Below are 72,089 nucleotides of genomic sequence, written 5' to 3' on the forward strand. Positions count from 1 at the left end.
ACGGGACGGGTATGTCGGGTCCGATCACCATGCGAGAAGCTACTATTCGTACCCCTACGTACGAGTTCTTTAGCTCCTATTCCTTTGACACCGACTCTTATGATGCTGACCACTCCAGCTCTTGCATTCACTTTCGACTCCGCAACGAGTCACACCACTGGACTTTGGCCAAGTTTGGGCAGGTTTTAGGCCTAGTTAGTGACGGTCCCACCGACCCACCTCGAGACCTCCTTCAGCCACTTTGGGCTGCACTTTCTCACACCCCCTTCCCTTCACGGAAGGGAGCTCACGTTCACTTACCCGCCCCCGTTACTACTTGCGCCGATAGGAGAGACCATCTTTGGGCGACCTGAGCCCAATAACGTGACCAACACCGAGCTAGCGATTCTCGCGGGTACCTCAACATTGACTCCGGCCGTTTGTTCTAAACATTGCCTATCCGGTAGCTCGGCATTGGAACGGAATTGGGACTCGGGTCAAGACCGCTGTTGTCTGTGGCGGGCTAGTGACTAGGATTGCCCGCCACCTTTACCCCACTGACCCTTCACTTATTGCACCCGATAGGGAGGCTTACCTTGACCTGGGAGCCATGACCGACTTCGCCTGGTTCCCAAAGGCGAAGGGGAGCGCGAGGACGTGGAAGATTTGTGGTTCCACGTCTGTTACCTTGCCGTGCTCTACCCTTCCGCCACTTTTACCGCTCCCTACTGCTGCTGATGGAGCAAGGCCACCTCCACCTTCACTCACTCCACCTCCTTCTGATCCGGCCTTTCCGGCCAATTTTGTCTGCCCTCCTGTCTTAGAGGCGCCCGAGGTCATGGACCAAGGGCGTCGTGATGCCGTGCTTTCGGATATGTGCGGTACATTATCGAGATGAGACGGATATGGCTTTGGCTGTATTCCCGCTCTACGAGTTCCATATCCGAGCCCGGCGACCGATTCCGAGAGGGTGGCCGCATCCCTCCTTCTACCGATACCCGGCGGACGGGTACCCTCCACTACCTTCGACTCGGAGGGAGGAGCCGAGGAGACAGCGTAGCACGAGAGGTGCGGTTCTGGGCGGAGCAGCGGCACCGAGCCGCCAGAGAGGAGGAGAGTGACCCTCCGTTCGTGCCCGGTCCGGAGGATCACCGGAGATGACGACCGAGTCTCCCCTTGTTTGTTGCTGGTTTGGGGAGACCGTTTTGTTGAGTCGAGTACTGGGAGACGGCGGTGCGACGACGAGTAGCTATCGGTCTACTCACTTCCCCGCCGGCCGGTTTGGGGAAGTTCGCTTTTGTATGTACATTACTCTTTTCATTTTTGTCTCCTTTATTTATTTTTCTTTTGTTGGTTGTATACCCCCATCCCCCATATTTCTGCTGGTGTATGCTGGAGGACAACGAGGGCGTTGTCCGTTTTGGTTTGGGGAGGGTATTGCATCCTTTTGAGTCTGCATTTGCATTTGTTTTGCATTCACGTTTAATTTTCAGCTTGCATTGTTGTTTTAAAAAAAAAAAAAAAAAAAAAAAAAAAAAAAAAAAAGAAAAAACTAGAAAATTCAAAAACATTTCACGTTTATTTTTGCATATAGGTTGAGTCGGAACGGTAGATTTCCGTGATGAAATTGCACTATAGCTTGTCATATTACTTGAGCCTTGCACTTTTATTGATAGTCTTTAGCCTTGTCATACGCATAATCTACGAATTTCTGTTCAAATAATAGCTGACTGTTTAGACTTGACCTATAAACTGGCAAACTACTTAAAAAATTCTGAGTTTTAGAGCCATAACTGGTGACATTCATGACCAGTTCATTAGGAATTTTGAGAGTAGTACTCCTTGCATAGCATGTTTGTCTCATTTGCACATTTATGACATTCAATTTCTCGTCAAATGCACATATTCGGGTTTGTGGTTGGTGTCACATGCAGGTAGGGTCTTGCAAATTCCCCTTTCTTTATATCTTCACCCATCTAGCTCCACTTTAGCCAAAACTTGCCTTTTTGACCCATTAGCTACATTACAAACTAAGCCTGCCTAGTCAAGCTAGTTAGTGTGTCTTTTGTGGTATGTCTTCCATTGCAGTTTGGTCTGTAATTCTTGCTGGAGTTGGTGTTTGTATTAAGGAAGGAGGAAAGAAAGAAAAAAAAAGAGTATTGAAAAAGAAAAAAAAAGGAAGGAAAACGTGAAAGAAAAAAAAGAAAATGAAAAAAAAAATGAAAAACAGGAAAAAAAGAGAGCTGGAACGAAAAGAAAAGAAAGAAAAATTTTGTTGTGAAAAAGTTGTCCCCTCTTGTCAGAGTTGAGAAGATGTTCGAAGATGTACAATCGACAAGAGGGTTGGTTGTTTCAGTTAGTTGTTTCAGACGATGTGTTTAAAAAGGGAACTTTGTGACCGTCTGACTCCTCCACTCTTATTCTATTTTTTTTTTTTTTTTGAGGAGATTGTGTTTGAGTCTAGTGAGTTTTGTGCCAAGTGAAGGGCACTAGTACTTAGTTTTTCAGTCAGTTTGAGATCCGGATGGTTTATTATGGTCCTGTTAGGAACTAGCTTGACGTTTTTACCCCCACATTTCCATAACTTGTTTTGCCTTTTCTCACCTGAACCTCACTATTCCCATACTATTTGCAAATCCTCGGCTGTGACGGACATTATTGGTTGGAGTGTGTGCATTAGTACTTGAATTGTCTTTCATTTTTGTTGCATGCATGCTATGTAGGTCGCAGTTAGGTGAGTGACTGTCTTTTCTTCTCTCTTTTACATATAACATTTGCCCTTTGCTTCATGAGAGAAGAGTGACCACGTGAGAGTCCGATTTGTTGGTCTTGCAAGGTCGATAGGTCGCTTTATTTCGAACGACTTTATAATTCGTTTGCGTATTGACTACTTAGCTTTAACTGTTGATCTTCGTTGCATTAAATCGGTTCAAGTAGACAAGTTGAGCTAGCTCTGAGTTATCATTTCCGTTCCATTAGTTTAGTTTTGAGTTTACTCGAGGGCGAGTAAAGGTTTGGTTTGGGGAGATTTGATACGTGCCTAATATATAGTCTTTTTGGCCTATTTCAGCACGTATTTCTATGCATTTCTATACTGGTTTTATAGTATTTTGCCCCGAATTGGCTACTCTGGTGTATTTTATCCTTTTTTGTAGGAAAGATCGCGGAAGTAGCGGAACCATACTCCTTTTCGTCCTTTTTGCATGCATTTAGAGGAGACGGGATTGTCCCAGAGTAAGACATTGCACTTGGAAGTGTCGTTGCACGCATTACGAGGCGTTTGGGTGGAGACGTGAGCTGAATTGAAGATATAAGTGCTTGATCGAGCTGTTTGGTGGTCGATCGAGTGGTTCCTAGGCTCCCTGAGGCTCGATCGAGCTATTCCTTACTCGATCGAGTAAGCTGCACATGACCAAGTCCTCGATCGAGTGACCTTCTGGTCGATCGAGGGACTTCTGCTGAGATGATGGTCGATCGAGTGGTCTAATCTACTCGATCGAGAGGTTTTCACAGGCGTGGGCTTTTAATTAGTCCATGTTTTACTTTTCCGCATAAACTCTTAAGTTGTTTGGCTATATAACCTATGTTTTACTAGGTTATTAGTCATCTGATTATCTATTATTTACCTTTTTACTCTCTAAGTTTCCACAAAGAGAACTTTTGCTACGTTACTCTTGCTCCTTCAATCACTTTTATTTTGTTGGGATTATTTCATTCGGACTCGGTTGTTCTTTACGCTGGAATCGCTTAGATTGTAATCTCCTCTCTTCTCTTAATAATAATTAACCTTCTTGTTGTTTTGATTCTTGTTTATGTTATCGTTCTTTCTTGCCCTAATTTCCGTTATTGAATTCTATTATTATTTCATTATGTCATCTCATTGGGAAATTGTTTGTCATTTAGTTTTATTAAGAATATGAGTAGCTAAACCCTTTCATGTTGGGATTAGGGGATCTGCGGTAGGGAAATGACGACGTAGCGAATGACCTAGACGAATTGATTAAGAGACTCTGTCACTATAGCAATTTAACTGTAATTCCCGACCTAGTTGAGTGCACGCTTCTATGTCACCCATTAAATCTACAATTAATCCTGGATCGAAAGATTGGACTAAATAGGCCTCGCTATAAACATAGACTACCCTAATGAGGACGAAAGTTAAGTTAGTGGTATTTTAGGGTGGGAAGTGGACCGAAAGGACCTTCTAATATCCGTCTCGCATTAGTTCGTCTGAGTTATTTACTGCTAAGTTGTTGAACTACCGTAGTGAACCGAATTCCCGACAAGTCCCCCTCTTATTGATAGTTTTAATTCACTTCCCTGCTTTACTGCCCTCTGCTTTATTTCTCTTTCCTTTCAACTCCGTAGTTTAGAAACCAAAAATTCAATCAACACCAATTGTTACCATAGGATTAGAAATAGATAGCTGTAGTTGCATTACCTCCCTGTGGATTCGATACTCGACTGCCTCTGCTACATTTTTAGTTGAGACCGTTAGGTTTTATTTTTGACAGGTACGCGACAGACGTGTCAGTAACCTACAAAGATGCATTTTTCGGATCTTGGGGCAAGCTTGTTGTCGGTCTTTGCCTTGACGTAAGCATCACATCCCCAAATCTTCATATAGGATATATTGGGAACCCTTCCCGTCCACATCTCATATGGAGTCTTTTCGGTTGTCTTTGTGGTACTATTATTCAAAGATCTAATTGCGGTTTGAATCGCAAATCCCCAACACGAGTTTGGTAGCTCGGTTTGACTCATCATTGATCGAACCATATCAAGTAGGGTACGATTTATCCTTTCAGCAACACCATTGAGTTGTGGTGGTCCGGGTGGAGAAAGTTGTGATATAATACCACAACCTTTCAAGTGTGAATCGAATTCAAGCCTAAGATATTCTCCACCACGATCGGATCGTAGTGCTTTTATCTTTTTGTTCAATTAGTTCTCTACTTCATTTTGAAATTCCTTGAATTTCTCAAAAACTTCACTCTTATGTTTCATTAAATAGACATACCCATGTCTACTCAAGTCGTCGGTGAAGGTTATGAAGTAGTCATAATTTCCTCGAGCGGTGATACTCATTGGTCCACACACATCGGTATGTATGAGTCCCAATAGTTTACTAGCTCGTGTTCCTTTACCGCTAAAAGGATTACGAGTCATCTTGCCAAGAAGGCAGTATTCGCATGTTCCATATGATTGATAATCAAATGGTGTAATCACATTAGTCGAAATTAATCTTTTGATGCGATTCTCGTTTATGTGGCCTAATCGACAATGCCAAATGAACGATTCATTTGGATCACTTGATTTGAGTTTCTTTGATTGAATGTTGTAGATGTCATTAGTCGAATTCGATGTTTCTAAAATGTAAATGCCATTAATGGAAGGAGCTTGGCCTATGACCAAGTCGTTCCTTGAAAAAGTACAACGATTGTTTTTAATGATAAAACAAAAACCGTCCATGTCCAACATAGCGATTGAAATAATGTTTTTAGTAAGTGTAGGCACATAAAAACAATTATGTAAATACAACTCAAATCCATTAGGCAAAGTTAATACATAAGTTCCCTTGGATTCGGCCGCTACTCGAGCTACATTTCCAAGGCGTAGATCCACATCTCCTTTTCTAAGCCTCTTCACGTCTCTTAACCCCTGTAAATGATTACAAAGGTAAGACCACAACCGGTATCCAGTACCCATGTCGTAGTGGAAGTATAATTTACATCAATAACATAAATTTCCTTAGGAATTTTACTTTTTGGAACGATGATTCCTTCCCTTATATTTCGCAAATATACGGGACAATTCCTAAGCCAATGTCCCATGCCATAGCAATAATGGCACTCATCTTCAACTTGCTTGAAGTTTTTCCCTTTCTTTCCCTTCTTCTTGAACCTTTTGCCCTTGGAAGCAAGAACTTGATTGCCTGAGCTCCCACTAGTTTTGGCATCTTTCTCTTCAAAAGATAAAGATCCTATAGATTTTATGAGGCCGTCTTCCTAAGACCGGCTCACAAGAGATCTTGTAGTAGTAGGTGGTCTAGAAGAAGTGATGAAGTTTATTTTCCATCCGAACCTATCCCAAAAGAAAGTTCTCTAGTAGTGTCGAAATCATTGTTGAAGCAAACGTCGTCAAAAACATTGTGGCAAGACTCAATAGTTATTGGTGTAGTAGCGTTTGATGGATTCATTGTAATGAACTACAAGTATGGAGGAAAAGGAAATATTAACATTTGTCTTTTTAGTCATACTTGTAAATGAAATTTAAACATGATATGAGCAGTTCTATAGTGACCTCTACCCAACTATTTTAAATGATTCCAAGATCCAAATTCATATTAACTTGGGCACGGTAGGGCCGATTCATCCCTTATCAATATAACTCGGTGGATTAACTCTTTAATCGATTCTACTTTTAGAACTCTTGGTCGATAAAATTACATTAATATTTATCTTTAGCCCGGAACACATGCGACTACGGTCACGAATACTTCCGTTGAGCTTAATCCAAATTTCGAATAAATGTGTCCATGATCCAAATCCACATCAACTTGGTCACGGTAGGGCCGATTCATCCCTTATCAACATGAATTCGGTGGATAGACATTTATCACCCACTTCCCCTACATAACAAGGTTTGTACCCCGGTAGGGCCGAGCGCACTCCCTCACGAAATGGGTTTTCATGGTTTCTACTTTTTGGTAAGGCTAAGTCTCAATTGTTTCTTTAAGCGAGAGGTCATGTCAATTTATTATCTATCACGTTTTAAGTGAACTAAAGCGGTGAACTACGATAATTGTAATTGATACGGTCGGTATACTCGATAAAATGATAATGCATGTTTTAGTTATGGTGATTTAGCGATGCATGCAACATATAAATAAAATGCAAATCATAAATAAAATCCTAGTATGGCCTTCCTAAAATAGTAAATCTAATAAACTATTACAAATTCGAAAACCAACTTCTTTGGTCCCTTGAACTTCGGTCTTGGCACGCATTTCAAGACAACACTTTCTTTGATGGATCGCCTTCTCGAGTGGCACCGTCTTCAAGGAACTCCGGAATGAATAAATTACAAAATGAATTACATAATTTCCTATTATACATTTGTAATTAAAATAAAATTAATCTATTAAATTACAGAACGGTGAAACGAGATCACAATAAATTACAACCGAATCGATATTCCCATACATTTCGGGTAATATCAATTAAAACTAAGGTCATACTAAGTAAAATTACATAATTCAAAAATTACATAAAATTAAAATATGACAATCATAAATAAAATGCAGCATTATAATATGTATGAACATGCCTAATTTTATGCTAAATCGCCTTTAAGGAGCCAATATCGTATATTAATCGGTTTTTACGGATTTGCGTGATTTAACCTTTTAAAAATCACAATAATTACATAAATTCATATTTATGTACAAGTTAATTGCCCTAACCGACTTAGGACTCAAAATTAGTCTCCACTAAAATTTTTACAATAATTAACCTAGATTTCTTAATATTGTTCATAAATGGACCTAAAATACTAAATTATGCCCTAATTAAACTTCAAATTAAATCATAAAAAATTCAAATAATTTCAAATTTTGAAATTTAAACTCATGAATATTCTGGAAAAATACCATGACACTCATAATGTTCAAAACTTAGGTTAAAAATTTCGAAAATTTATTGAGAAAAACAGTGTTGCGGTTTATCGATTTTAACAATTATGACCATAAAAATATGAGAAAAATTATTTTTACCAACTTTTAACTTTTAGATCTGAAATATATGATAAAATGCAACATGTGATGTTTTTCCTTTAGTCATGAAGTATGTTATAGCATTATTTCTAATTTTAGTCACTATTTATGTAATTTTTCATCAAAAATTCATAAATCATGCATAAAGACTTCATTATAGCCAAATATTTTACACACATATTGTAAAATTGCATGTGATAACATACTAAATTTTCATGACCAGATTCGAAATATAACTCATAATAACCTATTTACCCATTTAAATACGATTTTAACTTGAAAAATCCATATTTCGAGCAAAACAACTCATTTTATCATGAACATTTACAGGCCATCATTAGATAATATATGTAAAAGCATATAAAAAAACCACTAAAACAATCAAAGTTTAGCTATTTTTAGTCCAAAAAATGACATTTTTATCATAAAATCACATTTTAATGCCATTATTATATAAAATGAACAATAAAATCCGTAAATAAACCAAAATTTCCTAAAAATCACTTAGGACCATAAACTTTTAACATGCAAATATATTTTAAGGTTTTTCTTCATAAAACCAATTTAATTAGTTTTGTATGTTAATCATATAACTCGGAAAAACTATAAACCGATTTGCATGCAAACAACCTAATGCTCTGATACCACTTGTTAGAAATTATTAATCTCATTAATATACATATTCATATATGTGACATTTTAATTTAGTCATAAAATTAAAACTAGATCTTATGCATGCAAACTAAAATAGACAACAGAAGAAATCGTCTTTCTTACTTTGGGATTTCGTATTAAAGGGCACAAGTAAGATCTCCTTCTTACTTGTTCTTGAGCTTTCCTTAAATAGATGAACAAAAGTTCCAAAGTAGAACCTCTCCCGAAAGTAAATACCCAAAGAAATCTCTTAATAACTTATATAAATATGAGCTAGTAAAATATAAGTTATACTTAAAATTGACACAAAATATTGTGTATTTTCCTCTTGAAAATTTCGGCCAAGAGGAGATATATATATATATATATATGTGAGTTTTTATTTCTCTAAAATGTATCACATGTGTAGAGAGTATTTGCTTACACTAGAAAATTATAATTGTATGAATGAATAATAGAGGAACCTATTTGTTCTTCTTACTGGGACAAACCGATGGGTGGGGGTAAGGGTGCCCTATGCATGGGCTTGTTTTTCTACCCAAGAAGATAGGCATGCAAGGCTAGTCCTTAGGGTTAATAATCATGTTCCTATTTAAAATAAAAACACAATATTAATCCTAACCCTTCCCTTATTTTGGTACGTATCAGATAAAATGGGTAGTCCATTTTATTTTGTCATTTGTCAATTGTGACATATGTGACATGTTACTTGACATATTAAATTGTAATGTATTTTTAACATATTAAAAATCAACATATTCATAAAATATGTCATATACAATATTGACTAGTACTTCGTAATTACTTGTACCAAAACGGTTTATCAAATTATAAATTACAACGTCTTGTATTTATAATCAATAATTCATTCAATTTCAATTTCAATTTCAATTGTTTCGTAAACAATAATTTTTACCCAAGCAATAAAACAATTCAATTACTTAGACCGTATCTAATATAATCGAATTACAATAAGACACGTTAATTTTACTCACAAGATCATCCGTCAATTTTAAGAAATTTAATTAACTCGTATCGGCATACGATTAATTAAATAATCAATTAAGAGTATTTCCCTATAGGTATGACCTATGGGGATAAACTGGTCACCACCGTCGCACGACAGTAATGTCAAACTCTAGTCATCCAATCATTACCGATATGTGTGGACCAGTTGACTGTAAAATATTACATCCCACATGTATTCTTAAAAATGAGATTTAAACATGTGATCATCATGATCAACAGTTGTGATCGCATTATTGTCGGAGGACACATATTCCAACAGGTGGGCGGGATTAGGTGTTTGAATTAAAGAACTTCCTAATACGTATCCTCACCCCTTACTCTAGTTATCTTTGGACATCCGCATCCATTGGCATGTCGAGAGTCATTCTAGACATGGAATGCTAAGGGTATCGAGTTCTTAGTGTTCGTGTCATTACTTTGTGTCTTAACATAGCATGAGGTATTCGAACGGTTTCCAATTTTTCCACAATAAATTGGCGGCGACTCCACAAATGCAGGCTTATTCAACCTTTCACCGGTTTCAATGCCTTACAATTCGATAATGGCCCATGAATTGCTTTGGCAAACCAAGGTTCCGTGGGAGAAGTGCCGCCGCCTCGAAACCAACGCGCGGGTGGCCCATGTCCACAGTTTGGCGACTCTGCTCGAGGTGATACACTTACGTGTTACCCAGGGTGAAACTTGAACAAGGTTAGGGAATCCTTTATACGAGGTAGTTGTCGATTTTCATTACTCGACCTTCTTAGATCGTTTCATTCGGTCATCCTAGGACCTAAACCAACCCATTCGATCAATCGTCCAGTCCCGACGGTCCAAATTCTTATCTGGGCCTAAAGATGGATAGCGATTGACGTCAACCATACTGCGGTATATACTCATGATTGTATGAATAGCTTTTACTACTCGAGGAAATGGACTAGGAACCGACCTTACTCATGTTTGGCACGGACCTCTACACAGACGAGGGTTTGATTGCTTGGTATGGCACCCCACCTTTCTAAACCAAAACCTTTTAAATGCTCTCAGCATACCGTTATAATGCCCATATGTATGTTTGTATCATATACGTGATCACCATTTGTAAACAAAACCATGACGAAATTTTGTAAAATAATATCCATTTTCAAAAATGGCCCAAAGCAGCGCAAAATAAGGCGAAACTCTGTCCAAATATCAAGTCAAACTTTGGACCTTAAACCCATTTCAAAACTCACTTCGAGTGAGCACTCCTACAACTACACTACAGTTGTCTAAGACAAACATTTCAAATTTTGTCATTTTCAAATTCCACTTAACACAGTGGCACACACCCACTTCACGAGTCAAGTCTTTTTTGAGTAAGTGTGCAAAAATGGTCGATCGTGTTTTGATTCATCGTCGATTTCTTATCCTCAGTCCAAAATGGTGGGAACTAGTCAAGGAAGCGTTAATGGTGAACCCAAACAACCCGTAAATGGTAATGATCAAATCTTAGCTGGACTCCCTCTTCCCCAGACAAGTCAAGACCAAGCTTATGCTCGCCTCAATGCTATCGAAGGTCGTATTGTCGTTGTAGAAGCTAGACTTCCTCCTACAAAGGGTCTCATTCCCAACGCGCTCATGCACGATAATTCTCCACCCTTTTAACATCCAGAAGTCAATCTTCCACCAGGCCCTATTGAAGCTGAAAAGCGACTCAAGTATTTGAAGGAGCAACTAATGTACCTCAAAGGAGATGACATTGTTAGGTTCATATACCTATTATTACACTCTTCTAATAGTAAACTAATTAACATATTAATGTGAGTTCCATTAGATCTAGTGCTTGCATAACTAGATAAGAAAAAAATGAGCAAACAATGATTCTTACATTGTCATTTTTGGATTTTTGGGCACAAGTAAGGTCTCCTACCTTCACTTGTTCTTGAGCTATGATGAGTATTAGGATTATCCTCCAAAACTCCATATTAGGAGTCCTCCTTTTGATTGCACCCAAGATTAACCTTTATCTCTACTAAATAATATTTGCTAGATATTTATTTAGTAGTCTATCTTAAAATTGTTTACTAATACTCATATATTACATTATTAATATTAGTAATATCATTGAACAATCTAGATTATTATTTCTCAAGTTTTAGAGAAAGATGAACTATGTAAGAGAGGTGTATGCATGTCAATGAATGAATGTGCATAAGTTAACTGAATAGAGAACAAATTCTCCAGGGTAGAGGGGGGTGTCACGGTTTTGGGGGAATAGAAGACCAATATATGGTCCTTCCCTTTTTCCTTTTGTTCTTATCTAAACCTTAGGCAGGTAAGGCTACGTAAGTAGAGTCATTATGATGTTATTTTAGCTTATTAAAATAAATCATCCACCATCCTCTAAACCCTCTTCATTTCGGTCCATATACATAAAATGGACTACCATTTAATTTTATCAATTTGTCATTTGTCACATGCAGTATGTTTCATGTTATTAATTAATTTAATGCATATTTATCAAATAAATATCATTTTATAAATTAAATTACATACAACAAATTGACAAATGATTCTTGATCATATAAATAAAATGGGTCATATAATTATAATTCACAACATATTGTAATTATAATTAACCATTCATTCTTATCTCAATTGTTTCACAAACAATAATCAATTTTAGTAATAAAGTATTTCAATTACTAAAATAAATCTTATTTAATCAAATTACAATAAGATATAAATATTCTCACTCACAAATTGAATTGTTCAATTTTCAGGAATTGATTAACTTGTATCGTCATACAATTAATCAACTTTACTGATAAGGGAATCATCCTATTGGTGTGACCTTAAGAGATCAACTGACCACCACCGTCCTATGACAGCAACGTCAAACTCTAGCAAGCCAACCGTTACCGATTAATGTTGATCAGTTGACTATTTAATTTATCATCCCTTTCGTATTCTTATTATGAGATTTAATTATGATTTTAAATCATGTGATCACACTATTGTTGAGGACACATACTCCAACAATATCCCACTTGTCCTCGACAAGTGTGCGTCACCAATTCTCTTGTCCTATTATGATCTCCCACTCAATGCAATTTGTCTCGCAGGTCGTACTTACATTTGATCATATCTTGAGTGGTTTCCTCGATCTGGAGAGTACATGTCTGACAGGAATTATCTAACGTAGATACCTTCTGAGCGTGGCCACACATTTTCAGTTAACTACTCCTCAAGTGGCCTTGATATTTCAAACAACCCTGACAAGGGGGTGGATAATTTATATCGCACTATTCCCTTCGTATAGCCACAGTTCATCATAACCCAAAATATACTCATTTGACCTCAGTTACGACAGTCGTAGAGCATAAATCAAAGCCATTCATAAATTTGCGTCAACTTGGGCGAATAGTCTCTAGTCAAAAGAATTGACTCATAAGAATACTATAGTAGCTCTTGCCACGACCAGGCTTTATGAATTACTAGAACTCTATAAGTGGTCACTGCCCGACATAGTGTCTCATACAGTCTGTCTATGTGATCGACTAGTCATCCCATATGACTCTATGGCACTTGAACTTGCCATCAATCGCATCACACTCCAGTCACTTTGAGACGTCACCTTCTATAAGTAACTAGGGGCGAATACTTATGTTAATCCAGTTCACTTGAATGGGGTTCAAATTGTCTCAACAACCCATTTGGATTTAACCAAGTAATGGATGAGTTTAAAGAAACTCAAACCATAAATGCGATTATCATATATGAATAGTCAATGCACTATTACTACTTCACATCTTATAATCTATTGTGTGCATTTTACACTAGTTGAAATGTAATAAAAGCTTGGCAAGTGGATATACCATATATCCATAGATTCCAACTTTATTAATTGTTATTTCCTTCTATTCAATTTATTTCTAATAACATGAATTCATCTAAGTATATGTCTAGTCTTCTTACTAGACTTGGGCTCTTTACTTGAAAGATGCTCCACTGTTATCACTATAACTTGTGATAAAGTCATTTGCAGAGGGATTCTCTATTATTCCCTATGTTGACCATTTTATCACAATTCACTTAGATTCCTTTTGTAGAATTTACAACGGTCGAAACTAAAACACTTCTCTAATTTTTTACTCCTTAGTCAAAAAAATTAGCCTAGGATTTCGACAAACCCTTTTCGGTTTGGAAACTAAAGTTTGTGCATGCCTTCAACACATAACTTAGTATGTCATCCAAACATAAGAACGAATCCTCAATTCTTCTCAAGAATCATGGTCGGACTCACTTGGAGCATAATTTTCGGTTACTTGTCGTTAGGAGCACCTAGACCAAAATAATATTTATAACTTCACAAACAACTCTACTATTAGTAAGGAGGCAAGTAAAGGTCGGATCCCAAGGGACGGGTATTGATGTAGGATTTTCGATGCAAGTAGCGGTGTCTAGGGGTGTCACGATTTGGGTTGAGATAAGAAGATCACTAAACTAAATAACAAGCAAGATGATTAACATGAGATGTAAACAATTGATTAAAAGCACTAGGGTGTCATGGGGACATAGGGGATTCATGAGAATTGATCATAGAAACATATTCTCAAATTATAAGCAAGCAATTATTATTGTGATAGATCTAGTTGGTTTATATCTTACAATCCTAGGAAGGTTTGGGTCCCGGAGCCGAATCGATTAGATTGTACAACACCTACAAGTCGACTTAATCTTCCCTACTCAACTATATGCATGATCTAATGAGTCTCGAGTTGGTTTATGTCTTACAAGTCTCATTGAAAAGGTAAGTGATGGGTAAAAAATGCAAGGATTCATAGGCTCGCATTTCATCAAACATAACATGTGCATAAGTTGATATCACAACAAGCAAGCAAATAAATTATGAAAACATATTAAATTAAGCATGAATCATCCCCCATGTTGGTTTCCCCTAATTACCCATTAACCCTAGTTAAGGAAACTACTCACTCATTATCAAGTTTAACATGTTAACAAGGTTATCAATCATATTAACAAAGCAAAACATGATGAATAAATGAAGATGATTAACAATAATTAAAAAGGGATTAAGAGAATTATACCTAATAATGATTCCAAAATAAAGCAAAGAATAATAGAAGTACTTGATGAATGATTGGAAGGTTGTCAATCTCCCAATAATAACCCAAATAATCTTCAATTACCCAAAATAAAAGATGAACAAAAGAGAAATTAAGGAAATGAGATTTGTATTAAGACTTGATTAGAAGTTTATTACAAGATTAAGAAGATATTAGAATGATATAAACTACACAAATTAGGGTTTACTAAGGGCTTAAATGACGATAAAGTCCTTGAGGAATCGCTCCTCTCAGAAAAAGATGTGGGTCTCCTTTTTGCCGGTCTTTCAAAAATATGCGTATCTCCCATGGAGCAAGAAGAGGATGTGTGGGTCTGTAACACAATCCGAGCGTCCAAGGGTCGGGACGAGGGGAATCTGGGGTGGCTGGACGAGCGGATTGATGGCTTGGACGAGCGTCCTAGGAGGCTTCTGGACGGGCATCCCTATGGCAAAGACGCTCGGATTCTTGCAGTCTTGGACGGGCGTCCTGCCTGGTTGGACGAGCGGATCTCGTCCCAGTCTTCCTTTTCTTCTTTCCTTCCTCTCTTCTTCCAATAATTCTCCGGGATTTTGTCGGGGATGCAATGATTTCTTCATCATTGCCCATCTACTATAATATGTACAAAGTCCTTCTAGTCTTGTCTTCTCTTTGATGCTTGGTCATTAGATTCGATCAATTTAGCTCTATTTTGCCATGAAAATGCAAGGTTTGCACTCCTCACCTACCAAGGAAACAAAACCTCAAAGAATATGCATAACAAAGGACTAAAGATAGTAAATGATCCAAATATGAACTATAAAGCATAGGAACGAGGCTAATTCGGGGACTAAATATGCTCAAATAATGGTCACATCAAATATCCACAAACCGAACCATTGCTCGTCCCGAGTAAAGAGGTGACAAAACTAGGACCCTTATTTAAACTATCCTACTAATATAGCCGACATGAGACATTTAGCGGGTCTCACTCCGCCCCTTCAACTCACAACAAGACAACCATGAGGTAGGATGCCTTCTTGCAAGGCAAGGTGGGTCTTGCCAAAATGGAGACATATCCAAACATTAAAGCACATAAAATAAAGTAATGGATGCATCTACAAAAAGAATAGCCACTTTCCTCATCTAAGTGGCGGAAATTATCTACAAGGGAAGCAATTCAAGAGTACACACTCCATCATAGATGCAATTTCTTCAAACTACTAAGCCTAGGAGGATACCAATAAATCACCTCCAAGTTGTGTCAAGCTAGGGTACCTTAGTCATCAATCGTTAAATGCTTTTGTCAAGAATAGACTCCCTATGGCGTTAGAAACACTGGAGGATCGCGGAATTCCCCCTCTTGCCTAGACAAGAAGAAGGGTCGTCCCCTCTCTACCATCCACAAAAGTGGATACGATGGATAAAGGGATTAATAGAATTTGAGTTTCATTTGGGAGTTTGCTTTTGTTGTTTGTTTTTTCCCCCAATTTCTTGTGGCATTTGACATTTGAGAACATTTTCTTTTTGCCATTTCTTTGATGTTTGGCATTTCAATACTTGACAACTTTCAACTTTTGCATTTTGTTTTGAACATTTTCAATGTCACCCCAATTAGTAACGAGGGTTCCTTATATTTGAAGCATAAGAATTTTCATTTTTGTTACTCCTTTTTTCTTTTGATGCATTTTGCAAACTTTTTCTTTTATTTTCTTTTCATTTATTGAACTCAAATTTTTGAACAATTTCTTTTTGTGCCCATTCCCTTTGATGACAAAATGTATGGTAGAACATGGATGAATGATGGTTGCATGGTTTCAAGGGTCACCTTGTAATAAACGGTAGCCAATGAGTTATCACACCACAAGGTACTCTTAACGAGGCCTTAATCCATGGGTCAAAGGATACTCGCATGACACATCCTAGGGTGTTTTACAAGTATTCTAACAAGCAAAGTCTTAAGAAGAAAAAGCATCTACTAGGGCCTATATACACTTGTGAAGCTTCCCAAGTAGACGGTTTCACAAAATTTTTCTAACATGCAAACTACATGCCATGATGCAACTAACATTTATACATCCTAATGCATGTGCTTTTACCAACTAGTATGCCAAATAATCTAAATGCAATCCTAAATTCACATTGTTTTTACCGCATCAATCAAAATAAAGCCACATAGTCATTAACATAAAGAGGAAAAAGGAGATTGGAAAGATCATACCATGCGGTCTTTAATATCCTCATATCTCGGATGTGGCGTAGTCGAACAATGTGAACAAGGGTGAACAAACACAATATATACAACAATATATACAAGACTACACTAAAAAGGAAATCAACATGTTTTTGATTTTGAATAAAAGTCAAGTTAGAATTTCCCATCCCCACACTAGTATGGGCATTATCCTCAATGGCCAATACGATAGGAAATTATGCAAGCATGATGCATGATTTCTAAACTAAATGCAAACTATACTAAACTAAACTACATGATGCATGTGTTTTTGTTATGGCGGAGAGCATAATTTAAATTAGCTCCCGATGCATATGCATGGACTTCCTTAAACCAAAATAGACATTATTTCTAACGCCTTGAATTTCGGGGTAGTTCATGCACATGGAATGCAATGCATGAAACTAAGGATTGTCATTTTGGATTTTACAAGTTGGGAACAACACCTTAATGAAGTCAAGGTGTTAGTTGTGAACCCCCGCAATAACGCGGAAAATATAACTTATAAAATGCGGAATTTTAGGAAATTTTTGAAACTTTTAAAGTTTATAAAGCGCGGGTTCATAAAAATCTAAAAGACAAATAAAGAATGCGGAAATAAAGATTAAATTATACAAACGCGATAATCAAAGGTTGGGGAAAATATATCCCTCGAATGACGAAATGATAAATGGTGAGTCTAAGCAATCCTAATAAACCAACTACTAGTCCAAGGTTTAGTTCTCGCTAGCCCACACGTCTTCCCCACGTAAGCATCTTCACAACCTGTCATTCATGTAAACATGAACGCCACAGTCAGTGGGGAGTAAGTCAAGGTTCTCCCAGCCACAAAATGTCGAAACACAGATAAACAAGAACATATTAGAAACATCATGAATGTAACCATTTGATGCAAGCATTGAGATATGAGACTAACATTCAAAACATGCGTAGTCAATCATAGATAAGGCATATGATACTTACATATGAGACAATCTAACTAAAATGTCATAAATGATAATACAACTATAAACACGATAGAATATCATAGGCCACGGATAAACAAGATTAACATCATGAAACACGTGAATGGAAACCTTAGCCATGAACCTTGAAAGGCAAATAACATACATAACACGAAATGAGGCTACTATAATCACATAATAAGCAAAGCATCCGGCTCAGAGGCTACCTTTAAAGCATGTCCGAGACACAAGTCCTTAAGTACCTTGGCTCAGCGGTTACCTTTAAAACATGTCCAAGGCATGACCTCTAAAGTATCTGGCTCAGCGGTTACCTTTAAAACCTGTCCAAATACTACAAACAAGTGCCCGACTCAGAGGTTACCTTTAAAACATGTCCGAGGCAAAACACATAAAGTATCCGCTCAATTTACCTTTAAAACATGTCCAAATACTACAAACAAGTGTCCGACTCGGAGGTTACCTTTAAAACATGTCCGAGACACAACATATAAAGTATCTCGCTCACGGCTACTACCTTTAAAACATGTCCAAATACTACAAAAAAGTACCCGACTCGGAGGTTACCTTTAAAACATGTCCGAGGTACAACAAACAAGTATCGGCTCGCGGTTACCTTTTAAAACATGGCCAAATACAACAAGCAAGTGTCCGGCTTAGAGGTTACCTTTAAAACATGTCCGAGACACAACAAACAAGTATCTGGCTCAGCGGTTACCTTTAAAACATGGCCAAATACAACAAACAAGTGCCCGACTCAGAGGTTACCTTTAAAACATGTCCGAGGCACAACAAACAAGTATCTGGCTCAGCGGTTACCTTTAAAACATGGCCAAATACAACAAACAAGCACAACAACCAAGCACAACAAACAAGCGCATAGAACGGGATTATTAATGTCACACTCATACTCATAGCTTGCATTTCACCATAAGTACGGATGGGAATATCAATCTCGACGACCTTACCGCAACTAGAGGGCCTATGGCTCACCCCTAGAATCCGATAGGACCGTGACTCAGGGACGGGATGCTTAACGTCACATTCATACTTATGGTCTGCATCACCATGAGTACGGATGGGAACATCACTCTCGCTGAATCATATCGCAACTAGAGGGCCTCTGGCTCACCCCTAGTATCCGATAGGATCAAGACTCAGGGTCGGGATTATAAATGTCACATTCATACTTATGGCTTGCAGCACCATAAGTACAGATGGGAACATCACTCCCGACGTTCATACCGCAACTAGAGGGCCTCTGGCTCACCCCTAGTATTCCGGTAGAACCAAAACTCTCACAACCGAACAATACTAGATATTATCTAGAGTACGACTCACTATAAGTAACTATTTATAATAAATATTTCATACTTGCGTTACATTAATAAATATCTCACTTCATAATTTAACATGTCGGTTAAAATAAAATATAACAAGCGATAGAATAAATTACGTTATGTGAAAATTTACGGAATGCAAACAAATCCAATACCAGTGACAAAATGAGCCCAACCATTAAATTGTGGTGAGCCCAACAATTTAATGGTGGTGAACCCAAACACACCAAGAAAATGAGTCCAATTAAGATAAGAAAGTGAGTCCAAAAAGAATAGGAAATCGAGTCCAAAAGATACAAGAATTTCAGGCCCAACCAACAAATTCAAATGAATCAAACAATTAAAGTTTAATATGTAAAAGAACGATATTTACGAGTGTCATGTTATATAAAACACGAGACGGAAATTAATAATTCATATACTAAACTTGGCGCCAAATGCACCCACAATATAAGTGTGGCCCAAAACTACAAGTCATGTTCAAGGCTTAATATAGGACATAGGAAGGCATAGAACAAAGGAGGAAAGACGGTTGCGAACTGCACAAAATAATGATGTGTGCTAATTGAATAACTAGAGCAACTAATGACCGACAAGATGCAAATTATGGCCTGCCACCGCACGCTAAACCAACTTGGCAGACCCTGCCCAACATGACGCAACAGCAGGGAGCAGCAAGCAAGACAACAATAAAGAACGCACCCAAAAAAGACACGGCATGCATTCAAATCCAACAACTCGAATTCCCCTTCTTCCCGGTAGTCTTGGGGACGGTTTTCTAGGCCAAACCGAGACGTATTTCACCCAAAAAAAGACCCAATCCAAAAATGTATATGCACTTGAGATATTAGCAAGGAAGTTGGTTCAATTTATCATAAAGAAACCCGTCAAAACAGCCCACGAAAACTGCTCGACAAAGTCCATTTTTACGATTTATAAACTTCTTTTGTGACGGTCTTAAGACGAAATTTTAAGCATGAAAAAGGTGAAATTTCTCGCATACCACAAACCCATTACATACTTGGATATACATAGGAGGTGGAAATCAACTATTTGGTTCAAATCATCCGTGGGATCGACTCAAAAACAGTCCACAAAAGTCACTCTTCATCAACTTATATATACATGGTTTTTCTAGCAAATTCATGAGGCCGTCTTAAGACAAGTTTTTAAGCATGTTACAAGGCCGAATCCATCCAAACAAAAGACCATATTCATTCATGTATATGCACACAAGACGTGAGTAATCAAATTGACTCGAACCAATAACAATTTTAGCTCACAAATCGCGTCCAAGAACACCCAAAACAGTCCCCTGTTTCACTTTTCATTTACCAGTTTTGCGTCCGTCTTAAGACAAGTTTTTAAGCAAACAAAAGATGAAATCTTTCCCATACAAATGACCCAATTCATACATTGATATGCACTTGAGACGGAAATAAGAATGTTGGCTCGAACCACCAACCAAACATTGACCAAAACACGAGATAATTGAAGACAGGGAGATGCATTATACTATGTATCACATAATTGCTTAGTTCATTTAGCCACGGTAAGACAACTGAACAATTAATACATGACATAATTTCTTAAAGTTTTATATGAACAAAACCACTACCAAAGGTCTACGACTAATATTGCAGACAAGACTAAAACGTATGTGCTTCACAAAGTGTGACCAAAACCCAACATAGTTCCGTAAAGCCGATCCAAAGCAGAGTAATAAGCCGACAACCGTCCCATATTGACCACCAAAACAGTTCCAAAATTTCAGCATAGAAACCGTATTTCACAGCTCCAAGAACGACATCCAAATAGTCCACTTTAACCCATTTTAAGACAACTTTTAAAGCGAGATTTAGACGGAAATTAAACACAACTACTTCATGAATAACAACCGAATTCGAGTATAAAGACGAAATTTGACTCGATAAATCCAAGCATACAAATTATAAAAGTGTAAAGAACCAAACTTAACCAAACAAGGGCATATGAGACGATAAGTAAAACGGAATTCGACATTCTTGTCGAGTAACCTATCACCGTTACCTTAACTTTCTTCAATCTTCGAGAGAATGGTCTATTATGAACGAGTTTCCTTCTGGGTCGTCAAAGCTTCACCTAAAAATCGTAATGACAGCCGAGATTAGCTTAAAAACGCAACATTCATGAGACGGGTCGAGACGAAAACTCCACAAGACTATGTCTTTCTTACCTTAAAAGATGAAGGAAGAGATAAGGAGAAGAATGGTGCAAAAATTAAGAGGAATGGTGAAGAAATGGGGTCGAAATCTGGGAATGAAGCTGATGGAAATGGAGGGTGAGTATGGTTGTTGTTGCTGCTGGGGATTGTTGCTGTTGGTGATAAAACAAAAGAGAAAAGGAAGGGAGCAGGGGTGGGGACGTAAGGGAGTAGTAATATAATAATAATAATAATAATAATAATAATAATAATAATAATAATAATAATAATAATAATAATAATAATAATAATATAAATGTGGGGTGTGAGTGAGTAGGTGGTACGCGTGTTGTCGAATTTTTATTGGTCGAGAGTAAAAATAGTCTTACATAAGAAAATGTGACGGTCTATTGTTAGACGGAATTTCATTTTAAACCTACTATAATCTAGGACGGAACTTTATTATTATTAATATTATTATTATCCGACTAAAACACGTATACATATATTATTATATAAATCGTGCCTTAAAAATATAATTTAATCGTACGTATTTTTTTTATAAAAATGAGTTTTTATATAATACGTTAATAAAAATCGTGTTTGACATAAAATTATTAAATTGAATAATTCAAAAATATAAAATAAAGCAATCAAACGGTTTAATAAATTTTAAATGTCAAAATGGGAAATTCGCGGGTGTTACATTAGTCCTCCATGTTTCTAGGACTCCACAAACAAATGATCAAGATAAAATAAAGAAAACAAAAGAAGTAGACAAACCATAAGAGGGGTGAAAGAATGTAGGAGCCTCCAATGTTTGCTAATCCTCCATCATATCATCATTATCATCATCTTCCTCCATAGATGTGGAATCATCTCCACTCCCACTTTCACTTCCTTGCTCTTCCTCAATTTCTTCTTCCTTTTCTTGAGCTTCTTCTTCTTGAACACCTTCTTGAACCTCTTCTTCTTCACCTTCTTCATCAACACCCTCATCATCAACATTCTCCTCTCCACCCGGTCTTCCACCACTAGAGGTGCTAGGAAAGAAAACTTCCTTATCCGCCCAACTAGGCAAAGGACATGATGGATCAACAAGTCCTTGCCTAGTTAGATGTAGGAGGGGCAGATATTAGGCCTTGTAAGCATCCACTCTATCATTGTAAGCTTGCTTGTGCATTTCCCTTATGAATAGAGTCATATAATGATTTCCTACCTCGACATCCTTGGGTTTGAACTCGTGATACTCAAATGGGTAGGGTGGTGTGATAATGGAGGAGGAGGAGGGCTCGTCAATATCGCCTCTTAGTTATTGAATAATATACTTGGTCTCCTCGGAGAGTGGAAGAAGGTAGTTCGGTCGGTGAACACTCAATCAGCAAATCTTTGAAGGCAAGGTGAAGGATCTAGCTTCATTGGTTATCCACCCATATTTGGTGTCAAGAGAATCATGCTTGACCCACTTAAACTTGTGAATAATGGTGTCCATATCAATGAGATGGCCTCCTTTAACCGCCACATAAGTGTTGTCTTTGTTGAAATTTGGGTTAAAGTGCTTGGCCAAATAGGTAACTAGTCCTCCATTTACAATGAAAGCGGTGCCCTGTTTACCACAATCGACATTAAGCCATCGTTCAACCAAAAGTCTTAGAGCAGTATATGGCTTAGTGAATTCCCTTCCTATGTTCAAGACCGACTCAAGAAGAACACAATCGAGCTTGGTAAGATGATTAGTGCCATTTCATGCTATCAATGTATTCCCAATGACCTTATGCCACACTCTAATGCCCGGATGGTGGATTAATAGAGCACGACAATCATGAAGCGCACAAATGTCTTTCCGGAAATTTCCTCCCAAAGAGGAGCAGGGTCATACTTGTCGGTGATCTTTGTATATTTCGGGGTATCGTTAAGGCCTAAAATCTTACTCAATTCGCCATAAGTGATGCGTCTATCAACATTTGTAAGACGAAACTCAATGTGGGTTCTAGTTTTCACCCTTGTGACTTTCAAGGAACTCAAAAATTCCTAGGTGAGAGAGGGGTATGTCAATTCATTCATGGTAAAAAATTTACCCAATCCCATAGCCTCAAAGAAGGTTTTGGTTTGTTCAAGAACACCAAATTTGTCAAAGCATCTTCACAAATAAATTTTGTAGGCATAATGGTCTTCTTAGCAAAGAGAACAAATTTATCCCTATGAGAGTCGGAAGTGAAAATTACCTCCGAATAATTGGATAATTGCTCAATGACCAGAGTTGTTGATGTTGTAGCTTCCATAGGGGGACCTTATTGAACCTCCAAGCTTGCCTCATGGACTACCAATGCCTTTGAGAATTGTTTTGCTTGAAGAGCGTGTTGCCATTTTGAAAGTGTCTTCTTTTGGGGTGCCTTGTTTCCTCCTTTAGTTCTTGGCATTCTTGATTACACCAATGAAAGATTGAAATCTTCAATTTTTAGTTATGCCCAAATCGATTTAAGATGAAAGAATGTTGTTTTGTATCTTAAAAATCGACTCAAAAGTTGAAGATTTTGGTGTTTGAATCAATTGTTATTGTAAAAGGAGTGATTAATTTTTGTTGTGAGGAAGTTTGGATTTGATTTTGTTGAATTTGGTTGAGGAAATTTGGTTTTGTTGATGTAGAGGATGAGGGTTTTTAGGTTTTGGGTAGTGTTTGAATGTAGAAGAAATGAAAATGAATGAGGGAAGCGGGTTTAAAAGACCCGTTATTTTTGAAACAGCAGCAGGGGACGAGTGGACCAAGGGTTGGGACGCTCGGATTCTTTGTGTTTTTTTCTCAGGAAAGTACGCCACAGGACGAGCGTCTTTCAGTAAAGACGAGTGGATTTTTCAATTTGGGACGAGCGTCTTCCTCGACGGACGCTCGGATTCTGTTACAAGGAGAAACTTTAAAATTTAAAAGGATCAAGACGAGCGTCTTTCCTGTAAGACGAGCGTCCAGAATCAGACGAGCGGATTGTGAACTGAGACGCACGGATTCTGTGACAGACCAGTTTTTTGGAACTCTGCAGCTCTGCCAGATGAGCGGATTTCATCTTAGACGCTCGAATTCCTTGACGACGACCGGATTCCCTTTTATCCGCTTGGATTCTTCCTTGTCCACACGGATTCAGGTTCATCCGTAGGTACTGCATAACCCGTATCATTTTCATTCTTCAATTCTCGTGTTCTTCATTGTGGGGGCACTACAAAGGCATGAATAGCCTAGGCAATTTCTATCCTCACACTAAGTCAAAGCACTACACATTAATGAAATCATAAGTCCCTCCCACACTTCTCTCAAAATGATGAATATCTTGATCAATGAACAAAAATATAAATCCAAAAATGACAACAAATGCAATGTAAAAATTGAAATGCAAGTTAGGGAGTTAGAATATTTACAAATGGTGGTTTAGGGAGGACTCCACCAAACTCTCATCCAATGTGATATGTCAAGGAGGCATGTTCAAGGTGTTGTTGATGTTACTCAACACCTTGAAGAAGTAGTCGAAAGCTTGTTCATTGTCATGATAAAGGTCCTCAATAGATTTTTGCACTTGTTGTTCTCCGTGATGGTCTTGGTTCATAACATTACCAATGTAGGGATTGAATATCCCTTCGAACTCATCATCCCAAAGACCGCAAACTTCGTCTACTAGATCATTAAAAATTTCTTGAGTTGATAGAGACAGCTCTCCTTCTTTCTTGTTTTGGCAAATGAGGCCATCCTTTTCACTTGTCATGGGTGAGCTTGAATCATGGGTGAGCTTTTCAAGCTCTAATAGTTTCTATTTCCTTGCTCTTTTGATGGAGCATCATCAACTTTCTTTTTCCATTGGAATTCCGACTTCTTTCTATCATCCTTTCGGCTATAGTGATCAACCATAAAGCATGGTTTTATGCAATCGGGGAGCTCTCATAGTCTTGTCAAGATTGAAAGTTATGGTCTCGTCTCCCACTTCTAGAGTAAGCTCTCCGTGCTTCACATCTATCACTGCACCCGCGGTGTGCAAGAAAGGCCTACCTAGGATGATCGGAATATTGGATTCTTCTTCCATGTTAACAATGACAAAGTCCACCGGGATGAAGAATTTGCCAATTCTCATGGGAACATCTTCCCATATCCCTAACGGTGTCTTCGTCGATCTATTGGCCATTTGGAGTGTGATGTTGGTACATTTAAGTTATCCCATCCCTAGACTTTTACTATCACACAAAGCATTGTTGATAGTGGTGTCGCCAATGGTACACCGTATTGAGAAGCTTCCCGGGTCTTTAAGTTTCGGAGGTAAACTCCCTTGAAGGATTGCACTACTCACCTTAGTGAAGGGGATAGTTTCAAGCTTCCAGATCGACTTCTTTTTCGTAAGGATGTCCTTCATGTACTTTGCATAGGCCGGCACGTGATTGATTAATTCCGTAAAAGGAATCGAGACTTCCAAATTCTTCACAATTTCTATGAATTTTCCAAGTTGGTCATCAAACTTAGGCTTAGCTTGACGACTTGGGAATGGAAGTCTAATCATAATGGGATCCTTCTCCTTGGCCTTTTATTGACTTTTCTTTGAAACTTCTTCTTTTGTTGGTTCATCTTCCTTAGAGTTTTGCACAACTTCTTCTTTGTCACTAGCTTCCACAACTTCATCCTCAACTTGCTTATTTGGTCCTTCATATCTCGTACCACTCCTCAAGTGAATGGCACTAACCGTTTCATGTCTTGGCGGATTACTTTGAGGTGGTAATTGCTCCTTTTGTCTTTGAGAGTTTGAAGATGCTAGTTGGGTCAATTGAGTTTCCAACATTTTTGTGTGGGCTACGATGTTGTTGATGGTAATGTCCTTTGCTTGGCAATCTTTTTGCATTTGAGTGAAAAATTCTTGTTGATTCTTTTGCATTTGGAGGACCGCTTTTTTAACATCAAAACCTTGGTCATTTTGTTGATTGTATGGAGTTTGATTTTGGTAACATTGGTTTTGGTTGAAAAAGGGTCTTTGATTTTGGTTTCTCATGGGAGGCGGGGTGTATGTTTGTTGAGGGTTTTGAACATTTTGGCTTTTGTATGAGAGATTTGGGTGGAATTTGGTGTTTTCATTGTAATAATGGAAATAAGGGGTACCACTCTTGTATGCTTGAAAAGCATTTACTTGTTCATTTATTCCCCTACGTTCAATTTGGGCATGTCCCAAAGTTCCACAATTCTCACATATCCCACATGGGGTTGATGAAGATGCTACCATGGCATTAACATGATGCTTTGGTGATTTTGAGGATCCTTCAAGTTTAGCCATAGCCTTCTCAAACTTTAAGTTGATGGTATCAATATGAGCACTAAGTTGAGCACCCAATTGAGTAATAGAGTCCACTTCATGCTTTCCTCCTCTAGTAGCCTTGCGAGGTCTACTATATTGTGAATTATGGACCGCCATTTCCTCAATCTTGTTCCAAGTTTGATTATCGTCAACTTCGGTGAACATACCATTTGATCCCATGTTGAGAATGTTTCTTGAGTCTTCATAAAGACCATTCCAAAATTGTTGTACCAAGAACCACTCACTATGTCCATGATGAGGACATGAGCGACAAATTCCTTTGAACCGCTCCCAAGCTTCATACAAAGATTCTTCATCCCTTTGCTTAAAACCCGTAATTTGAGCTCTTAGCATATTAGTCTTTTCCGGAGGGTAGAATTTTCTGTAGAAAGCTAGAGCCAACTTATTCCAAGAGTCAATTCCAAGAGTAGCTTTATCAAGGCTCTTCAACCATTGTTTTGCGGTGCTAATTAGAGAAAAAGGAAATAAGACCCATCAAATTTGGTCTTGAGTCACACACCGGTTTTTGAAATCGCATCACAATAGTCACAAAAAGTCTCCATGTGAGAGTGAGGGTCTTCACTAGGCATTCCCCCAAATTGGTTTCTTTCGACTAATTGGATAAATGCCGATTTTGCAATGAAATTTCCGGTTAAGTGTTGTGGTGTTGGAGTACCATTAGGTAGGTTCTCCTCGGTTGGAACTGAATGTGATGAAAATTTAGGCATTGTGGGTTGATTTTGTGATTGATTTGGTGGTTGATTTTGTGTTGGGTTCTCCTCACCTTCTCTTGTAAAAGGGTTGATGAACTCAAGAGAATGAATATCTACAACCTCACCAATTCCTCTCAAAGTGTTTCAAGCAAGCCTTCTATTGGTTGTCAAAGTCCTTTCAATCTTGTGATCAATGGGTAACAAGTTACCTTGTGATCTTCTAGACATGCAAAATATCAAACAACTTGAAAACAATTAGAACAAACCTTGACGAGTTTTACTTCCCCAAGGCAAAGAAAGACACAACTAATAACCATCTAAGAAAATCAAATCAAGTTAACACCGTCCCCGGCAACGAAGCCATTTTTGGTCGGACTCACTTGGAGCTTAATTTCCGGTTACTTGTCGTTAGGAGCACCTAGACCAAAACAATATTCATAACTTCACAAACAACTCTACTATTAGCAAAGAGGCAAGTAAAGGTCGGATCCCAAGGGACGGGTATTGATGTAGGATTTTCGATTGCAAGTAGCGGTGTCTAGGGGTGTCACGATTTGGGTTGAGATAAGAAGAACACTAAACTAAATAGCAAGCAAGATGATTAAAATGAGATGTAAACAATTGATTAAAAGCATTAGGGTGTCATGGGGTCATAGGGGATTCATGGGAATTGATCATACAAACATATTCTCAAATTATAAGCAAGCAATTATTATTGTGATAGATCGAGTTGGTTTATATCATACAATCCTAGGAAGGTTTGGGTCCCGGAGCCGAATCGATTAGATTGTACAACACCTACAAGTCGACTTAATCCGCCATACTCAACTATTTACATGGCCTAATGGGACTCGAGTTGGTTTATGTCTTACAAGTCTCATTGAAAAGGTAAGTGATGGGTAAAAAATGCAAGGATTCATAGGCTCGCATTTCATCAAACATAACATGTGCATAAGTTGAGATCACAACAAGCAAGCACATAAATTATGAAAACATATTAAATTAAGCATGAATCATCCCCCATGTTGGTTTCCCCTAATTATCCATTAACCCTAGTTATGGAAACTACTAACTCATTATCGAGTTTAACATGTTAACAAGGTTGTCAATCATATTAACAAAGCAAAACATGATGAATAAATAAAGATGATTAACATTAATTAAAAAGGGATTAAGAGAATTATACCTAATAATGATTCCAAAATAAAGCAATGAATAATAGAACTACTTGACGAATGATTGGAAGGTTGTCAATCTCCCAATAATAACCCAAATAATCTTCAATTACCCAAAATAAAAGAGAAATTAAGGAAATGAGATTTGTATTAAGAAGATGCGGGTTTCCTTTCTGCTGGTCTTTCAAAAATATGCGCATTTCTCATGGAGCAAGAAGAGGACGTGTGGGTCTGTAACATAATCCGAGCGTCCAAGGGCCGGGATGAGCGGATTCTGGGGTGGCTGGACGAGCGGATTTCTGGCTTGGATGAGCGTCCTGGGAGGCTTCTGGACGGGCGTCTCTATGGCAAAGACGCTCGGATTCTTGCAGTCTTGGACGGGCGTCTTGCCTGGTTGGACGAGCGGATCTTGTCCCAGCCTTCCTTTTCTTCTATTCTTCCTCTCTTCTTCCAATAATCCTCCAGGATTTTTTCGGGGATGCAAGGATTTCTTCATCATTGCCCATCTACTATAATATGTACAAAGGCCTTCTAGTCTTGTCTTCTCTTTGATGTTTGGTCATTAGATTCGATCAATTTAGCTCTATTTTGCCATGAAAATTCAAGGTTTGCACTCCTCTCCTACTAAGGAAACAAAACCTCAAAGAATATGTAAAACAAAGGACTAAAGATAGTAAATGACCCAAATATGCACTAAAAAGCATAGGAACGAGGCTAATTCGGGAACTGAATATGCTCAAATAATTGTCACATCAAATCATAAAAGATGTTCTTTAAGGCTTTCACAAGACCATCTTATGAATTAACTTGTTATTGATTTATTATGCTCCAAGCATATGATTCATCACGGCGTGTGCATTTAATGGCATACATGATCGTTTTAATGGCGTAAACATTAGAAATCAATTTCATGTGATCAACAACTTATTTAGGTTCAGTGAATGACTATGACTCTATCATAGTAATTCCACTTTCATCATCATGAACAACCTACTCAACCTTGTTTATGTTAAACAAATACGAAAGAACTTATCATCATAAGGCTCTCAACTCTATGCCAATATTCTCTCAAATTCAACACACAGATTTGGAAATCTCGAATATAACACCTTTTCCTAGTCTCCCGATCACTCCTTCACAGAGGAGAGTATTGGTACATTATTATCAATATGTAATATGTCTTCAACATATAAGACATGGGAAAATAATTCTTGCTCCCACTTAACTTCATGTATAAACACGATTCTTCAATCATGTGAATGAAACCATTCTCAATTATCACATGAATGAAAAGTATAATCCTTTGATGCTTGCTTAAGACCATTCTAGGATAGCTTAAGTAACCTTTCCATAATATGTTAGGATTCTTAGATCTTTATCCAAGATTTTGTGTACCATACACATTCTTCTCTAAATTCCCATTTTAGAAAGGTGAATTTTTAATATCATTTGCCATTCTTCATCAAAATGAAATGTGGCAATTCCTAACATGATTTATCTTGATCAACATCTTCATGTCAATCTTTGCATTTAGATACTCTAAAGCTCTATTTATTTTAAAAAGACCCTTACTATAAAGTAAAAATACTCTTGAGATTGTAATGCTATGGCTATTGTGCAACAAAGTCGATATTGGGACTACTCGCAATAGATCATTCAATAGGCCATAATTCCATTACTTTCAAAAAGTAACATATTAACGATAAGACATGTGTACTTTACTCCTACTCTATCTCAATAGATTATAGTTCCATTACTTTCAAAAAGTAACACATTAACTATAAGACATGTTTGTGGCGATCTACTCCTACTCTATCTCTTATAAATACTTCTATTTTCTTAAGAGAGAGCTTTTTGAGCCACAAACATATATGGCGGAGTAATAGTAGTTTGTATAGATTGACATGTTAGCACATAAATGACCAGCTCTTTTATGGCAGTTTGATTCACGTAATATGCGAGTCTGATCCATGTCATTTGTTAAATAGACTCTCTATTTGAGGTATCTCAAGGTTGACCCTCCAGATTAATATAATATCCCCAAAAGTGAGTTCAACAACTCAACCCGACTCATGTTAGTTTGATCTTATGGGTAGTGACACAAGGTCATAATCCATATATAATAAATCAAATTCATTACTTAGATCATTGCCACCACGATCGGATCATAATGCTTTAATTCCTTTTGTACATTTGGCTCTCTACTTCATTTTAGAAATTCTTTAAATTTCTCAAAAGCTTCACCTAATATGTGATCAAGTATATACCCATATCTACTTAAATCATCGGTAAAAGTGATGAAGTAGTCATAATTTCCCCTTGCGGTGATGCTCACTTGACCACATACATCGGCATGTATTAGTCCTAACAAATCACTCTAACTAAAGGGAGTACGAATCATTTTGCGAAGGAGACAAGATTCGCTTATTCCATATGATTGAAAATCAAATGGTCCAATAAATCCAGTCAACACTAGCCTTTTAATGTGTTTCTCATTTATGCGACCTAATCGAAAAAAAAGGCCAAATGCACAAATCATTAGGATCACTTGTTATGAGTCTATTGTATTGTATGTTATTGATATCTTTGCTTGATTTTAAAGTTTCAAGAACATAAATGCCATTATTTGAAGTGCCTTGGCCTATGGCCAAGTTATTCTCAGAAATTTCACAACAATTATTCTTAATAGCATAAGAAAGTCCTTCCATGTCTAACATGGCAACGGAAACGATGTTCTTTGATAAAGAAGGTACAAAATACCAATTATGTATGTACAACTCAAAGCTATTAGATAAAACAAGTACATAAGTCCCTCTTGAAGTGGCAGCTACCCTAGCTCCATTTCCTAGTCGGAGATCTAAATCACTCTTGTTTAGCTTTTCCACATTTCCAAGCCCCTGTAAACGATTACAAAGGTGAAAACTACAACTGGTATCTAATACCCACGTTGAGGTGGAGGTATAATTTATATCAATAACAAAGATTTTGGAAGAAATAGTACCAAGTGGAATAACAAGTCCAACATTGATATCTTCCAAATACTTGGGGGAATTACGCTTCCAATGGTCCATGACATTACAATAATGACATTCATGGTAGGATTGGGCACCCTTCTTGGTTTTGGTTGTGGTAGTCTCACTATCAACTTCCAATTCATTATCGGGTTTGGGTTTCTTACCCTTCTTTGCCTTTTCTTTATAAATACCATTACTCCTTTCAGTTGCAAGGACACTCTTGCTAGAACTCCCACTCAATTTGACATTTCTCCTTGCTTCATCAAACAAGGATACCTTGGAATTTGTGAGATCCCCCTCATATGATTCTCTTACCAAGGAGGTGGGCATGAGTATTGGAGTGGGAGGTGTAGAAGTGGTAAAATAGTAAAGATTTCCATCCTCACCAATGCCTAAGTGTGGTTCTCTAATCGGGTCATTGTCATACAAGGAGCATTTTTCATTTAATGATTGGAGCCACGAATTAATGGTGATCGGTGTAAGATTATTAGATGAATCCATTGCGGATAAATAAATACAAAAACGGAGATGAAGGAAACAATTAACATTTATCGTTTTAATAATACTTGTAAACGTTTTAAACAAGTTTTAAGCATTTATATAGTGACCTATACCCAACTATTATAAATGATTCTGAGATCCAAATTCATATCAATTCGGGCACGGTGAGCCGATTCATACCTTATCAATATAACTCGGTGGATTAACTCTTTAATCGATTCCACTTCTAGAACTCTCGGTCGAGAAAATTACTTTAATATTTATCTTTAGTCCGCAACACATGCGACTACAGTCACGAATACTTCCGTTGAGCTCAATCCAAATTTCGATGTAATAATAATTTACTACCCACTTACCCAACGTAACTAGTTTAGCACCCCGGTGAGCCGAGCCTACTTCCTTATGAAATTGGGATTCATGGTTTCTACTATTTGGTAAGGCTAATTCTCAATTATTATTTAGTGAGAGGTCTTGTCAATTTATTGTCTATCACGTTTTAAGTGAACTAAAGCGGTGAACTACGATAATTATAATTCAGACGGTCGATGACTCGATATGATCTACCTAGTATAAAAGCCAGGTTTTTTAAAGGCTTCTCATTGGCTGATTAAATTCAGGATTTTGGTTGTGTAAGGGTCCCACCATGTTTTATAACCCATTTAATTACCCTCTCACCACTCCTCTAATAAATGCATATTCTAATTAATCAAATGTCAATTCTATGTAAATTCTTAATTACTTAAATTCAATTCTTAATTACTTAAATTCCATAATTAGTGATTATATTATAGACGTTAATTTTAATATAATCACTGATTTTAATTTAATCACTGATTGAGAACATCTAAAATATAAAATCTAAAATTACAAAATTTACAAAATTAAATCTAAAGATGTAAATATTACAGAATATCAAAAATTAAAATAAAATTACAATAATTGTCCAAAAATTGTAGTTGTGACCATAATTGTCCAAAAATTATAGTTGTGACCATCTTCACTTCTATTTTTTCTCCATAGGCGAACAATGTTGACGATGTTTGCTTAAGACAGGCAAAGCAAAACAATTAATTAAAATAAAAATATCAATCTTAATAAATACAGAAATGATAGAGGTTTGATTAATTAAAATAAAAATGACAATTGTGTCAAATAAAAAAAATCTATCAGATTGTTATAATAAACGACTCATCATCGAAATTAGATGAAGTCTCGGTCAAATTAACTAAATGCCCACAAACCACCTTAAGTGGGGTGGCGATTTAGTTAGCTCCCAAAAGTCATCATACCTTCGAGATTAGATGAAGACTCGATAACATTAACTATACGCCTAAAAAACACCTTACGTGGGGTGGCGATTTAGTTAGCAACCAAAAGCCCACATACCATACCTGAATGAACAAACCAGGCGATACAAAAAAAAAATCTCAGAATGGTCGTACAACTCATTCATCGTCGATACAAATTAGCAATAATCCGAAATTATTTTTGAAGAATAATCAAAATTAACAAATAATATGCAAGTTTATTTCTGAATTGTTGTTCTACTATTTCCTTTCCAGGTAAAATTCGAATAATAGACATTACCAAAACAAAATACAATCTTTAAAACATTGGTTTATTTTAGACAATATATAATAAATTAAAGCTTACGTAATTACTTATTTAAAAAATTAAGCAATGACAAATTTAATCAAATAAGAGTCGAAAACAGCGAAATTTTTAAAAACAACTATCACAATCCTTACAAAACTGATTTTATCAACAAAATTAGGGAACTATAAAATTAAATCTTAACGTCTTAAAAACGTGGGGATACAACTAATAATCAGTCATTGACTATATGTTGCAAATTAAGGTACGATAAGTTAAATCATGAATAAGCAATATAAGATAACTATTAAAAAACCAGCCATAAAAAACCAAAGTTGATTTAACTCGAAAATAGCCATATTAAGATAGATTAAACTAAAAAACAACCTAAAAAAACCATAGATGATTTACGTACCAAATTTTTTTTAAAAAAAAAAAAAAAAACAATCACAATCCTTATAAAACTGAGTTTATCAACAAAATTGTGGTACTGAAGAGAGTATAAATCTCAAACGTCTTCAAAGCGTGAGGAGACAACTAATAATTAGTTTTGAAAAATATACTTTTTTAAAATGATAATTTAAATACATTTTAATTACAAAATTTTGAACAAGCTAATAAATAAAATAAGAAGCACCAATTCAAAAGAAGTTGGTACTTGATTTCAAACATAATTATTAACTACAACAATTAAAAATGATCCCCACTAACAGTAGTATTATTCCACTATATAATTAAATTCAAAGTATTATAGTTCAAAATCAATCCTTTACCTACTTGCTTTCAAAAAAAACAAAAAGGACTCAACTACCATCACCAGTATTACAATTAAGAGAGATGAAGAATAGAAGACAACAGGAATAAGCAGGTTTACAATTCAACAATAGTGTGAGAGGTGCTCAAGTTTCAGCAATGGAAAAAGAAAGCAACTCAAACTTAAGTCGAAAAAGAAAGAGCAAAGGGAGAAGTCAATACAGGTATGTATCTCAATGAGAAAGTTTTAAGAGTTTTACATACTTATCTATCTATGCTTTGGAAATTATAAAGGAGAAGTAGAGCTTCCATTGATTTCTTCTATCATCTCATATGAAATAAACACAACATGAAAAGTTCAAGTAAGAACACTTAGATCGGAAAAAACTATGAATCTAATCAACCTGAAAATTTTAAACTAGAATACGTACTTAGTATGTAGAAAGAATATAACTTGTTATATAGGTAAAGGAAATTGTCACTTATCTTTATAAGTGTAGGCATATTCAGAGAGTCCACAAATGTTTGCAATTTTAAAAATATATCCGGGTGACATGTAGATTGAACACAACCTAAGATAAGCATAACGAAATAGTTAGAATAGTAATTGAAAGGAAAAAAAATTAAAAAAATCCTGGACTCGGGTTAGGGTAAATTGAGTTCTAGTATTGTATTAGGGTTTGGGCCTGGATTCAGGTTAAGTCTCAGGTTTGGGTTAGGGTCTGGATTAGAGTTTGGGTTCAGGTATGGGTTAGTGTTAGTGTTAGGAACTGGGTTTGGGTTAGGCTTTGTGCCTGGATTCGGTTTAGGTCTCGGGACTAGGTTAGGGTCTGAATACGAGTTAGAGTTCGGGTCTGGGTTAAAGTTCAGGTTTGGGTCGGGTTTGGGTTAGGAACAGGGTTTGGGTAAGAATCGGTGTTCGAGTATGGTTTGATAATTTCTGGGTTTTGAGTTCAAGATCTGGTTTCCAACCCCAAAAATTCAACCCCAAACCCAGAAATCATCAACACATTCCTTCCAAAATCTAGAAAAACCTCCCCAATAACAACGATATAATTTTGTTTTAATAAAATTTAACAAAATGGCCATAAAATCTACGACATGCAACAAAAAACACACAACAAATTTAAGAACTGGAATTAAAAAAAAATCATGAACTCACTTTTAATAAAATTCAACAATCCAATAACATGATCTTTTTTTACATTGCCAACAAAACTACATGCATTTACAATAAAACTCATTTTAATTAGAAAATGATAAGTCATCAAACAATTTTTTTTTTATTGCAACAGATCTATGATCTAAAAGCAAAATTGGGGAGAAAACTTCAAAAACCCATAAAACGTTTTACCTGAAACATGATTACTAAAATTAAATGAGCATAAACAAGCAAACGAAGATAAAGTAACATGCATGATTGGATTGGAGTTTTTTTACTGAGGGTATGAAATGATCGGTGATGAGGCTTGATAAATGAGAGAGCGGCGGAGATCTGTGAGTTTTTATCGGAGATGAGGATAGATAGATGAGAGAGCGGCGGAGTTGGCAATTGTTGAGATTGGGACGCCGAAAAATATGGTAAGTGTAATGAGGGTGGGAGATGTGTAATGATTAGGGTTTATTATTAGATAAATATAGTAAATGGGCCGACTAACGGACTTGCCTTATTGATTAAAAATGGGGCAAGGAAGATATAATTTTCTTTAGTAAATGGGCTGACTAATAGCCCATTTTTAACTTAATTTCCTTTAGTTTTGCCGTTATTATTTACAACAATTAAAATATTAAATTATTTTCATTATATATATATAACATGAACATGTTAAATTTTTTAAAAAGTTGTTTCATAAATAGTAATAAAAACTTTATTGTAGTAAGTGTATGTTATGTTATATTCATTTCGTAAATATTAGCTTCGACGAGACGACAAGCAAGACGAGTGACATCAGCATCTTTATATCTAGATCCTTCACACAGTGACAACCAACGTAGTTTACAATGAAATTTTTTGAGTATTTGTAAGGTTTAGATTACTTATACGTACATTTGTTGGATAATTTGCATCGTACGGTAGTGATTAGCAACTTAAATTATATGTACATCGAACATTCAATTGTGCACTTTTTATATTATCACAGAATTCCAAATTTAATCACGCACATTTTTATGCTTCCGTATGTAATGATAGCGATTGCTATTACGGCCCGTGCATTTTTTGCACGGATTTAACACTAGTATGCATGTATTGTTATGGCGATTTGGCAATGCATGCAATATATTAAAATAAATGCAAAGCAATAATAATAAATTCCTAGTATGGCCTTCCTAAAATAGAAAATCAAATAATCTATTACATATTCGGAAACCAACTCCATTGGTCCCTTGAGTCTTCAAGTGGCACGCTTCCCAAGAAATACCGTCTTCATCGGAACGCCTTTCCGAATGGCACCGTCTTGAAGAAACTCCATGATTACAAATAATAATAAAAATACAAAGTTATTCCTATTATACATTTGTAATATGAAAAACTAGTAAAAATAAAAGTGATACGAGATCATATTAAATTACAACCGAATCAATATTCCCTTTCATTACGGGTAATATCAATTAAAACTAAGGCATACTAAGATAAAATTACATAATTCAAAATTATATAAATAAAAATGACATTCAACAATTAAAATATGCAGCATTATAATATGTGTCTACCATGCCAAACTATGTGCCAAATCGCCCTATTTAACTTATATCGTTTATATAACCCGTTTTTATGGAAATGCGTGATAATAACTTATTAAAATCACTAATCAATACTTAAATCAAATTTAAGCTCAAGTTAATGATCCTAACACTCTTAGGCCTCAAAATTAGTCATCAATCAATTTTTTACAATAATTCAACTTGACTTAATTTTTATACTCATTTTTGACCTTAAAATCATAACTATTATGTAACAAATCCAAATTAAATTACAATAATTTCAAATTTTGAATTTTAAATTTTTGAACATTCTACAATATATCCCTGACACTCATAATGTCAAAAATCATGGTTAAAATTTTCGAATTTATTTCGAGAAAAATATAGTTGCAATTTATCGGTTTTATCAAATAAAACATCTAAAGTATATAAAAATTAATCCAATCAATTTTACAACTTTGGATCTGATAAGTGGAATATTTATGAAACCTAAAATAATTTTCTCATGCCATGCAAATCGTTTTAGCTATTTATGCTAAAATAGTCACTATTTATGCCATTTTTACTCTAAAAATTTATAAATCATGCTAAATGAATCAAGTTCATTTCAAATTTTACACACAGTGAGTAAAACATGCATGTGACAACATATTAAAATTTCATGGCCCGATTCGATGTTAACTATATTTAACCATTTTACCTCCATTTAATCCATTCTTATCTCATAAAAATCATATATCATGCAATATTAATCACATTAATACGAAATTTTACATACAATAAGTAAAATATGCATGTGAGGTCATATAAAAATTTCAAGGTCATACACTTAGTTCAACTATTTTTAGAATTTTAATTCCCACTTTAGTCATAAAAATGTAATAAAATAACTAAAAATCATTAAAATGAGCAATAAATTACCATAAATCATAAAAATGACCTAAAACCATTTTAGGACCAGAATATACAACATGCATCATAATTTCGTGACTTACTCTTATAAATCACAAATTTTTAGTTTTAATTAAGTTACATTTAACTCGGGAAAACCAAACCGATTATGCATGCAATATCCTATGCTCTGATACCAATTGTTAGGTTCATATACCTATTATTATGCTCTTCTAATAGTGAACTAATTAACATATTAATGTGAGTTCATTAGATCGAGTGCATGAATAACTAAATAAGAATAAAATGAGCAAACAATGATTCTTACATTGTCATTTTTGGATTTTTGGGCACAAGTAAGGTCTCCTACCTTCACTTGTTCTTGAGCTACGATGAGTATTAGGATTATAACTATATGACCCATTTTGTTTATGTGATCAAGAATCACTAGTCAATATGCGCACTCTAGAGGTTCTTACCCAAAATGAGAAAGAAGGGTTCACCGACTTTCTAAGTAGGTGGAGAAAGACTAGCACGCAACTCGTCGAATGCCCGGACAAAGCTACGCTTGTTGAAAAGTTCATGGACAATTTAAGGCCAATCTATGCGAACCATCTAAGGTACCAAAACATAAAGTCTTTCAAAGACTTAACTGTACTAGGAACAAGAATTGAAGAAGACATTCGTAAAGGACTCTTGTCCAAAAGGATAAGTCGCGGATATCAAGGCTTAATGAGTTGTTCATATGGCTCCACTAGCAAGACCGACGAGGTCAACCTTGTCGAATTATCTACTAAGAAGAATAACCCGAAGAGAAAGTTCACCAACGTTGGTGACTCGTACTCCAATGCTCTAAAAGATTGATGAAACAAGGCAAACTCCAACCCATAGGACCTAAACCTGACCCACAAAAGAAGTCTAGGTTCTGGGTTGAGAATGCCTACTGTGAGTACCATAGAGGCAAAGGGCATGACACAGAGAATTGCTTCAAACAGAAGCATGCCATTCAGGATATGATTGAAGTTGGGCGCTTGCCTATACCTCCTGCAAGCAAGCCTAGCAATACTCAGAATCCCCTCGGAATTCTGATGATCACAGATGAGGAATCCACCTTGGATTGTTCACACCTTATTTGTCTAGCTGCAGATGAGGTCAATGCACTAGAAAATGTGGAGAGTTATTCCACCATTTCCCCTACTATCGCTGATTTTATCGCATGGGCAAAGGGTGTAAGTGGACAAGTTTCAGAGATAAAAGCTTCATTGGCATCCCTACACAATCCCAACACTATACCTAGGGGAGACATGCCAATGGTTCCAATCTTATCTCAAGGATCCACAATGCAAGAAGTGATCGCGATAACGGACAATCTAGTCGAGCAAATAATCACCCTAGAAGCTGAAATCATAAGCTTGAGAGAGCTCAAAATCGTCAATGGAATATGGACGGATGATGATGAAGATGTTTACCTCAAAGAACATCTTTAGTCAAGACTAGTAAAGATCAAGATGTAGACCACCTTACAAGCTTGGGACGTCCATATCAAAATGTCACTCAAGGACAAACGGGTGGTCCAGTTGCTAACAGTCCAACTACTAACACCAATGCCAAATGATGGCGAAGATACATCTGCTGACCATTTATTAAAGCAACTTTAAAAGACATAGGCTGATCTTTCAGTCTGGCAACTAGTTGCAAGCTCATTTCCTCGTCGTTAGTCTTTATTGCAAACATTAGCTAAATTGGACGTAGCACACGACTCTACACCTAATGACGTCATCAACCTAGTCTTCCAAGACTCAGTCAAGCTAGGGGTTGGGCCCAAAATTATCCTGCTTGACCTGACATAGGCCAGGCAACAACCAAAGCTGAGTTCCAAGCAAAAGACATCTGAAACCAGGCATTGATCAAGTATGGACAGGCACCAAACAGGAGTTGATGAAAGAAAGGCGAAAGATAACTAGTAGCCTGAAAGATAAATACGTCAGGCAAATGTCGAATAAGCATTGCAGGCGACAAGCAGGCAGTTTATATATACTCCCTACAAAAAAGGAAGACCAATTCAAGAAGGAAAAGATATAGGCAATAGTCAAAAGCAACGGCTAAGTTAGATGGCAACTACCTCCGGGTAAATAGGGCACATGCCTTATTTACCAGGAAACCCTAAACGGCAGAGAAGGAAACGGTGAAAACAAGTATAAATGCAAGAGAAGACAGAATCAGAAAGGATATTCGACACTCTCTCATTCTTACTTATATTTGTGTATTCTTAAGCATTATAATTTCGCCTGTCACGCCTGATATACCAATACTTTATTAGGCTATCTAAAATCATAGTAACAATCACTCCTGGCTTGGTGCCCATGGTTTTTTCCCTTATTCTCAGGGTTTTTCCACGTATAAAATATTTGTGTTATTATTTGATACCTGTTATTTCACTTAATAATACTAGTCAGGCAAATTGTTTGAGTTAGATTACCCTACATATAAACCTCTGGCAGGGTATTCCTGTTCAGTGAAATCCCTGTCAAAATAATTGGCGCCCACCGTGGGGCATCTAGCTCAAAAACAATCAAAATCCATAACCTAACACCACAAAAACTTGAGAGATGGCAGGAGATAACATTGAGCAACAACTGGCTGCCGCCCAACAACAATTGTTGGAAATGGAACAGTTGAAATAAAAAATGGCCCAGGCTGAAGCAGAAGTTGCAAAATTGAAAGAGTCGGAATCCAGCCTAAAACTAAAGCTGGGAGAGAAAGCTTCAGGATCAAAGTTGAAAGTTCAGCCTGGCACACCATTCTCCTCAATCATCAGGAATATTGATTTCTCCAATATTGGCACTCCTACTCAACCAAAGTCCAAGACAGGAGAAGAAACAGACTCAGAAGAACTCCAAAATGAAGAAACCTCACCAGATCAAACCAATACAGCCATTATGATGGCTATGCTCCAGGAAATAAAAAAACTCCATGAAAGATTTGAGAAGATCCCATGAGTTCCTACCCCAATTGAAGAAGCAAATCCAGAGAGCTATGCTTGTTAACCCTTTGTGGATGAAATAGCAAAAATAGACCTGCCAAAGAAATTTGTGGTTCCCTCAATGAGAATCTATGATGGGACCACAGATCCACAAAACCATGTTGCCTACTACAAGCAAAGGATGCTGGCAGCATCAATTCCCAGTGAACTACGTCAAGTCTGCATGTGTAAGGGATTTGGAACAACTCTTAACGGACCTGCCCTACAATGGTACATAAGCCTGCCAAATGGAAGCATCAAGTCCTTTGCTGACCTAGTCAACTATTTCAATCATCAGTTTGCCAGCAGCAGGGAGCTAGAAAAGAGTTCCAGTGACCTATATAGGATCAAACAAAAGCCTAGAGAATCAATCAGATCCTACATGACAAGATTCAACAAAGAAAAGGTTTCAATCCCCAGATGTGATGTTGGAACAGCCGTTGAAGCTTTCAGGCAAGGGCTACCCCTGGACACTGACTTCTATGATGCAATGACCATGAAGCCCTGTCATACCTTTGAAGATGTCCAAGCATTAGCCATAGGCTATATCAGGCTGGAGGAGGACAAAGGCTACAAGGTAGACAATACTGACAGCAATTCAGGATATGACAAAGTCAACAGAAAAAGTTCTAACCACAGAGGAAGCAGTTCCAGGCCATCTCCCTACACAAGACCTGACAGATCAAAAGTCAACTATACACATGAACAACGAGGTAATACTTATCCTCCTATCCAAGAATATAACTTCTCTGTTGACATTGCAGGAATGATCAAGAGACTTGACCATATGGGAGACATTGTCAAGTGGGCAAAGAAGTCAGACAACCCCAACCCAAGGAAGGACACCACCAGGTGGTGCGAATTTCATATGGACATAGGGCACACAACAGAAGAATACCTGGGATTGCGCAGACAAGTGGCTTACCTGCTAAAGGAAGGATACCTGAAAGACTTGATGCCAACAAAGAACAGGGAAGATGATGGAACAAGAAAGAACATAGAAAGGCAACAACATGACTTACCCCCTGCACCACCCATCTATGAAGTCAAATTCATCAATGGAGGATCAGAGATTTGTGGCCGGACCAGTTCAGCTGCAAAGAAAATTGCCAGGGATTCAAAAATGAAATCTCCTTTTAAACCTATCAATTTACCTCAAATTACTTTTGACGAAACTGATATGCAGGGCATTCCAGACATCCACCACGACAGCCTGGTTATCACCATGCAAATAGGAACTGCACGTGTCATGAGAATCCTGGTAGATGGAGGCGATTGATGAACCCGATCATGCTTGATGTCCTTAAAGCAATGAAGATTGATGAAAGCCAAATCATAAAGAAATTTAATGTCCTGGTAGGATTCAGTGGAGAAACAAGGAACACGTTGGGGGAGATACACCTGCCCACATACGTGGAAGGAGTATCCTCATACGAAAGATTTGGAGTCCTGGGCTGCCTGTCGTCCTACAACGCCATACTAAGAAGACCATGGATCTACAATGTAAAGGCCATACCCTCCACTTACCACCAGTGCATCAAGATACCAACAGAATGGGAGTAGCAACCATAAAAGGTGAACAAAAACGCCCAGAATGCTATCTTTGAGTCACTAAAGCCTTCCAAGGCAGGTAAATCTCTCGCCTAGCAATTACAGTACCCTGTCAGGACAACTCATGTGGCAGAAACCAAAATGGAAATAGATCAAGTAATCTTAGATCCTGAGTATCCTGACAGGTATGTACTGGTAGGATCTGATGTCCCTGACAACATCAGGCCAGAATTAGTAAGTTTTCTCAAAAGTAAATCTTCATGTTTTGCCTGGTCACATTTTGATATGACCGGTAATAGATGCCAATATTATTACACATAAACTAAATATAGATAAGTCCTATAAGCCTGTCGAGCATAAAAGAAGAAAGTTTGCCGCTGAAAGAAATGCTATCATTAATGAAGACGTGGACAAACTATTGGACATGGGGATGATAAGAAAAGTCATGTACCCTGACTGGCTAGCCAATGTAGTGGTGGTACAAAAGAAGAATGGAAAGTGGAGAGTTTGTGTAGATTACACAGACCTCAATAAAGCCTGCCCAAAAGATCCATTTCCACTCCCACACATAGACGCAATGGTGGATGCTACAGCAGGGCATGAACTCCTGACATTCATGGATGCCTCAAGTGGATTCAACCAAATCAAGATGCACCCATCTGATCAGGAACATACTGCATTCATCACAGAAAGAGGCATATACTACTACACAGCAATGCCCTTTGGCCTGAAAAATGCAGGGGCAACATACCAACGCCTGGTCAATACAATGTTCAAAGACCAAATAGGAGACACAATGGAAGTCTATATTGATGACATGGTGGTCAAATCAAAGAAGGCTGAAGATCACGTTAGGGACTTGGAAACAGCTTTCAAGATCCTAGAAGAATTCAACATGAAGCTTAATCCATCCAAATGCCATTTTGGAGTCTCTTCAGGCAAATTCCTAGGTTATATGGTGACCAAAAGAGGAATAGAAGCCTGCCCAGAACAAATAAAAGCCATACTAGAACTGGAATCTCCCAAGTCAGTCAAAGACATTCAAAAACTGACAGGACGTGTTGCAGCCCTGAATAGATTCATTTCCAGATCATCAGTAAGGTGCAAGGCATTCTATGACCTACTTAGGAAAAACAAGGCATTCAAATGGTTGCCTGAACATGAGACAGCCTTCCAAGAGCTCAAAACTTACCTAACTACACCTCCACTACTCGCCAAACCAGACAAAGGAGAACCCCTGACGGTCTACCTATCTGTCACAGAGACAGCAGTAAGTGGAGTCCTGACCAAATAAATTGATGGCCAACAGCATCCAGTATACTATGTAAGTAAGAGTCTCCCAGACACAGAAACCAGGTATGGCTTACTTGAAAAATATGTACTTGCTTTAGTAATGTCATGTACCAAATTTTGAGAGTCACCCAATTATTGTAAGAACCAACCTGCCTATCAAATATGTCCTGAGAAAGCCTGAGTTGTCAGGTAGAATGGCAAAATGGTCAGTACAAATTAGCACCTATGATATAACCTTTGAACCCAGGACGGCAATTAAATCTCAGGCATTAGCAGACTTCGTGGCTAAATTCAGTCCTACCTTAGAACCAGACCTCATAAAAGAGGTCAATCACCTTGACACCCATAAGACAGACCAGGAATGAATCTACACGTGGATGGAGCAACAAATATGAAAGGCACTGGCCTAGGACTAGTCCTGAAATCACCACAGGGAGACCTAATTGCACAGGCTATTAGTTGTAAATTCAAAGCCACAAATAATGAAGTCAATATGAAGCCCGATTCTTTGAATCAAGGTATGTATAGAACTCGGTGTAGCAAACCTCAAGGTAAAAACTGACTCTCTCTTAATTTCCAACCAAGTCAAAGGAATATATGCAGCAAAGGATTCAAAAATTATGCTCTATTTAGAATATGTCAAAAACCTTTGCAAAAAATTCAAAACCTTTGACATTGACCAAATACCAAGGGACTTAAATACCCAGGTAGATGCCCTAGCCAGCTTGGGATCAAACTTCAGCCCTGCTGTGTTTGATAAAATACCCATTGTAATACCCCGTATTTTATATAACCGATTAAACGGATATTATTATATATTAGTTATTATACATTTTATATTACTATTAAGTCGGGTTAATTGTTGAGTCGATAATTACGTTAATTATTTTACTTGACTCGCGTTGTATCGATCTAAGTTTAGTTGTGAAACCGTGTAAACCTTGGTTCCTTTCTTGTTGTTCTTTTAGTTTGATGCTGTGTTTTTAAGTTAAGCATGAGCTAAGTAATAAATTTTACTTGTTGACAATCAGTTAATTCCATAATAAAACCTTGTTTCGACTTTAATGTTAATGCGCAATCTCTTATCATGTGTTCTTTCCTGTCACATGTGGTTGATAATGATTTTGTTGCATATGTATATGAAAGTTGAAAAGAGGTTACGAGGACGTAACCATGTTTCTAGTCGGGTAGGATTGTAAAATCTTAATGTTTATATTGCACTTGTTTGTAGATTGTAGTTTTGATCAAGTTGATGTTTCGTTATGGGGTACCTATGCAAATGAGTTATATATGTTTTGTTCCTACTTCTGTTAGTTGGTTGATGTGTAAAAGGAGAGTGTAGTTAAACTATTGATATTGAGATTGAGATTGGCCACTAGTATTGAGTTGTGGGGCCTTTGTGCCGAGTTACGTTTACGGTCCAGTGTGACCATGGTTATTGAGTTACTTGAGTTTGAGATCGGAATTTAGATGGAAGATGACGGTGTCCTCAGATGATTATTTAGTTGTTATACATTTGTGTTCTCAGGTAGTTATTAGTTGTAGTTAGTTGGGTTAAGTGAAGATGAGTTAAACTTCGGGACGAAGTTTATTTTTAGGAGGACAGAATGTAACATTTCGTGTCTGTTATATTTAATTGATGTGTCAAAAGTGTGTGTTAACTGTGTTAGAAATGCGTGACGTCCGTATGTACGATATACAATACCCTTCTGATGTTTGAGTACGGGAGCGAACTTCGGGACGAAGTTCATTTTAAGGGGGGAAGACTGTAATACCCCGTATTTTATATAACCGATTAAACGGATATTATTATATATTAGTTATTATACATTTTATATTACTATTAAGTTGGGTTAATTGTTGAGTCGATAATTACGTTAATTATTTTACTTGACTCGCGTTGTATCGATCTAAGTTAAATGAGACGGGTTTATATGGAATTCGAAATGTGAGCTAACCCATTTGAGTTGGCCCAATAACTGTTCAGCCCAAGTAACCCTAAACCCTAATAGTACCCTAACCCTAATAGTACACTACCCAACCCGCCTCCCTCATTTCTTACTCCCTCAACCCGCCTCCCTTCTTCATCAACACCAATCTCAGCCTTTCACGCTTACAGAAAGAGAGAGAGAGAGAGACCGTGGGTGTTGACGACGCAGCAGGGATGAGCTAGGGGCTATTGTCGACGACCGTGGGTGGCCCTGGTGGCTGTTATGGTGGCGGAAAAGGTAAGAGTTCAACCCTTTCCTCTGTTTTCGCATTTCTGTCGAGTTGTTGGTTGTTGTTTTGTGACTTAGGGAGGTGAGGCTGGTGGTTATTGACGGGGTAAGGGAATTGGGTGGTATGTGACGAGTGTAGTGGTGGTGGTTAGGGAGGTTTTATGCGGTGGAAATGGCGGCAGGAGGTGTTGTCGACAGGGGTAGTCAAACGGGTTTAAGATACGGGTTTTTCAGGCGAGTTAGATGGTTAGGATTTGGGTGGCGCCACCGTAGACTCGGAGGAGGTCGAAACGGCGGCGCCATGTCGTCTGGGTTCGTGGGCTGACGGCGAGCAGGGCGGTGGTAGTTTGGCAGGGGATAGGTGTTGGTTGCGGTGGTGGTGAGTCGAGAAAATGGGGCGTTTGGTGAGGCTCGGCGGTGAACCAGGCCAAATGATGGCCCTGGTTTGACTCGCCGGCGGCGATCGACCGGCCGGGGGTCGGTGGTTGATGGTGGGGTCAAAGAGGGGAGCAGGGTAGGTGTGGTTGTCGTGGTGGTGTAGGCGGCGCGTGAAGGGTGGGGGTGAGAGTGAAGGCGCGTGATGTTTAGTCGGTTTGATTCGTTTTCTTTATTATTTAAGTTATCGTATTTAGTTAATTAATTTAATTCCCGAGTCAGTTAAATAATTCGAGTCGGGTTTTGGAGTCGGGATGGTTAAATGGAAAATCAAAGCGCTATATCGGGAAGTTTCCATTTAAGGAAACTTTCCATTTAGGGAGTTCTATTTTTAGTAACTTTCTATTTTGGGAACGGGAATAGTTAAGTAATCATTTATCATTATTTATCTTTCGTAGGGCGAATTTGTTGTGGAATCTTATTGAGCATCTACTTATCCGTCTGCTTTGCTATCTTTGAGGTAGGGAAATACACTTTACTTATTATCGTTGTTGTTGAATTGTGTTGACTTGATTCATGGTTGTTGATTTACGTTATGATTCATATACGGGAAGGTGATTAACTGAATTGATCGTATTGAGTATGATATCACAACATCGGGTAACCGGCATGATTTTATGATTTATCAGTTCAATGATATATATATATTGTGTTGCATTAATTTATTTTGAGCATTCATATGCATTGGAGATGGAGGATGTGGTGGTGATGTGGTGTGGTGATGATGATGTTGTGATAAGGCCCATGCGGGTTCTGCGGACTTGCCCTGGTGTCCTCAACAAGCGAAATGCGCAGATCGGCTATGGTCGATATATATAGTCTACCGGGGATCGGTATGGCTGGGCGTTCCGGGTTATGAGTTATGAGACTGGTTATGAGATATGAGTTGAGATGGAGATGGAGGTGACGGAGGAGCATGCATATCATATTTTTGTTGTTTCATTGTTTTCCCTACTCAACCTCGTGGTTGACCCTGTGTATTCGTGAACACCTGTGATGACCCAAATATTGGCGAGCAGACTTGACAGGTTTAAGAGATAGAACGGGAGCTTGGTGGGCGTGAGACTCTGGATCAGAAGACTTAGTAGCTAGATCATCATCTAGAAGACTTTCACTTTTATTTATGTTAGTTCTTTGTAATTTGACGTAAAAGAGGCTTTGTAATAATTAAGTTAAAGTAATTATATAATTTTGCCTTGGAGTTTAATTTGTTATTCACTACCTCGGGAAACCGAGATGGTAACAGTCCGGTTTATTAGGGAATGTCTTGCTAAAGGCTCCTTCATAAACCGGGGTGTTACACCCATCATCCACCTGTTGGAACCAACCATAGAAAGGCCTGACCAAATTTGTCCTATCCAGGAAGACGCAACCTCTTGGACTAAACTCTACTATGATTGGTTCTTATAGGGGATACTCCCTAAAGATAAAAACGAAGCAAGGGGCCTAAAAATCAAAGCCTCCACTTATACCATTATAAATAACACTTTGTTTAAAAAGTCTCAGGCTGGACCTTACCTACGTTGCCTGGAACCAAATGAAGCCAGACAGGTCATAGAAGATATACATCATGGATACTGTGGAAATCATAAAGGTGGCAGAAGCCTGGCAAGCAAAGTCCTCAGGACAGGCTATTTTTGGCCAACCCTGAGAGCTGACTGCATAGCATATAGCTCCAAATGTGAAGCCTGCCAAATCCACTCCCCTTATATCCATCAACCATCAGAGCTACTACATTCCATCTCAGCCCCCTGGCCATTCATCAAAAGGGGCATGGACATAGTAGGCAAATTACCTCAAGCGCCTAGACAAAAAGTTTTCATGCTAGAAATGACTGACTACTTTTCCAAATGGATAGAGGCCGACTCTTACAGGCAAGTCAAAGAAAAGATGTTATATCATTCATCAAAAGGAATATCATATGCAGATATGGAATACCTTCAGAAATAGTTTGTGACAATGGTACACAATTTGTGGGAAAGAGAACAGCAAACTTATGTGCACAATGGAATATCAACCTAGTCACATCCACACCAGGCTATCCAAAAGCCAACGGACAGGCATAGTCAAGCAACAAAGTAGTAATTAGCTGCCTGAAGAAAAAGCTAAAAATAAGAAAAGGAAGATGGGTAGAAGAACTACCCCTAGTACTGTGGGCTGACAAGACTACACCCAAAACTGCCACAGGCCAGACACCATATTCCTTGGTCTATGGTCATGAAGCGAATACCAAGTAAATTCATGTGCCAACCACCAGAAGCAGCTTGAACACCATAGAAGAGAACATGCCCCTATTGCAAGATAACCTGCTCCTAACAGAAGAACTAAGGGATGCAGCCAATGTCAGGAAAGCCTCCTACCAACAGGCAGTAGCCAGAAGTTATAACAAAAATGTGAACATCAGAGTATTCAAAGAAGGAGACCTAGTCCTAAGAAAAGTCTTCCCCAACACCAGAGAAAAAAATGCAGGCAACCTAGCCCCTACATGGGAAGGATCGTACCTAATTGATTCAATAGTAGGACAAGGAGCTTACTACAAACTTTGGAAGGAGAAATGATCCTTAGATCCTGGAACATTTCCCACTTAAAACTATTTCATATTTAAGAAGCAGGTAAAACTACCTACTCTATATACGTGTCAATAGAACTTCCTACTATGTGCTAAACTGCCTGCCTGTTATTCTTAGCTTTGTCTAAAACTTTATTCCAATCCTGAAAACTTGTTTTACGCCTTCTTTTCACTCGTTATATGCTACATTTTAGGCTTAAACAAATGTTCAGGATTGAGGGCCACTCCACCTAACCTGAATAGCATTTCTAAAATGCTCTACAATTTGGCACCTGCCTGCCTGACCTAAAAACTAAACTGAGCTCAGTACATAAAAGATAAGTACAATGGTGGAATAGACTAGAGTACTTGTCAAAATAAGCCCTCCTGACAGGCTGAGGGCCGTAAGCCCTCTTGACCGGCAACCACCCTCATTTTAAAAGCCCTCCTGACAGGCAAACAGAGCCACCATTTCCCAAAAACACAGGAATGAGGGCCATATGCCCTCCTGACAGGCATTACTCTAACATAAAAACGCCAAATGAATGTACAGGTACAAATCTAGTCAAATAGCCGTTACAAGAAGTTGAATCAAACACTAATTCTAATCCGATAAAAAATCCCTGCACAATCCTTTGCCTGGCCCAAATTTTTATCTCCTTATTCCTGGCCAGACCCAATAATGGAATAAGCAGATATGGGGCAATTGTTGGGCCCAAAATTATCCTGCCTGACCTAACATAGGCCAGGAAACAACCAAAGCCGAGTTCCAAGCAAAAGACATCAGAAACCAGGCATTGATCAAGTATGGACAGGAACCAAACAGGAGTTGATGAAAGACAGGCGAAAGATAACCAGTAGCCTGAAAGAGAAATACGTCAGGCAAACGTCGAATAAACATTGCAGGCGACAAGCAGGCAGTTTATATATACTCCTTACAAAAAAGGAAGACCAATTCAAGAAGGAAAAGATATAGGCAATAGTCAAAAGCAACGGCAACTACCTCCGGGTAAATAGGGCACATGTCCTATTAACCAGGAAACCCTAAACGGCAGAGAAGAAAATGGTGAAAACAAGTATAAATGCAAGAGAAGACAGAATCAGAAAGGATATTTGACACTCTCTCATTCTTACTTACATTTGTGTATTCTTAAGCATTATAATTTCGCCTGTCACGCCTGATATATCAATACTCTGTTAGGCTATCTAAAATCATAGTAACAATCACTCCTAGCTTTGTGCCCGTGGTTTTTTCCCTTATTCCCAGGGTTTTTCCATGTATAAAATCTTTGTGTTATTATTTGTTACCTGTTATTTCACTTAATAATACTAGTCAGGCGAATTGTTTGAATTATATTACCCTACATATAAACCTCTGGCAGGGTATTCTTGTTCAGTGAAATCCCTGTCAAAATACTAGGTAACCCAGTTACTTTCTCAGATGAGGACTTGCCTCCTTTTGGTGTCACTCATAACCTCGCTCTATACATCATAGTCACATGCTTGAAGAAAAATGTACCCCTGACTTTGGTGGATGATGGGTTCGCAGTCAATGTCATACCACTAAAGACAGCATACAAATTAGGCATGAAAGAATCAGACTGGACTCCTACTAACCAAGGCGTTCGGGCATACGATGGAACGCGATGTAAAGTAGTGGGGCTAATTAACCTTACCGTGGACATTGGGCCAATCAAGCGAAAAGTTAATTTTCAGATAGTGGACATCGAGGCATCTTTCAATATACTTCTAGGTAGGCCCTAGATTCACGATTCCAAATCAGTGACATCCACCTTACACCAAAAGATCAAGATCCCTCTAGATGACAAGGTAGTGACGATCACTTCGCCACCTATCAAGGCCGTGATAGAGAAAATGTCAAGCAACCAATAGTTACAGATCCAGTGAATGAGCTTAGAGGATTTCAAATCATAAAACTTATAGAGAGTGAGCTTGCTCCCTTGTACTTCGACCGATACTCCAACTTGGTGGTCAACCACATACTTAAATCCCAGGGATACTTCCCAGGAATGCCACTAAACCCTATCAGAAAGAGTACCTTTACACCTTTTAAGGAAGGTAACTCCCGAAATATACCTCTAGGCTTGGGGTACAAGCCCAAGAAGGCCGAAACCCTCGAAATGCTTACTCATATTCAGAATCGCAAAAGTAGGGGAGTCCAAATGCAACCGTATCTCCCTACATTAAATGGGTACTTCGTCAGGGAAGGGGATTCAACTAGCTGGAATCGAGTTCTTCCACGATTGCTACTTCATTCCTCCAAAAACGGCTCCTACCGTCAAAACTCGTTAGACACCTTGTTTCGACGAACAAGCTGTTAGCCTTCTATTTGGAGAGGATCGATTCGCCAAAGCAGCACAGGATGAGATCATTACCATGATACTTCAAGACGACCATTTCAACCCTACAACACTGATCACTAACACCAGCTCAAATCAGCAGAAACGATGGAGAAAGTCGACCAAGTGGACCAACAATCAAGGAAATATCTTCAAGGTCACTACTGGAGAAGGAGAGATGTTCAAAGGAGAACCCGAAGACGATGAATTCGAGTTAGAGTCAGAATCAGAGTCGGAGTCGGATCTAAGTCTAGAGAAGTCACTAGAGAGTATTCACCTGTTGTCACTCCCCACCCTTTTGTTTCTCCTAGCATAGCATTTCCTAGTAACAGTAGATTGGGGAATGTCCCAGCAACTGTCCCTTTACTGCCACTGAATACTACGCAGATGGCTTCTTTGTTTCAGCTTATTTCATATTTTAATATGAATAAATCTAATTCTCCTTAGTCCTTGTGTTATTCTGAATGCAATTATGTTTACGATGATAATAAAGATGATCCTGACCCAGACTCAATCGAATTACCTCCCTATATAATTAAAGAAATACTAGAAGAGGGGGAAGAGGCACCAATTATAAAAAACACCAAACCTATCAACGTAGGAACGGAGTTAGGACCCCAAGAACTTAGAATAGGGATGACCCTTGACCCAACATAAAGGGCCAATTTCATCGACATCCTACACGAGTTCAAAGACATCTTCGCTTGGTCTTACGAGGACATGCCAGGGATCGACAGGGATATTACAGAATATCGCATTCCAATAAAGCCAGGTTTCAAACCTGTGAAACAAAAGCTTCATCGGATGAGGACAGAGTGTTGGGAAATGTGTCCTCAACAATAGTGCGATCACATGATTTAAATATCATTATTAAATCTCATACCAAGAATACGAAAGGGATGATACATTACATATATAGTCAACTGGTCCACACATATCGGTAATGATTGGCTGGCTAGAGTTTGACATTATTGTCGTCGACGGTGGTGATGGTGATCGATTGATCCTTGAGGTCACACCTAAAGGACGATTCCCTTAATTGGTATACCGATACAGATTAATTAATTCCTTAAAATTGAACAATTCAATTTGTGAGAGAGAATATTTATATCTTATTATAATGGGATTAAATAAGATTCATTTTAGTAATTAAAAGGCTTTATTACTAAAATTGATTATTGTTTGAGAAACAATAGAGATAAGAATGAATGGTTCAATATAATTACAAGATGTTGTGGATTATAATTAAATGACCCATTTTATTTATATGATCAAGTATCACTAGTCAATTTGTTAAATGTAATTTAATTAATTTATAAAATGATATTTATGTGATAAATATGCATTAAATTAATTAATAACATGTAACATAATACATGAGACATATTGTGTGACAAATGACAAAATTGACAAAAATAAAATGGTAGTCCATTTTACATAAATGGACCGAAATATTGGGTGGTGGAAGGTGTTAGTTGGTGATATTATTTTATGTGATAATGTTTAAATAATAACACCTACATAATGTAGCCTTACACACCTACATATGTTGATAAGAGAAAAAAGCATAAAGGAGATTCCTTTTTGGCCTATTCTTGTGGCCTTACACGGTTGCATGCATCAAATAGGAGGACTTTTGTTCTCATTTTTGTTGCTCATTCATTCACACTCTACCATTTAAAAACACATGCAAAAGTTCATGAATTATTCTCTCTTTAATCTTCATCAAAAAGGATGAATTTCTGATTCAAATTTGTTTAAAAGATTACTAAAATTATCAATGTAATATATGAGTATTAGTAATCAATTTTAAGGTAAACCACAATATAAATATCTAGTACATATTAGTTTGTGGGTTTAAGGGATAGTCTTGGGTGCTACTAATTGGAGGGCTTCTATTTTGAGGTCATGTATGTTCATCCAATATTGGAAAGCTCAAGAACTAACAAGAAGGAGATCTTGTTGGTGCCCATTTGACCAAAATTCATATGGTGAGAAAATGATTTCTTCACTTATTTATTTTAGTTTGCATGCATAAGATTTGTAATTTATTTTATGACTAAATAAATTTGAAACATATATGAATATGTTGAGTATACAGATCTACTTTTCCATCAATTGGTATCAGAGCCATGGTTGTTTGCATGCAAATCGGTTAAAAGTTTTTCCGAGTTATAAAGATTAACATATAAAACTTGTATAATTTGTGTTATTATGATATATCACAAAAATAATTTTTTCATGTTAAAGTTTCTGATCCTAAAATGTATTTAGGATATTTTGGTAAATTTATGGATTTTATTGTTCATTTTATATAATATTGGCATTAAAATGTGATTTTTATGATAAAAATGTCATTTTTGGACGAAAATTAGCTAAACTTCGAATTTTCAGGTGGTTTTTGGATATGTTTTCACATATATTATTTTTACATGATCTGGAAATTTTCATAATTTTATGAGTTCTTATGCTCGAAAAATGGATTTTGCATGATAAAAATCAGATTTAGATGAAAAAATTGGTTAATATGAGAAATATTTCGAATCTGGTCATAAAAATTTAGTATGTTGTCACATGCAATTTTAAAAGATGTGTGTAAAATAATAGGCTATAATGAAGTCTCTTTGCATGATTTATGGATTTTTGAAGAAAAATAGCAAGAATAGTGACTTTATTAGTGAAATATTGATAAAACATACTCTATGACTAAGGAAAAACATTATATGTTGCATTTTATTATCTTTTTCAGATCTAAAATTGAAAAGTTGATGTATATAATTTTTCACATGTGTTTATGTTTTTTATTGATAAATCCGATAAACCGCAACATTGTTTTTCCCGATAACTTTCGAAAATTTTAACCTAAGTTTTTGAACATTATGAGTGTCATGGTATTTTTCCAGAATGTTCATGAGTTTAAATTTCAAATTTTGAATTTATTTTAAATTTTGTGATTTATTTGAAGTTTATAGCATTTTATTGTAATTTTGAGTCCTTTTATGAACAATATTAAGAAATATGAGTTAATTATGGTCAAATAGTTAGTGGAGACTAATTTTGAGTCCTAATAAGTTAGGGTAATTAACTTATGCATAAATATGAATTTATGTAATTTTGTGATTATAAAATGTTGAAATCACGCAAATCCGTAAAAACCAAGTAATATACGATATTGGCTATTTAAAGGCGATTTAGCATAAAATTGAGCATGTTCATACATATTATAATGCTGCATTTTCTTTATGATTGTCATAATTTTGATTTATGTAATTTTTGAATTATGTAATTTTACTTAGTATGGCCTTAGATTTTAATTGATATTACCCGAAATGTATGGGAATATCGATTCGGTTGTAATTTTATTGTGATCTCGTATCACCGTTTTGTAATTTAATAGATTTATTTTATTTTAGTTACAAATGTATAATAGGAAATTATGTAATTTATTATGTAATTTTATTTATTCGGAGTTCCCAAAGACGGATTTCTTTAAGATGACGATACATGAAGACGGTGTTACCTCGAGATGCGTGCCAAGAACCGAAGTTCAAGGGACCAATGGAGTTGGTTTCCGAATATGTAATAGTTAAATAGTTTTTCTATTTTAGGAAGGCCATACTAGGATTTATTTTTATGCTTTGCATTTTATTTATATGTCGCATGCATCGCTAAATCGCCATAACTAAAACATGCATCATCTTTTAATCTAGTATATCGACCGTGTCAATTAGAATTATCGTAGTTCACCGCTTTAGTTCACTTAAAACGTGATAGATAATAAATTGACATGACCTCTCGCTAAAACAATTAATTGAGACATAGCCTTACCAAATAGTAGAAACCATGAAAACCTATTTCGCGAGGGAGTGCACTCGGCCCTACCGGGGTACAAACCTTGTTACGTAGGGGAAGTGGGTGATAAATGTTAATCCACCGAGTTCATGTTAATGAGGGTTTCATCGGCCATACCGTGCCCAAGTTGATGTGGATTTGGATCATGGACACATTTATTCGAAATTTGGATTGAACTCAACAAAAGTTTTTCGATAAGGGTTTCATCGACCATACCGTGCCCTTGTCGGATGTGTTTTGGGCTAAAGATAATTATTAGAGTAATTTTATCGACCAAGAGTTCTAAAAGTAGAATCGATTAAAACGTTAATCCACCGAGTTATATTGATAAGGGTTTCATCGGCCATACCGTGCCCAAGTTAATATGAATTAGGATCTTGGAATCATTTATCATAGTTGGGTAGAGGTCACTATGTAAATGCTTTACTTGTTGTTTACAAGTATTAATAAAATGATAAATGTTAAGTTTTCCACTATTCCGTTGTTATATTGTTCTATTTCTTTACCACAATTCATATACGATATCATTTCGATTCAAAACTCCATTAAAACATCAAATCTAAAGACAAAATTTGAATTTGCTTCTAAAACCTCATATAAACCATTGCTAAGGATCTCTTGTAAAGAGTATAGAATAAAGTTATTCATTATCAAACAGGTTTTTGATTCTTGACTAACACATCTACTTACAATGGATTATTTTTCATATACTTAATTGAATTAAGTACCTTGAAGCGATAAATTGTTTTGGTAATTAGTTTTGTCAAGAATTCGTAATTGACCAAAATAACGCAACCACTTCAATGAAAGTTTTAAGACTAAAACGAACAAATGAAGAGTAATCTTCATGAATTCAATTTTGCTTCTCAAAGCAAGGACTCATTGAAATGAGTGGGAGCATTCTCTTAAACCGTTAAGATGAGGATGAGGTTCAAGAAGTAAAGATTATAATGGAATTGATACAAGGTAATGTTAAAAGTAAAGTTGTTGAGAATAGCGATACTAAACCTATCAATCCCGACCGATAATGTTTCCATTGTCTTAAATGTTGGACACTAGAAAGGAAACTACCCCAAATTATTGAAGAATCAACAAGTTAGTTGTGGGACATCTAATGGGACCTTCTTCTTTAAATGTTTATTTGATTAAACATAAATTTTGCTAGTACTACTTCGTCAATATTAGAAACCGGTGGTGGTTTTCATCATTTGTACTTGATACATAGGATTATTAGAATATGACGACTAGCAATAATAATGTTGAGAGTTAGAGTCATTGTGTACTAAATCTAGTTTTCAGGTTTGGAGTTGTACTTAATTGTGACTATTAAGTACATAAACTCTAAATAAGAATACAAACTTGTTAAGATACAAAAGAGGTTTCACTTTTGTGACCCTATACACCACAATTTGATGTATGGCTAGCCCATTATCAAGGTGATAATATTCTAAACCAAACTAGAATGATATATCATGAAGATGATGCAAGACTCGAATTGGTAACCCAAGATTAAACCTTAAATTCTGGAATGATGAACACAAAGAGTTATCGAGTACTCTTGAAACCATTAGATTGTTAATGGTATATGCGTATCTTGTATTCAAAGCAAGATATCTCGTGCCTTTTGGTTGAAAAGGAGATCGAGGTTGTAAATCATTGATCCAAAATAGGTTGATCATTTTCTTTTACCAACGATTTAGGTTGACACTAATGTGTTCACTTAATAAGGTAAATAGAGAAATCTTTGAAGAAGTTCAAAAGTTCAAAGAAGCACGATTTAGTCGTGATGGGATTAACAAAGTGAAGACTTTGATATAAGCCAAAGGAAATGTGATATAGTATCACAAGTTAATCTCTCTTAGCACGCATTATGGAATAATGTGTGATTGGATAAGAATTCAAACGCTATTCAATATGGTTTGAACTTCGATCAAGTTACTTTGAGTCACTTGATCCTTTTGGGGATTTTATCATTTTGTCTAAATTATTTTTCCACTAAATCGAATCATATGAGATATGAAATGGTAAAGGTACCATGTTTGTAAGTTTTCACAAGAAACAAATGCTCATTTTTCCCTTTTCAATTATCGCGAGTACGACGGGTTTGCGGCTCGTGAAGCTGTCTTTCTAAAATACAAGTTTATTTCTAGAAGACAGAGTGGGAGAAATTATTCAAGAGCCACAAAGAATGCCACAGAGAATGTTATGTCGCAAGAAACTGGTCTTTCTTGGCTACATGAGACGTTTTGTGTAAGACGTTGTTTCTTTAAAACCTAGGAGGTTAAATTCGTCATTTGTTGAAAATGATGAATTCATGCTACTTTTAAGAAAGTAAAGAGCTTATAAATTACAAAGAAATTGTTTGATTCAAGTTGATTACTTCTGGAAAGTAATGAACATATGACTTACATAAGAGTGTTTAAGTCACAACTCAATACAAGGCTTAGAGCCATGAAAATCCGAAATAAAAGGGCTTGATTAGTGACAAAGGGTTTTGCACTAATAAAGAGAGATTTCAAGGTTTGATTGGTTGCAAAGGTTTTTGCACTAGTTGAAATGCTTAAGTCTATTTGGATCTTCTTAGGGATTGTGTTTCATTATTATGAAATACATAGCGAGTGAATCTAAAACCCACTTCTTCAATTAGAAGGTATGTATTCAATACATGTCATGAGTTTTATAGATTCTTGCAATCCTAAGATAATGTGAAACTTAAGAGAGAATCTTAAGTAGGACATCAATGAGTTGGAATCAATGATTTGATCATGTTATAAAACTTTTCTCGATAAGTCGAGAAGTTGTGTTTATACATGGAGTTTAGTGGGAGTTGCATTAGTCTTATATGTGAATGACATATTGATCATCGAGAATGATTTAAGACTTTTGGAGTATCATAATACATCTTGAATATCCGGTTTTATGAAGATAAATCCACATGATATTAGCGCCAATAAGAAGTCTTATGTTGATAAGATTCATGACTAATTCAATTAAATTGAACATATTTGATTGATTTCATTTGCTTTCGCTGCCGGATCAATTAAATGAGTAATGATGTATAATACTTCACATACTTTGAGTATGATGAGTTGTTTTCAAATCGAATTTAAGTAATCTTTACCAAGTAAGCCATAAAGATTACCCTTAAGTACTTGCAGAAGCATTAAGGCTATGATGCAAAGTGTTTATGATGCAATTTTGTGTAAGGGTGTTACACAAGTGACAATTGACAATTGAGATTGTGCATGGTTTCCGACAAAACCATAATCAAAACACATTAGGATGGTTAAGATACCATTGTGGCAATGTTAATTAAGAAGTAGATTTTCTAGAATCGTTCTACGCAATAAAGAACAATGAGAGATATTTATAACGGAAATTGAGTACACTTGCAATCATGAGATGTGCAAGAAGGATGAGTCCCGCACACTGTGAAAACAGTGGGAACTATTCTTAGGCTAGAGGGCCTATGTCTTGATTGGATCTCGACACGTACTCAGAAAGTTTTGTAATGCAAATGTATACATTACAAAGGAAAACGAATATGTAGTAAGGTTGAGTAAGGTACAAGAAATTGATAAAACCTACTAACCAAAGCCTTCTCAAAGTCTAAACATGATGAGTCATGTCATTTCAATTGAATTGAAATGAACAACTACGTACAAGATCAAATTAGATTATAGAACATGAAATAGTAATCAGGCATTGACTATTCATATATGATAATCGCATTTGTCGTTCGAGTTTTACTTTAAAACTCTTTTATTATACTTTGTTACATCCAAACGGGTTGTAGAGACAACGTTGAACCCCGTTAAAGTGAACCCGGATTAACATAGTATTAGCCCATAGTCGCTTGTATGAGGTGACGTCTCGAAGTGACTAGAGTGTGATGCGATTGATGGCAAGTTCAAGTGCCATAGAGTCATGTGAGATGACTAATCGATCACATAGGCAGATTGTTAGGAACACTTTGTCGGGCAGTGACCGCTTATAGAGTTCTGGCAAATTTATAAAGCCTGGTCGTGGCGGGAGCTACTATAGTATTCTAATGAGTCGATTCTTTTGACTAAAGACTGTTCGCCTAAGATGACAAAGTTTCAAATTAACTTTGATTTGTGTTACTACGACCTTCGTAAATGGGGTCAAATGGGCATATTTTGGGTTATGATGGCTGTGGCTATTCGAAGAGAATGAGTGCGATAGGAATTGTTCACCCCCTTGTCAGGGTTGAAACAATATCTCAGGGCCACTCGAGGAGTAATGAACTGGAAATACGTGGCCACGCTCGGAAGGTATCCATGGTGGATAAATTCCGGTAAATCAGTTATTCTCCAGATCGAGGAAACCACTCTCAATATGATCACTTGCAAGTACGACCCGAAAGACACCTTGCATTGAGTGGGAGATAGTGATAGGACAAGAGAATTGGTGACGCACACTTGTCGAGGACAAGTGGGAGATTGTTGGGAAATGTGTCCTCAACAATAGTGCGATCACATGATTTAAATATCATTATTAAATCTCATACCAAGAATACGAAAGGGATGATACATTACATATATAGTCAACTGGTCAACACATATCGGTAATGATTGGTCAAGCTAGAGTTTGACATTACTTGTCGTGCGACGGTGGTGATCGATTGATCCCGAGGTCACACCTAAAGGACGATTCCCTTAATTGGTATACCGTCTGATTAATTAATTCCTTAAAATTGAACAATTCAATTTGTGAGAGAGAATATTTATATCTTATTATAATGGGATTAAATAAGATTCATTTTAGTAATTAAAAGGCTTTATTACTAAAATTGATTATTGTTTGAGAAACAATAGAGATAAGAATGAATGGTTCAATATAATTACAAGATGTTGTGGATTATAATTAAATGACCCATTTTATTTATATGATCAAGTATCACTAGTCAATTTGTTGAATGTAATTTAATTAATTTATAAAATGATATTTATGTGATAAATATGCATTAAATTAATTAATAATATGTAACATAATACATGAGACATATTGTGTGACAAATGACAAAATTGATAAAAATAAAATGGTAGTCCATTTTACATAAATGGACCGAAATATTGGGTGGTGGAAGGTGTTAGTGGGTGATATTATTTTATGTGATAATGTTTAAATAATAACACCTACATAATGTAGCCTTACACACCTACATATTTTGATAAGAGAAAAAGCATAAAGGAGATTCCTTTCTGGCCTATTCTTATGGCCTTACACGGTTGCATGCATCAAATAGGAGGACTTTTGTTCTCATTTTTGTTGCTCATTCATTCACACTCTACCATTTAAAAACACATGCAAAAGTTCATGAATTATTCTCTCTTTAATCTTCATCAAAAAGGATGAATTTTTGATTCAAATTTGTTGAAAAGATTACTAAAATTATTAATGTAATATATGAGTATTAGTAATCAATTTTAAGGTAAACCACAATATAAATATCTAGTACATATTAGTTTGTGGGTTTAAGGGATAGTCTTGGGTGCTACTAATTGGAGGGCTTCTATTTTGAGGTCATGTATGTTCATCTAATATTGGAAAGCTCAAGAACTAACAAGAAGGAGATCTTGTTGGTGCCCATTTGACCGAAATTCATATGGTGAGAAAATGATTTCTTCACTTATTTATTTTAGTTTGCATGCATAAGATTTGTAATTTATTTTATGACTGAATAAATTTGAAACATATATGAATATGTTAAGTATATAGATCTACTTTTCCATCACAGAGTGGGCTCTTAAGATTAAAGAAGAATTCGACAAGCAATTCAAAGTCGGATTCATCAAAGTTTCCGAGTATTCAGACTGGGTGGCTAATATAGTCCCCGTACCTAAAAAGGATGGGTGTATTCGGGTTTGTGTTGATTTGAAAGACTTGAACAAAGCGAGTCCTAAACACGACTTACCTCTACCACACATCGATATATTGGTAGATAATACAGCAGATCACGCGTTGTTATCCTTCATGGATGGGTATGCAGTATATAACCAAATTAAAATTGCCATAGAAGATATGCACAAGAAAGCCTTCGTCTCTGAGTGGGGCATATACTGTTATACTCTTATGTCATTCAGGCTAATCAACGCTGGGACTACGTACCAACGCACTGCGACTACTTTGCTACATGACATGATGCATAAAGAGGTAGAGCTGTACGTGGACGGTATGATTATCAAATCTAAGGATAGGAAAGGGCATATCGCTAACCTTCGCAAATTCTTCCTCGGATTGCGCAAGTATAACATGAGGCTCAATCCTAAGAAGTGTGCATTCGGAGTAACGTCAGGCAAGCTTTTGAGACACGTTGTCAGCCAGAAGGGGATAGAAATTGATCCATCTAAGATCAAGGCCTTAATCGAGATGCCACAACCCCAAACAGAAAGAGAGGCTAGAGGATTCATGGGCAAAGTGCAATACATAAGTCGATTCATATCGAAATTCACTGTGATCTGCGAACCTATCTTCAAAAAGCTCAAGAAAATCGACCATATCGTATGGGACGATGACTGTCAAAAGGCATTTGACAGGATAAAAGAGATATTGGCCAAGCCACCAGTGCTAATGCCTCCTCAACGAGATCAACCTCTTGGTTTATATCTCACGGTTACTGAGATAGCCATGGTGGCTATGCTCGCACAGACTGTTGGAAAAGAAGAAAGAGTTATCTAATACCTTAGTAAGAAGCTCTTAGAGTACGAAAGTAAGTATACAGCTCTAGAGAAGACATGCCTCACTCTTTTGTGGGCAACAAAGAAGCTACGCCATTACATGCTTAGCTACTTGGTCAAAGTGTATTCTAAAATGGATCCCGTCAAATACCTCTTCGAGAAACCCGTCCTTAATGGACACTTGGCAAGATGGACCTTAATTGTCTTAGAGTTCGATCTCAAATACGTACCTTTGAAAGTCATAAACGGACGCGCCGTGGCTGAATTCTTCGCACATAATCCTATCAATGATGTTCAAGCAATAGACATGTGGTCGTTTCCAGATGAGGATATTTTACAAATCAGTACGGATTTTTAGGATCTTTACTTTGATGGGGCATCCTATTTGAGAGGATTTGGAATATGAGTGTTGTTTATTTCCCCTGAAGGCGAGCATACACCACTTTTTGTCAAACTCGAATTTGAGGTGACAAATAATGTAGTTGAGTATGAAGCTTGCCTCATTGGTCTACAAGCAGCAGTGAGTTTAGGCATCAAGAACCTTCGAGTTCATGGGGACTCATCTTTAATAATTAACCAAATCACTGGATCCTAGAAAATCTGAAGCGAAAGTCTAGCACCCTATCAGGATAAGATCGACTAAATTGCTCAATTTTTCGATCAGGTTACTTATTTACACCTGCCTCGCGAAGAAAATCAGTTTTCAGACGCTCTTGCAAAACTCGCATCCTTAATTAATATGCCAGACAACATGGTTGAAAGGCCTTTGTGCATCGAACGGTGGTCAGAGCCAACCTAAGTACACTTCCTTACAGATAAAGATGAAAACCAAGGGGAACCTTAGTTCCGGGACATTATAAATTTCAAGCTTAATGGTACATACCCACCAGATATGGATAAGAGGGGACAATGCGCCATACACCTACTTGCCTCTCAATACCTCCTCATGCAGGGAGAGTTATACAAAAGAACACTAATTGGTGTCATCTTGCGTTGCCTTGATCATTCACAGGCACATAAAGTAATGGAAGAAGTTCACGATGGAGAATGCAGTCCTCACATGGGTGGACCTATGATGGCAAAGAAAATTACGCGTCTAGGGTATTACTGGATGACAATGCATTCAGATTGCATCAAATATGTCAGGCATTCTCATAATTGCCAGATCTTCGGGAATGTGCAACATGTTTCTCCCTCAATGCTATATACCATGACATCTCCTTTGCCATTTTCTGCTTTGGGAATATACATCATCGGGAAAATCACTCCAGCTGGGACAAATGCAGGGTTATTCGACCTTTCACCGGTTTCAACGCCTCACAAATCGGTAACGGCCCATGACGTGCTTTGGCAAACCAAGGTTCCATGGGAGAGGTGTCACCACCTCGAAACCAACGCATGGGTGTGCGCGGCTCGGGTGGCCCATGTCCACAATACTTCGTCCCCGAGGGAGAATCCGAGCTCTACAACGGCTTTCCTAAGCCAATCTATGACTATGTAGCTAAGGTCAAGCACCGTGGTGTTGAAGTCTTTCAAGACTGCTACTTCATCCCCTACAACACCAAAGCGGCGTCGACCAAATATGAGTCGACCCCATGCCTCGACGGACAAGCCGTCAGTCTCCTCTTCGGGGAAGACAATGTCAAGCACCTCGGCTATGCGGACATCATCAACATTGCTCTAAAGGATAACCAGCTCGATCCCACCGCCTTAATCTCTGATACTGACCCGCAGAAAACTACACAAGACTGGAGGAAAAATGTCAAGTGGACTGATCACCAAGGCCGCATTCTCAAGGTCACAAATGGAGAAGGGCCTATGTTCAAAGAGAAAAGTGAAGAAGAGTTTGAGTCTGTGTCAGAGTCAGAGTCTGTCTTAGCTCCTAGCACTCCTGATGTCCCGGTCAAGGTCCCTTTTCCACTATTTTATCACAAACTTGTGGCTGCTTCAGAGGCCGAGTCAACTAAGGTCATCCTCACTCCCGTGGAAGGTGGCAACCTGGAGCTTGTTCCAGGGGCCACCTCTTCTGTTGTGTCGCCTTTGACTGTGATTCGGTCCAAACTTTGTCGTCTAAGCTAGCCAATCAAAACAATATTTATAATCTAAACAAACTACTCTTAGTAGAGGGGTAAATAAAGGTCGGATCCCAAGGGACGGGTATTGGATTAAATTATCGATTGTAAGTAGATATATCTTAGGGTCTCCCAATGTATGTTGGGTTCAGATAGTTGTTTAAGATACTAAGCAAGTGGAACAAAGTGAGCAAAGTAAATGAAAATGTAAACAATTGATGAAAGGTACTAGGGTGTCATGGGTTCATATGGGATTTCATGGTGGTGATCATACAAATATGTTTACATAGTTGCAAGCAAATTATTGTTGTAGTGGAATCGAGTTAGTTTATGTCTTATAAGTCCTAGGAAGATTCGGGTCCCGGAGCCGAGTCGGTCAAGACTTTACAACACCTACAAGTCGACTTAGTTTCTTCCTAGTCACTTTTATGCATGGTCTAATAAGACCCGAGTTACTTTATATCTTACAAGTCTTGTTGAATAGATGAGAGATGTATGCATGCAAGGTTTTTAATCAAGAAATTTATCAAGCATAACATGTGCATAAGTTGACACTACAACAAGCAAGCAATCTTATGAAAGCATATTAGATTAAGTATGGATCTACCCCCATATTATAGTTCCCTAACCCCCATTAACCCTAGTTAGAGGACTACTCAATCATGATCATGGTCAACAAGTTAATAGGGTTGTCAATCATATTAACTAGTCCAAGCATGATGTATGATTATGAAATCAAACAATAATTAAACAAAGGGTAAAGAAATTATACCCCCCTTGTGATGAACAAATGGAAAGAAAGAATAATTGAAGAAAATTTGATTGATGAATGAAGAGTTGTCAATTCTTCAAACCCCCCCCCCCCCCCCCCCAATTCCTCAACTAGATCTAAGAGTTCTTCAATAATAATTAAGGAAGGATTAATATCAAATTTAGCTAATTGATTTCTAATCTACTCTAATGACTTGATAAACATCTCTTGATACAATGGAGTATTTATACTAAGTACAAGTATTAGGATAACTAAGGGATTAAATGACGGTTAAGTCCCTAAGATGAAGATTAACGCCTTGCAAGTCCCATAAGGAGTCCCGCGACCTGCTAATGTTAGACGCTTATGCTGCTTGAGGATCCGTCCGACTTGGGCTTTGAGACACCCGGATTTAGCCACGTGTCGCTCGACTTGAGGTCGGGACGCCCGGATTGTTACACAGCTTGGTTTCTCTTCTTCTTGACGGCCTCAAGATCCGTGGGGATCATTGAGGAGTCGTGGGGGTCTTTATCATTGCCCATTTTAATTGGTTTGTTGACTTAGGCCATTAGTATTAGAATCCTCTTTGTTTCTTGTTCGTTAGATGCGATCAATTTAGCTCCTCTTTTGCTTCAATATGCGCAAGGCTTAGCATCCTTCCGTACAAGGGCACTAAAACCTCGTAGAATGTGCAAACTAAGGAACATAAGAGAGAAACGACCCTAATAAGTACTAGAAATCATGAAAACAAGGCCAGTTACAGGACTAAATGTACACAAATATGAGCCACATCAAATATTCCCAAACCGAACCTTTGGTCGTCCCGAGTAAAGAGGTGACTTAAACTATGACCCTTATTAATACTACTAGCTGATGTGAGACAATTAGCGGGTCTCACTCTGCCCCTTCAACTCGCAACAACACATATATGAGGTAAGGTGCCTTTTTGCAAGGCAAGGTGGGGCTTGCCAAAATTTCGATACATCCAAGCATTAAGCACACAAAACAATCAGTGGATGCATCTACAAAAGAATAGCCACTTTCCTCATCTAAGTGATGGAAATCAAATAAAGGCGAAGCAATCTAAGGGTACACATTCCATTATAGATATCATTTCTCCAAGCTACTAAGTCTGAAAGGATACCAACAAATCACCTCTAAGTTGTGTCAAACTAGGGTACTTGGTACTTTTGTCCATAATCGCTAAATCATTTTTGTCAAGAGTAGGTTCCCTATGGTGTTAGAAACACTGTAGGATCGCGGAATTACCCCTCTTGACTAGACAAGAAGAAGGGTCATCCCCTCTCCACCATGCAACAAAGAAAGGATCATCAATGGATAAAAGGGATCAATATGCTTTGAGTTTCACAATGGTGCTTTGCTTTTTATTTGTTTTTCCCCCCAATCTCTTATGGCATTTGTCTTTTGAGCACATTTTTTTGCCATTTTTTATATTTGGCAATTTGATACTTGGCAATTCTTTGCATTTTTTTGAACATTTTCAAAGTAACCCCATTTTGTAGCAAGGGTACTTTTATTGAAGCATAGGAGTCTATTTTTGCTCCTCTTTTCATTGGTGCAATTTTTGCAAACTTTTTGACTTTCACTTTGTTAGTTGAACTCAAATTGGACATTTATTGTGCCCATTCCCTTTGAATTGTCAAAACATAATGATAGAAATGAAAGAACGGTCGCATGGCATCAAGGGTCACCTTGGAATAAACGGTAGCCAAGGAGTCATCACACCACAAAGTACTCTTGACTAGGCCTTAGTCCATGGGTTAAAAGATATTAGTATGACACATCCTAGGGTGTTTTGAAGGTATTCTAGCAAACAAAGTCTCAAGGAGAAAAGTTATCTACCAGGGCCTATATACACTTACCAAGCTTCCCAACTAGACATTTTCACAAAACCTTTCCTAGAATGCACCTACATGCCATGATGCACCTAGCATGTAAACAACATAATGCAAATGCTACTATCACTAGTATGCCATATAATCTAAATTCAAATCCTAAGATCACATTGGTTTGTATCGCATCAAACAAAAAGAAGCCAAATTGTCATTAACATACAAGAGGAAAACGGAGATTTGAAAAGATCATACCATGCGGTCTTCATATTCCTCATGCCTCGAATGTGGCGTAGTCGGTCCCAAGTCATAGGAGTGGACAACTAGTAACCAATATATACAATAAATACATCTTTACACTAAAAAAGGGAGAGACATGTTTTTGGATTTTTAAATTTTTTCAAATTTTTAGCATTTTTTGAATTTTTGAGTTAGATACTGTTAGAATTCCCCATACCCACACTTAGAATGGACATTGTCCCCAATGCACGAAACAATAGGGAATTGTGCAAATGCAATGAAATGAATGGTGTTAGATTCTATATTAGATGCAAACTATATGTGACATATGACAAAGTGATGCAAACTAAGCTAGTGTAAGTGATGCATGCTTTCTATTGTTCGGAGAGCTAATTTGAATTAACTCGGGTTGCTTGTGACTAAACTTCCCCAAACCGTTTAAAATGAATGGGTGAAGTTTGGCCAGAATGCGATGCTATGTAAAAATGCAAATTGTCATTTTGGATTTTCAAGTGGGAACAAAATTTATCATCACCTTGATATTACTAAGGTGGAAATAGTCCTCAAACTTTACAAGGACACTAACAAAGGTCGAAACAATGATTATTTAAGTTAAGTTTGAATGCAATACCAAAGTTTGACATAAAAATAAGAGACGGAAAAGCTCACACAAGTCGTGGTGGGTGCCCCTTGCCCGCTCCAACAAGCTAATGAACTTCTTCACTTGTCGCCATCCTCTCCTCCTAGATCATCATCCCAATGTGCTTTAAACTCATCACTTTCGTAGAAATCCATGAACTCGTCCCCTTCACTATTAACCTCCATGGTGTCACCATTACTTGTTCCCTCTCCTTCTCCATTGCCATTTGTGGTCACCGGCCGCGGTCGCGGGCCACCTGCACGCCAGGCCAATCGGTGGACATGCAGCGGTCTTTTGAAAGCCACGCTCGGCGGCGTAAAGATGTTTTCGACCGGATCGTTTTAGATCGGTCGGTTTCGTGTCGGTAAGGGTCTCGAAACGATTAGAGATGTTCGGAGTCGCCACCAAGAATTTGTGGGATGCCTGGAACCCGTTCGAATTCCACTTTATACCTCGGTCAAATCGAAGCACAAAACAGCGTTTGACATAGGTACTAAAGATAAGAAAATCGTCCCTCTTTAGCAACCTATCTCTAGAATGACTCTCGTACGCCCTGGATAAGCTCGTCCACTATCCAAAGTTTCTGAGTAAGAGGTGAAGGTACGTATTGGGAAGCCCTTTAATCAGACACCCAATCCCGCCCGCGTTTAGCGGCCTCTACTGATCGATCTTGGTTGGTTGAATGCAAAAGTTGATAAAACGGTTTAAATGCATGAATGCACATCCAATGATTTAAACCTAACATGTGAAAACTTTCTAAGTCGGTTAATTTAATCCAAGTATCAAGTATAAGATGTCGAGTTGGATTAATGGTTGATTTGCATGCAAGACGGAAATTAAACATCCATTTACCGTATTAGGTTTAGGGTGCATAACATGATCCATTTGTCTTAGTAAGACATTTTGCAAATATGGTTTTGAATAAATGAATAGTCATCTGATCCGTTCTATATCCGGGTTAGCCGGAGTCGGGATCGTCCTAGACTAATGCTGGAATGGAACAGGCCCTGTACCAGACGGCTATAAGAGGCACGAGCCAGCCGGCGGTGTAAGGAGCCTCCCTCTGGTTTGAAAATGAGAAAGAAAATGCCTGCTTGAGGCGCGGGTTAGTCAACGGTTGTATGCCGTGTTCTGACCTTTTAGAAAACGTTATAAAATGTGTTGAAAATGGGTATTTGAACCCGGTTTGATTTTGAAAGGGTCGTTTAGACCGCATTTGTTGATTTGAAGAACCAGACACGAGTAATCATCATTATTCGATAATATTCGGTGTCGGGTTCGATTTGACAAACTTGACATGAATTATTTTGGAAAATGATTATGGACTAATTGTTTTAAGTCCATTTTGAATGTAATTAGTCGATACTCGTCATCGTACCTGGGTTAAAATCCGGCATGGTATGTAGAACCAAGGATGATTTTGTGTTCGTGACTAATATTTTTATTTGGAAATGTAAAGAAATGAAATAAAAGGCTTTAAAATACCTTCTAAATGTCATTAACCAAATATTATCACCGAAACACGGATTTAACCGTCATGGTATGAAGAACCAAGGGTGAAAAATGCTTTATGGTTAAAACATGTGAAACAAAACAAAAAGGTTTCGAAAATACGTGAAATGGTAAAAACCGATTACAAATATGAAAAATGGATTAAGGGAAATGACAAGAACAAACACGGTTGATTTCTGGTCTGAATACCCCATTTAGGCGCGAGCTAAATGGCGACCTAAGTGGCTTCAGCCTCAGACCAAAAATCAGTTTTGGCTCGTTTATTCCATATTTTGGTTCATGTTATGCATGTTTTAGCATGTTAGAGTCATGAAACAAATGGAAACATAATAAAAGAGGATTTTTACACCCTCATACTTACATGTTTGGTTATGGCGAGTGACCGACGTAAGTGTAACAACTCGTTTGATCGGAAAAAACTCGGTTTAAAACCGTTTTGGTAAGTAAAAGAGTGTTTTAAAAGTTTAGTGATGGTGTTGTGGTCGAAGTGGTAGGTCAAGTGGTTTAATGCACGATGACGGTACCAAAAAATGTGTAAGGCTCGTGTTTACGATCGGTAGGTCGTAAATACGCGTCGGATTGTGACTTTAGAAGTCGAACCGAGAATTTTAAGGGAGAAAAGAGGGGGCGGACACTCGCGTAACTCTCAAATGGGTGGCATTTGAGGGGTATTTATAGGAGAATGAGTGGTTGTGTGAGTTTTAAGCGACGTGGCCACCTGGGCTGCTCAAAGAGGCGTGAGCCACGTCGCGGGTCTTCGAGCTGTGTTGTCGCTTTCACAACAAACGCAATCATGATTTGTTCTATCCTAGGTTTTGTAGTCACATGTTTGGTACTTGACCAACATGAATCCGTGAAAACTTAGCATAGAAGGCTTTGAGATATTTTGTTTTTGTGGTTGACTCGGTTTGACTCGTTGTTGGAGTCGGGATTTGAAATTTTGAGTCGGTTTTTGATCCGGTGTCGGTTTTGACTCTAGTTAGTGTCATTGCGACCCCGTCGCCTAGCATTAAACACTCCAGGTATTTTTGAAATGTTTTGAAATGTTTTATTTTCGAAATCATTTTTTGTTTTTCGACGTAAAGTTGTACACAAACTGTCGATCAAACGCCGCGATTCCAAAACATGTTGTAGTCCGATAATCATCGGTTGTTTGTTATAGTCTCAGCAAATACTGAGTATCTACAGAGCCCCCACTTTGACTGAGGCTTGGACATGGCGAAAGTCAAAGTAGAGCCCCCAGGTCAATCGAAGATTACAACCTGGAGACTACGTACAAAGCCTCGCCAGCCATAAGAAGGAGTCATACCTAAGGCATCTTCGGATATGTCTTCGCATGTTTATGGATAAAGGCTCGCCAGCCATTAGCAAGGAAATGTACCTGAGGCATCTTCGGGATCTGTCCTTGATGTGTTGCGGACAAAGGCTCGCCAGCCGATGGTAAGGAAATGTACCCAAGGCAACTTCGGGATGTATCCTTGAAAGGTTGCGGACAATGGCTCACCAGCCAATGGTAAGGAAATGTACCCGAGGCATCTTCGGGATGTATCCTTGATGTGTTGCGGACAAAGGCTCGCCAGCCAATGGTAAGGAAATGTACCCGAGGCATCTTCGGGATGTATCCTTGAAAGGTTGCGGACAAAGGCTCGCCAGCCAATGGTAAGGAAATGTACCCGAGGCATCTTCGGGATGTATCCTTGATGTGTTGCGGACAAAGGCTCGCCAGCCAATGGTAAGGAAATGTACCCGAGGCATCTTCGGGATGTATCCTTGATGTGTTGCGGACAAAGGCTCGCCAGCCAATGGTAACGGTCGGTTAATGGACCATGGGAATAGCCGCGTCAAATGGGGTTGTCTTGAAAGTAGTGAACTCGTGATGTCGCTGGGGAAATAGTGAGTACGGATTCTCACTATCACCATTTTTGGAATGAGTGGGTTCCACGAGGAAGCCCCCTGCTCGTATTTGAAGGAATAGTGAATTTGGAATCTTCACCATTCGTTGGCTTGAATTTGCAGTGGCGGTTTTGATCGCCTTTTGTTTTAGTTTTGAAGGAAAATAGCGAATTTGAGTTTGCTATAGCGTTTGAAGTGACGGTTTATGTGCCGCCGTTGACATTTGACAGAAATAGTGAATTTGGAATCTTCATTATTGATCGAAGTGACGGTTTATGTGCCGTCGTTGATATGTGATGGAAATAGTGAATTTGGAATCTTCACTATTGATCGAAGTGACAGTTTATATGCCGTCGTTGCTTGAAATTTGGAGAAATAGCAGTTTTTGAATTTTCGCTATTATTTTTGGAATTGACGATTTTAATTGCCGTCGTTCGGATTTTGAGGAAATAGCGATATTGAATTTTCGCTATTATTTTTGAAGTTGGCGGTTTTGATCGCCGTTTGCTTGAAATTTTGAAAATAGCGATTTAAATTTTCACTATTTGGTTTGGTTTGTTTTTAAGGATATGACGACATTCAATGTCGTCAACGAAAATCCGAATTTGTTGATTGGAAATTGGGCCAAAGCCCAAATTTCGCTGAAAAGGCAAGGGAGAGGCCTGGTTTAGGCGCGAGCTATCTGGCGATGGAAGCCGGCTTCCCTATTTTATGTTAAAAAGACGCGAGGTTGAGCTGCGGATGATTATTCATCTTCAACCTCAAAATCTCGCAAAATCGCCATTAAAGGACCTTCTAGCTTGCTTTCACTTGTGCCATTGACAACAAATGTCATCTTAAGGTAAGTATGTCCTCTTGAATCCATTCAAATTTGTCGATTTTTAGCTTGATTGAATTAGGGCGAAATTTTGCCCTAAAAATCGAATTGGGCGTTTTTTGATTGAGCCAATTTCGAGTGAAATTGATGTTTGCATTAGGTTAGAAAACTGTTTAGGAGCATAGGGGTGCTTTTAGTTTGCATTTTGGTCCCCGTTCCCGCTCCCTATGTTCGAAAAACGTGAATGAGGCGAGAAACCGTCTCATTTCACAATGCCAAGTTTATTTGCTTGGGTAGTGGGTCCCACTAGGTTGCATCGTAGTTGGGAAAACCCGTGTTTGCCATCTAAGGACCTTCGTTGGATGTTTGTGGGCAAAATTGGATTTTTGCCTTTTGCGACGGTCTTACGTCTAACAAAATAAGCGCCTGTTTGGGCTTGAATTGAGTCAT

At 37.5% G+C, this 72,089-nt stretch overlaps 1 non-coding gene across 1 annotated transcript; it reads left to right on the forward strand.

The window, feature by feature from the left end:
• Nucleotides 1-26,783: 26,783 nt before the first annotated feature.
• Nucleotides 26,784-26,891, forward strand: LOC141634795 (small nucleolar RNA R71). The gene has a single exon (XR_012539516.1). It is a non-coding gene; the product is annotated as a small nucleolar RNA R71 (small nucleolar RNA).
• The last annotated feature ends 45,198 nt before the right edge of the window (nucleotides 26,892-72,089 follow it).

Source organism: Silene latifolia, chromosome Y (genome assembly GCF_048544455.1).
Source record: "Silene latifolia isolate original U9 population chromosome Y, ASM4854445v1, whole genome shotgun sequence".
Classification (NCBI taxonomy): Eukaryota; Viridiplantae; Streptophyta; class Magnoliopsida; order Caryophyllales; family Caryophyllaceae; genus Silene; species Silene latifolia.